The sequence below is a fragment of the Platichthys flesus genome, chromosome 11 (assembly GCF_949316205.1).
Source record: "Platichthys flesus chromosome 11, fPlaFle2.1, whole genome shotgun sequence".
NCBI lineage: Eukaryota > Metazoa > Chordata > Actinopteri > Pleuronectiformes > Pleuronectidae > Platichthys > Platichthys flesus.
In genome coordinates this window covers 11,333,229-11,385,879 of record NC_084955.1, presented here as the reverse complement: position 1 = coordinate 11,385,879, position 52,651 = coordinate 11,333,229, and the positions used below count along the sequence as shown (strand labels likewise).

At 42.1% G+C, this 52,651-nt stretch overlaps 1 long non-coding RNA gene across 1 annotated transcript; it reads left to right on the top strand.

The window, feature by feature from the left end:
- The first annotated feature begins 3,608 nt into the window (after positions 1-3,608).
- On the top strand, positions 3,609-19,154 carry LOC133965212 (uncharacterized). Its single transcript, XR_009923857.1, has 3 exons — positions 3,609-3,726; positions 5,193-5,567; positions 18,267-19,154. It is a non-coding gene; the product is annotated as an uncharacterized LOC133965212 (long non-coding RNA).
- Positions 19,155-52,651: the final 33,497 nt, after the last annotated feature.

Below are 52,651 nucleotides of genomic sequence, written 5' to 3'. Positions count from 1 at the left end.
CCTGCTGCAGAATCAAACAATTCCCCTTTTACATCATTAGCACAAGCAGTGCATATACAAGGACGACTGATGCTATATTCAAAGTGATGCTTTATTTCTATTTCTATTCTATTGTAGACCGTTGTGCCGCGTGCCGGCTGTCTGGTGTTCAGACAGTCATGATTTCCCCTCCCCCTCTCCCAGACAGACCCTTATTGTGGGGGAAGGGCTGGTTTAGCAGCAGTCAGCCAAGGGCCCTCCAGCATAGCTGACAAGCATGTCTGTCTGTCTATAATGCGTGCATCTGTGTGTGTGTGTGTGTGTGTGTGTTGGTCTCTGTGTATGTGGTTGAAATTCTATGCATAAAATTAAACCACATGACATGGGCATGCCCGCAGTAAGATCAGACACTGTTTGTATCTCATACATGAACAAATGTATTTATTTTCATTAATCTTGTTGTTCCTTGTCTTCTGTCAGGCTCAATATTATAAAAGCACAAACAATGCCACCTTGTAACGTCTTAAAACCAGTGTCACATCCTCTAGTTTTAATATTTGAAAGGAATCACAAGTATACAGTGCGTATTGGTTGGTTCTAAATTCCTTGAAACAGCAGCTTTACACAAATTTATTCTACAGCTTCGTAGCTTTTTTTAATTGTGTGAAATTACAACAAAGGTGCCGCGACTGTTAATGTAATCAACTATATGGAGCCATTATGTGCGATACAAGCACCAGTTCATAGATCTATGCATCTTTAATGTAGTAATTGGATGCAAAAGTACTTTAAGATAGCAAGACTCAAGTATGTGCTTTTATACAATTGTAATTGTTTCCATTGTGTTATGCAATGCACAGAATGAAGCAAGCATTTCATTATGCGTATCTATCACACACAGTATGGAGCCAAATGCCTCTTTGGTGTTATGTTAATGAGCTCTCCTGCTTATGCCAAATTAGTTTCATTGTTTGTCTGTAATGAGTAGGTAAGTGGCGAGGCATTTTGTTTTCCGTAAAAACGTCATTGCGAAGTCAGGTGCACTTTATTCACCACCACATACAATGTTGTGCACATAAATAAGTCTTGGAGTTATGAGTTATTTTGCACAGTAGAGGAGATAAAACCAAGGAAAAGACACACAACGGACGACACACCAAGGAAAAGACACACAACGAACGACACGCTTATAATAATCTGTATGTTCTGTGGTACAGTAAAAGCTCCAACTTTGTATTTTCTGGTGTAAATGACAAACACCTTGCTTATATGCCAGTACCTTGATTATGCATTAGTGCATACATCCAGAATTGATTTTATGAAGCTGTTATACAGTACCATGTGCTTGCAGTATCACACATAATATGCAGATATACACGTTTTCTCACAGCTCAATTGTCCGTGTGTAACTCCTGACATTTAACGTCAGCACAGTCAGCATGTGCGTTCCTTGTAATAGCAGGTCTATATAACCAGATTTCTCATACCATCACAATGATAAATATGTAGCATAATATGCGAGGAGATAATAACTTGTGGTATAATCTTGCAAATTTCCCAACAGTTCTAGCACTTCTGCGTGTGTGTTAAGCTCCACTAAGCTGTATGCAGCCTGTTCAGTGTGCAGTCTCATGCGTGGCTCAGCTGACTCCTCAGCGGGAGACGTGCAGGCAGTGGCCAGGGTGGAGCGGAGCAGACTGACTGCTGGAGTCAGTGGCCCAGTAAAACCACAGCAGGGGGGTATGAGAGCTCTGCTGGTGGGGGCGAGAGAGGTATGAATGTCTCTCTCTATTTCTCTCTCTCTCTCTCTCTCTCTCTCTCTGTCTTATGCATTTTATTTATTTCTTCTTCTTTTTTGCATAAACATCATGTGCTTCTCTTGTTTCCATTTTGCTCACGTTCTCCAATGTGCAGTAGCAATTCATTTTCATCACTTATCTCTATCTGCCTGGCAATGCATGGAGGACACATTGGTGGTGGTGGTACCTGTTGTCTTATCTATAGTCTATGTGTCCCTGAGATGTGTTTCTGAAAAGACAGGTAACTTTGGGTGACAGCTGTCTTTCCTTTCTCTGAAGGGCTGGAAGAACTGTGTGTTAGTCCAGTGGAAGCACACTGCCTCGGTTTTTGTGCTTAAAAGTGTGGTTGAACGTGTTTGCATGTGCATCTGTATTGTGTGTGTGGTTGTTTGATTTCCCTGTTGGACCTGGGAACATTGCAGAGGTGGACTTACACCTGGTAAGGAGGAGACACAGTTACAGTAGGACTTCCTCCGTCTCTGCTTGTGTTTGTTATACTCAACTAACCCCTCCCCCTCGTTCCCTTCCCAACGCACATGCACGCACAGATGAAATTCCATCAGCGCTGCCACCGCTTGCTTCCACACCAAAATCATTTTTTGTTACTTTCCCTTTTTCGTGTTAGTTTCACATCTTGCCTTTGCTACATAAGTAGAGTGCGTAGATGGCGGTAATGCACCTTGACATTGGTTTCCACTCACGAATAAACCGAGCGATTTAGAAGAAGAAGAAGAAGAAGAAGAAGAAGAAAGGTCATGTGCAGTGTTTCAAAAATCACTGGTGGATATGATGAACATTCAGAACGGACAGGTTTTATTTTACTTGTAGAAAAACTCTTCTCTATTTCCCTCAATTGGAACAGTTTCAGGATGTAATATGTTGGCAATTATCAGCGTGAGTCATTAATACACTGGAGTGATCATGGAAATATGAATAATGTTCAGTGATGCATTTGGATTTATTCAATGTTGTCATATAATCAAACTGAAATAGATAAAAAGCTGATGGTGTTTATTACTAAATACTTCACTCTCATGCTAATACATAAAAAAGATACAAGCTATGAATCAGTAAGATAAATGAGTTTTTCTCATAATCAAAGGCCTTTAAGACTCCAAATGATGCTTTTCACTTAACAAGGTTCCACCTTGCAGCAGCACCAGCTCTCATCTTAGTCATTATCGACATTGACGCGCTTCTCTGTGCATTACGAAACAATGAGACCTTTTTCTTTTGTCTCCTCCTTTGTTCCCCTGCTGCTGCTGCTGTCCAGACACAAAGGTGGTCTCCAGGCACCGGTGCAGCCAGGAAAGTTTCTGTCGGATATGTGCAATTAAATAAAATAAAATCTGAAAAATATTAGAAATGATAAATCAAGGAGTGTTTTTATGTGACAAGTGTTACTTCTGGAGTCCACAGGTTTAAGCAAAGAATCAATAGAAATGGAGATTGAGATGGATGGATATATAACAACAAGATGCTGGCAGGTGGCAAACAAAGACACGGCTCTGTAAACAAAAAGATGTTAAAATGTTGTAAAATGTTAAAGTAAATAAACAAAAGTACTATATTCAGATGGATATTCTTTTTCATGACAGGTTGGCACAGAGTTCATTAAATGATTGGAGAAAGCAAATGAATTGATTGGGTGGAATTTGGCGAGCTCAAATATATAAATGCATACACTTGTACTACACAGTGATTCACACTGAGTATTCAGACACACACTCGGCCCGTCTATATTGTTGTGTGCATAGTTGTTTGACTTTGAGAGGGCGGGACTCTTTGGAGAGCGAAATGAACTAGGCGCGGCCAAAAGGAGCCCCATCCATCTATCACACGTGTAGACAAAGGGGGACTCCACAACACAAAGCTGGATGTGCCCTCTCAAAACTTTTTTTTCTCCTCCGCGACGCACGGCGACGCGCGCAGAGCAAGCCGCCCCCAGGTGAGTTGCCTCCGAGCGGGATACTGCCGTTCGCTTCGCGCCCCATGGAGCCGAATCTGGTGGAGTCTTATTTTTCCAGTTAAAAGTTGCTGCTGCAGTTGGTGCGTCAGCGCTCAAACTTGAGCACAAAGCAGGAGAGAGAGGGAGAGAGACCTAGAGGAGCACAGGCGGCGGGGCGAGAGAGAGAGAGGAGCGGTCCCCTTTTCCTTTGTCTGACGCGGGGCGCTTTGAGGAGAGAACTTGATGGGATGCTGAGACACGCATCTTCCATAACGCGCACTTATACGCAACATTTGATACGAGAGAATTTACCAGACACTGACCTCTAATGTAAGTGAGATGGAGTTTGTGTTGCTGCCGTGTTTTTGTCTCTTGGGGATGTTGCGACGCGCAAGACAAAGCAGCCGCCTGTCAGAAGTTTGCGGAGAAAAGGAGCTTTTACGCACGCTGCAGAACAAGACAAAGTGAGGAGGAATAGTTCATCAATAGTTTTAAAATAGTTTATTTGCGTGGAGTAGTTTTGTTTCAGGGGATTTCGTGGTCTTAACGAAGTTGCCAGCGCACTGTGGGAATCCAGAACAATGCAATCAGGTGTAAACTCTCCAAGAAACAAAACACTCGCACAGAATTCAACTTGTTGCACGAATACGCATTAAGTGTGGGGGTGAAAAGATGCCACGAGGGGAATTCAAATTAGATAAGTTATGAAAATCACTAAGAAACTTGTCATAGTTCATTGGAAAGAGAGCAACAGGTATAAGTCGCTGCAGCTTCTTTGTTACAGTAAAAGCTCCTTTGTTCTCTGTCCATACAAAGAAAAGCAGAAGGAGCGCAAATCCACAAGGAAACAACTTTTTCTAAAAACTTTAAATGATTTTCACGGAATAGAAATTTTTTAGAATATATTCATTGAATCTGCAAAGTGCTGGATGAGCTTTTAATTCCTTTTATCCTCTTTTAGATATGTAAAAAGTGCCGGATCATGTCCAGAACAAAAGCTGCTGACTGAAGTTTTCTTAGAGTTTTTTGTATTTTTATTTAAATTTCAAAAATATGACATATTGAGTTCCATTTTTCATAATTTTAAAACTTTCTTTGTGATGTGAAGGTGTGGCCAAACAACTTGTTTGAATTTGCTGCATTCCATTGTACAGTGGCCCTACCCGTAACTTTAGATTTACTTTGCAGGATGGATTTATTGTATAAAAGAAAATTAGTTGTGAGTCCTTTAAATCATTTGGTTGTGGACATATTTGTTTTCCCTCATTTTTTCCAACTCAATCATACTGTTCATACAAACTTTTATGTATATGTTTTTACTTATATTTCTACCTAAAGACTTAGTTAACATATAATATACTATTTCATTGTCTTTTTAAAAATATCATCAGTTCTGGGCAGATTTGTTGCATTAAATTTTAACTACACTGCTTTTAATCAGATTTTTCTCTGGCATCTGTCTGTAGGTGGATTCAAACTCCAGATTAACCAGCAAAGCGCTTTCTGCCATGGGAGGTGCAGGAAATACAAATGTGTGGAAATCAAATGGAAGCTGTACGGAGTCACCTATCAAGCAGCCTTTAAAACGAGAAGGAGGAGGAGGATTAGGAGGCTGAGCTGTTTTCTTCTGGAGAAGGTGAAGATTCAGGGATTTAAACTCCAGCAGCATCAGTGCCAGGCGGAAATCGTCACACTCGGAAATCGAAAAGTCATGGAGACACTTTGAGGATTATAAAAAAATGTGCCGTGTGTCTCTCCACAAGACACGTCGCGGGCCGGAGTCACTGGAACAGCAGGATATATCATGTCTGATCCCCATCGACGGCCCTCAGCCGGGGTAGGTAAGATTACTTTGTGCTGGGATGTGCCACTTGTTCAGCCACTTGTTTGTACGAACTGCCCAAACCCCAACTAACACAACACACACACAAATGATTGCAGGGGCTGTTTGGTTGCTAAGGTCAAACATTTAAACATGGATACAAATTGCAGCTTGCCGTAACTTATGCAGAAGTTAGATTCATTACAAGCAGAACTCAAGAAAAACTTTACGAAAGTTCCTTTTCGGGAAAAAATCAACTAAATGTTTTCTCCTCTAACCTGTGCTTGCTAAACAAACACCACAACATGCAGGGTTTACTCGTCACACTTGTACTTGATTACACAGTTTACTTGATCACACGCCTGAAGCTTCTCGTGAACACGCATGACGATTACAGATCATACACATATTTGTTCATAAGTCACACTGGTATTTGCTTCTTTTTTTAATAATGGCCTAGACCAATTCAAATTCATTGGTGTTGCATGCGATGTTTGTGTTTCTGCAGATTTACACTTTAATTAGCAGTTTGGCCAAATTCATTTGTCCATCATCAGTTCTTTTCTCCCGTTTACTTTGGGATGTTCTGTGAAGTCAGTGCTCCGTGATCGACTGTACTGCAGTGAATTGCCATCGGATCTGTGGTGCAGTTTCTGTTTTCTTTGTGAGCAGCCGTGACAAAAAAATATTCCCTCGAACCCTTCTGTTCACTGAGGAGACAGAGCAGGGGGTGGGGGGGTGGGGGCGTCTCACAATAAAGATGGAGATTTGGTATTCTGCCTTTTTCTGCGGCGGCTCAATTAGACAAACCGGAAAAAGCCAGACGCCTTCTTAACCTGCACTTCATAATGTCTGTGTGTGAGGGAGAGGAGGAAAGGTAGACTCACCCCTTTCCCTCTCTTTGCAGCCCCCTCTTTCAGTGATGTCATTGAGAGCCAATGAGAGCGTCAAGTGGTACTTGTCAGCATCCAGGCTCCACCTCCAGCCTCTTTGTGCATGGCAGCCCACATGGCCCTGCAGCATCACATTTTCACCATGCGGTACTCTGCTGCAGAGGAGAGCCAGGGAAACAGGGATGTTGCTCGTGGCTGTGTGCTGTGATGTTGAGCCGTTGTGTCTGCTCGAAAAAAATAAGCAAATAAAATAAGACTAGAACAACAACGCTTGTTTATCATTGTGAGCAGACGCATGGAGCAATTTGAAGAGTGAGTAGTATGTTGTTTGTTGACATAAATGAGCCATGAGGTGATTCAATTTATAGAAAATTAATTATTAAGATTACCTCGATTCATTCAGTTTAACATAAAGAAAGAACAAAGTGAGCGTTGATGTTAATTTTTTCCCCCCACTTCATTTATTTGTTTTCACAATTGAATATGAAACCTCATACATACAGACGTATATGTAAACAATTTCCTCCCACCCCTGCGTTGATGTTCATTTAACAACAATTTGCATAATTTATAATCACCAGCGCTTAAAAGACTGTGAGAAGAAAAAGCATTGACCTGCCTCTTCCTGTTGTTGTGGCACATGCTCAGGTCACAGCCTGGAAATCACTGGATCAGTGGGAATGTGGGTCAGTCAGCACTGTGACACACAGGTGGGGCAGATATAGGTCAGTGGGGGAGTGTGGGTGCTGATGAGTCATGCATCTCCGATAAGCTGGCACAGAGGCTGCAAGAGAGGAGGGAAAAACACAGCGGGTCAGTTACAGGAGGAGAGTGTGTGCAGCGCAGCTCAACCATGCACCAGACTCACATGGATCGTAACCTTAAAGTCACCTGTCGTTCTCGCAATTGTATATGTAGAACGTACCGCACCGTTAAACACAACATTTCTCTGCCTTCATCTGTAAGCATGGCAGCTTTATATAATAATCATTTTCAACGTAGCCTCGTCCTTTCAAAGCTAGAGTTGGTAATCCTGGAGAAAGCCACCAAGAGCAGGCTCCCATTTGAAAAAATGCAACTGATACAGCCCAGCCGTCTTGTCAAAGCTATGCTCACTGCCTGACAATTTTTGCAACTGTTAAAGGACTTTTCCGTAACTCGCTCTCTAAATTCTAAGGTCTCTACTTCAGCGCTGTTTATCTCTCTGGCTTGTAAAGACTCAATCATGCTCAGTGAGAGCACAGGCAGAGTCCACACGGGCAGGCCAGTCTGTTAGTGAAAGTGAGGTACGCATTTGGTTGTGTTTGTTAGAGGCCTGTAAGGGCCACGGACACAGGCTTTCCTTATTTTTTCCCCAAAGACCACATTATGTTCACTTATCTATAAAAGGTGTTTCAGAAACAAATGTCCCACCCTACCTTAAACCAGTATGTATGCTTTTGCCCATTCATAACCTGCCTGCTGTGTGTATGGCATTGGTACGGGGGGAAAAAGCAGCATACTTCGATTTCATCACTGAAGTTATTAAATGATTGTGTCTTAAAGAGATAGTTCCCAGAAAAATGAAAATGCACTCATTATCTACTCAACACTATGCCAATTGAGGGCTGGGTGAAGTGTTTGTAGTTTTCAGTTGAAGAAACTGGGGGCAGAGTTAAAAAAAAAAAAACAAGCCTAAATGTCCGCTACCGGAAGTAGCAATGCTACCGCACAACCACGTACCCTTTGGCAAAAGCTCGTGTGCAGTGTGTGCATGCGAACGTGAACAATCCTCCAGAGGAGGAGATCAGAGGACTTACGTTTTTTTTCTGTTATATTTTTAAGAAGGGGTCCCCAGTTAGTTCAACTGTATTGGATTTGGATGAAACGCTGTTTACCCCTGAAACTCCAAAAGTGTTCTGTGGAATCAAACACTTCACCCGTCCTTCCATCGGCATAGTTCTGAGTAGATAATGAGTGACTTAACATTTATCTGTGAACTATCCCTGTAAGCATCGTTACAATGGTAGTATTCAGTGACATTTTAATAAATGGAGGGTTAGAGTATCGACAACCGCTCATCTTAAAAGGTTCACAGTAGAACGCTGCCCTTAGTTGGGTTGTCAGATATATACTGACTGTTTGAAGTTCATTGGGTGAGAAGTTGTTGAGAAAATTGACTAATGGCCAGACGGATGGATGGAGATCCCTTATTTTATAGCTAAGATTTGTGAGAAGATCTGATGCTCGTTATAAGATTTGGAGTGCCCCACCTGTATGCGTCCCTTCTTCCATCTGTGAAACTGTGGGTTACAAGTGTGTAAACTCAATCCCAGAACCTGTTAAGTGAACTTGTGAGTAAAACTGAAACATCAGGTTTAGCTAAACTAATCATTGCGACATGCCCAGCACTGAGCCCGTAATAGGCATGGCCCAGGCATGCTCTCCTCTACAATGCAGTCCGCCCCACTGTTTGCAGCCTAATTACATTGCTTATCTGTAATGCTATTATCAAGAACAGTGCAGTTTTCACCACATTGGCCATTTTGTGGACGCCTTATGCGAGCACACTTTTTTTTGTGTTCATAAATGTCCCAGTGGGAGTGGAGCTTCTAAAGCTAATCCACGAGTTACAGGGGACAACATTAGCAGAGCAATCTGTGGCATCTTCCAGCTCTCAAGTCTCAATATCCCTCTAAGCTGGCGTGCTCATTAAAATGGGCAATGGCTTCACACCATCTCTTTCTCTGCAGCATATGTGCAACTAAATCTGTGTCACTGTAATCTTCCATCCATCTGTATTTGCTATAACAGTAATATAAAGTACTTTATTCTGTTTCTGATGAAGACAGATGAGGAGGCATTTGGCTCTTCTGGAACACGGCGGCGTGCACCTTAGGCTCAGTGACACCAACTCTGCCGACTGAACCAGGTTTAAATCTGCATCATTCTCATCCATTTTTAATACTGTTATGCACAACACGTCTGTGAGCCGGACTGATGTTATGCAAACTGCATTAGACCAGAATACAACATTAGGCCTAGAATAACTAATCACTGGCGTAAGCCTAATTCTCGACGACATGCTGTGGTGAGCCTCGGGGATGCTATCAGGTTTAGTTGTACCAATCCTTGCATGTGGCTTGTGGGCACTGCAGCGTGTGGTCCCTCATAGAAATCACTATAATACATACATGTGTTGACTTGTACCAGTTAATGTGCAATATGTTTTTATAGTTTTTATTATTTATTTGACACACTAGTGCTGAGACAGCTCTGAACATGACTGGTTGGAATGGGCTGTTTGCATTGATCCTACCTGGTTTATCTGCAATGAAGCGGTTGTCACTCCATTATCAATTGTAGTGTGTACTGTTTATTAAATGAATCTGAATTTGCTTTACTGTTCACATGTGTAGCTTCTACATACGTTCGAACGTTGGCTATATTAGAGGTCTGTTAAGCCCTTGCCACAAAGTTCTCTACTTTTCACATAAAAGCTGTGAGCATTTACTATAAACATTTCTAAAGAGGAAGTGATTCTATCAGCATCCGTGACACCCAAGAATGCTGGTGTCAGTACAAAAGTAATGAAATTAGGAAAATGAGATGGTGAGTTAGATATTATTGCTATCGTTTGTTCAGATTTTGCTATTATTGAAGTTCCAAATCGCACCAAATCGACACAGCGCTTCTTTGGGCTCTTTACAACACACATACCAAGTGTGAAGCTGATAAAATGAACGCTTCTCGAGATATGTGTTTTACATACAGACAGACAGACAGACAGACATATTTGTGGCATAAGTAGATAGATGAAAGACCCTTGCTCATCTACTGTGTCTGCGCACACTATGCTTTTAATGAATTCAGACACATTTTTTTCACTCTGAAGTGTAATTTCTGATGCACTGATACAAATGCTGACAGATGGACTAATACATTTCGAGCTGGATCTTAAAAGAGGAACAGCCGCTCAGACAGATTTTTCACATGTCATGTACTGTGTGCCTTAAAAAAAGGGAGAGACTAAATTGGTGAAAATGAGGAAGCAGAGTTTGACTAATAAAATGTTTTATTTTCTCTACCAGCTGAATTACTGTGAGTCAGGAGGGTAGAGTACAGTACAATACAGTGCAGTAAAACATTAGGCCCACCATCACTAATCGTGACGACAGTCCTAATTTTCCGAGCTACAGGCATTCTGTGCTCAACCCTGTTGCACACTATCAGAGCTTAGCGTTTCCATTCGGTGCCTGTAGCCGCAAGATAAGTTACCGTGCTCTGCTGGCATGCTAATACTATACCGGCTCTGCGGGGACAGAATTAATTATTTCTTTATGACTGCGCATGAGGTAAAGTGTTTGAAGGAGGGGAGGGGAGAGACCGAGAGGGGGAACAGAGGGAGAGGAGTGATGGGCAGGGACGAAAGGAGGGAGAGAGAGAAACAGATTGAGATGGAAGCTAAAAAGAAAGAGCAAGAAAAAGAGATGAACAGGAGTGGGAATAAGACAGACAGAGCTGTTATAGTGTTCTTTATATCCACCTGTCTTAAGTGTGTAGTAAATCTCTCAGCCTGACAGCGTGGAGTGGAGTTTTATTTCTGTCTGAGGCTGAGTTGATGAAAAAACATGGACTTCCAGAGCTTCATTATTCTTTACAGCCAGTAATATGGTTACCTGAGAGGCTTTTACATTTGTTCACACAAGCTCGGCAACAACACAAGTTTTACTTTTCCTGCTTTGACCTGAAAACGAGTCCTTATCCTAATCCACCATCGTGACCTTTTGCAGGATTGTGGTATAATAAGACATATCCAAATCCTCCAGTGAGAACTTGCAGGTTAAAAAAAATGATGCAATGAGTGAAATCTAGTGCACATTCACTCTATGATTTCTAGTGTGAAAATACCCTGATACAGAGACCATTTTTAAGAGCTGCTGTCCTACGAGGCGGACTTTGTGATGCAGATTACTATTTAGTTATTTTATGCTTGGGTTTAAATGTCAATTCCTTGTTTTGTGCTACATTGTGTTTTTGTATATATATTTTTCTGCCTCCTGCACATTTGCCCTCCGGGATTTTAGTGAAGTTGGAAACCAAACCGCAGACAATGGCATGACAAATCAATCGGAAAACACATAATAACTGTAAGCGTCAAATCAAAATTCAATGGATGAGAGCTTGCGTGGTGCAGCAGCTCTAGACTGCCCCTGTAGATATTGCTTTTTCCTGCTCCTCCTCCGTCCCGGCCCAGGTATACAGATATAGGGATGCAATTTCCAATAACAGCTTTAGCCAGTTGTCTGTCTATTACAGGTCAAACTTATTGCCTCCATAAATGCACAGCATGTTGCTGTCTGGGGATGGACTGATAATCCCTCTAAAGACTGGGGTTTTATCAAAGCTAAATCTGCTCCTCTCTCACACTCACACACACACACACACACACACACACACAGACAAGCATGCATCAGGAATACCCACATGGGAACACACAAACACACACACAGTCACACAGACTATATGCGTAGACACACAGGAAGCTGCTAGACAGACAGACACGGGTGTAAAGACTGGGATTTTATCACAGACAAATCTGTTATTGTCTGGTAGTTAGGAGATTATGAAGCAGTGATTTTACACACACAAACACACACACACCCATGTATCATTAGAGGATGATGCTCACTGGCTGAAGGCACAGTGCAGTGAAGTGATAGCAGGACCGGGAGCTTTAATACTGTGACTGACTGTGGTTTTAATACGATGATAAAGACTCAGCAAATCACTTTGATGACAGCTTTTATTGTATGGACTTATTTCTTTTTTTCATTACACTGATATAATACATGTCCTTTTCACTCACAGTAGCAGTAGTGCAGACTTCATGGCGTTTATTGCGTCTCAACATTTGCGTACTACAACAAATTGTTGGAGTTGGAGAAACTTCAATAATAAGCACAAGTAAATTAAGCCTAGACAACACATGACACATGAGGTTTTTTGTGATCATATGATCCACTGAGTTTACAGTGTGCTACAGAAAAATGTAAGGGAAGGGGTTTACAAGATCAGCAAAGGTAGTTATCTAATTCTATCATATGTTGTTACTGTGGTGTAACCCAAATGCTCCAGCTTGTTATGCAAGAACGCAACAACTTCTTTTTCCTCCACACCCCCATCCCTTTCCATCAGTGATTTCTGAATCTCTGTCAAAGATTTACATAAATGATTCTGCCAAAATAGCAATTTGGTTTGTGTGTGGCAAATGGTCCATAACAGCAATTTAGAAAATTATCATGCAACCCCCCCCAGGAGCGTTTTGCTGACCATGTAAAGCCACGCAAGCTCAGCTTTCATGAGATTTACAAAAAAACGTGTAAGAGTATTATCGGAGAATCGATTGACCCGCCTCAGATGCAATACCAGTCATTGAACGTTGCAGCTGCACAGTCTGTCTCTGCTATTGATAGTCCTGGGCCAATATGCAGCGGTCTTACCTGAGCGTCTGCCATATTTATCAGTTTGATAATCAAAAGCGAGGGATACTACCCGATCCAGTCGGGTGGATGCTGGGCCTGAGTGAAGAAGAGAACTCACAGTCATGCATTGTATTATGCAGCCAATTGCGATGACATCTGTCACGAGCTAATTGAGCCGTAGCGCTGCCAGACCACGGCGAGAGAGGAAAAGCCAGCGCTCCGCACGGGGTTACAGACAGCACGGTTGCTGATGATGGATACCTTGGAGGAGACCAAGGCCCACATATAGGTGAACGGGCAGACTCTGCGCTCGGTGCTCCGTCTTATATGGCTGAACACGACCCGGCTATGTCACTGCTCCTCTCCATACGCATTTATCCCTTCGTTACCGAGAGAAAACATGAGGACACAAAGTATTGACGTTTAATTTTCCAGAAGCCAGCTCCTCTTTCATCAAGCAGAAAAGAGAACATAGTCATTTTTTCACATTTGGCTCTGTACAATCGCTCTGACAGCCAGAAAGTAACGTGTCACTACATTACACAGAATCCTAGTGTGTATACTCAAAGGAGAATTCCACCCTGCAGTTTGTTTGAAACTGCCATCGCCTGATTTCCAGAGAACTTGCAACATTTTGACAGTAATTATTTCAGCATATTTACTTTGCAAAACAAAACAAAAGATCACAGCAAAGTAGCAAATATTTCATGAAGTGATGAAAGCACAACAGAATATCTGATGCCATAAGGGAATGCAATGAACGAGCACAGACTCCAGTCCTCCTGCCCTGGAAGCGTCACTTTTCTTTCCCTCTTTCTTTAAAAGATACGATACAATCTCTTGTTTTTTCTCTTGACTTATTTAATCATATCATACAAACAGGGTTGCGTTGGATTTTTTAAATGTAGACACTCACTGAACACATATTACAAAGACATTTTTGCAAAGTTTCATATTCCTTTTCATTCCATGTCATCTGGATATTTTTGGATTTCAGAAAATGCTGCACGCTGAACTCCAAAAACGAATGCAGCCATGAGTTCCACCCATATTTTGTTTATCCCTTGAAACTTCCCCAAACATTGGCAATGCAATTAATTCCAATAAGTCAAGCCAGGTCAAGCTAAAGCAAACAAAGGGAAATCCCAGGTTAGACCCAGGCCACATTTCCCCCTGCACTTAGCGAGATAAGTGCGTCTTGCATGAGCCGCTCACAAGTTTATGGATCAGATTTGTGAGAACAGATGGGAATTCACACAAGATACACAGGACGCATTGAGAGCTGACTAACCAGACCACATCTGCTGCGGGCTGGGCCACATATGACCCCGTGGTTAATGGAGACGTGTTCTGTGCCAGGTGTGAGCAGGGCTTTTGATCTAGGGTGTTTCTAGATCTGAAGTTGAAGGTTTGCATGTGACAGCATTTTTATATTTGCAGTGACTTAAAGGTCATATTTATAAAAGATATATTAAGCAGCCCTGATCACATAATGAATGCCTTTACCTTTTAACAGCTTGTGCTCCATTTAGAGGATTAAAATGCTAAATTAAATAGAAAGCAGGTGCTGAAATTTGATATTGTATTGTCCTTGTACTATGCTGCTAATCCACAGTCATCATGCTTTTTCAGAGTTTAGTGCTATTTCGATGGTTATACTGGGAAGAGTTGTAATCTCGTTCAGATACAGGAGCTGTCAGATTAGAGTTGGGTGACATATTAAACAGGAAGTATTTGGACCTGAATATCGAGAACAATATCTCCTGTGTGTGTATGTGTGTGTGTGCGTGTGCGTGTGAGTGTGTGTGTGTGTGTGTGTGTGAGTGTGAGAGAGTTTATGTAAGGCAGTGTATGCAGTTCCTACAGTTGGGCCAGTTATAGTTGAGCAGGCTAATCCAAAATATGATCTCGTTGTATCTTCTCTTTGCTGCGTCACACTTTGTCAGGACTGTGTACCACTGCTGGATCAGATCTGTTTGGATGGAGATAGCTCTGATCCTAGCCGGATGGATAGAATGCATAAATCTGATTATATCCTGTAACACTGGCTGAGATACAGTAGAGTTTAAACTGCCCGCGTCTCTGCCTTTTGTGGATGTAACACACCAGTTCTTCCCCCTGTAAATGCATGTAAACAACTTTTTTATTCTCAGATAACTGATCTCTGGCTCCTGCAGCTCTGTGCTGTATCAGGCTCATGGAGAGATAACAGATCACATGTAGACAGCTAGTGATAAAAGCCTTACACAACAACATGGCCTCTGGACCAGGATTTATTTGGATATTCATTGTAGTTTAGTTTCTATTTTTCTTCTGGTCCAGTCAAAGCTTTACTTGTGTATGCACAGTAGACCTTTGATTTTGTCATGGAAGGTTTATCATTGGCAGCTTCAAAATTATTGAAGTAATATTCAAAAGCTGTGAAAAAAACAACTAAATCACACTGTCTATTTGTGTCAGATTATGTTTTTATACATGCCCATAAGTATCCATCCATCTTCCCTTTATCCCCCTATCCAAATTCATATTACAGACGTAAACATTTCAGACACCTTGTTAAATATAAATCTGTGGGATGACTCAGATTCCGTCAGTGATTGCTTTAACTTTTTTCATGATCTGCATGAGAGATCACTCATGTCCTGGAATCTTTATGTGTGCGTGTGTGTTTATATGCGGAGAGGGCCATTTGGATCCATGTGATGGTTGATGTAAAAAGTCGGGTTTCCTGGAGGCAGATTATGCCTCGGAGCATGAAAGCCTTCCTGTAACAGTATCTGCACTGACACGATTTTCCAGTCCAGTGCAAGGCATAATCTGAGTGCCTGGAAATGGGATGAATAAGCCAGAGTAAATGCCCCGCTCTAAATAATGTAGCAGCTCCAATGCAAAAAAAACAGCGTCTGCCCGGGATACATTTGGATACGAGCCCAATTTTTTAAAACATGGAATTGCACACAGCAGTTAAGAAGGAAATTACATTTAATATGAAAGCCTTTTAAAATAATGGGCGCACAAATAAATGTGCATATTTAAGCATGAAGCGGGCTACATGAATCTGTTCTTTCACCTGCTGTAATCCCTTCTAATGTGAAAAAAAAGAAAGAATCCCAGATTGCAATCTAAAGCCGAGTCTTTAATAGACAATATAAAAGATCCGGCGAAGAATAAAGGCTGACATATTTCTTTTCAGGTCTTTTCACATGAGGTCAATGTGTAATCTCTGGTGGAAATGGGGCTGAATAAGGCCAAGTCATGCCCTGCTCTTATTATTATGCATCTAATTATTATGCGTCAGCCGTTAGCTGTTCTGTGCTGTGCTGTGCAGCCAGCGCCAGTTCACAAGGTCAAATTCATGGTACTTGTAAATGTCCTTGCTGAATAAAATTAGACTGTGACTCAAACTGTGTGTACTGTATGTGTGTGGGTGAACTGCTGACAGTCATGGGCACAGGAAATATCCCACATGCACACACACAGACAGACACACACCCATACATGCATACCCTGCTCACACGCGGCGTTTGTTGTACAGCCTGTAGCAATGTTCACAACACCTCGTCATTAAGCTGCCTCTCTCAGTCAGACTAACAAAGCAGCACTGAATCACGTTGGACGCAAATTTGCTGCCAGACAAGGTCAAGGCTTCATCTTTGGCCGAGAAACGAGCTGAGTAAGAATGAGTCACGCTTTCAATTATGCATCAGCCTGACGGACAGGCAGGGTTTGCTTTCAGAGAGCTGTCAGGAGAGGCTAGCCTTACAGGTGACCCTGTAATCTGTTGCCAATGCTGTCTTTACTTTGAAAAAAAAACAGAAAATGGTGAGAAATCCGTCAAAAAACACTTTCGAATAAACAAACAGTTAAACCTTATCTGAATTAATTAAAACTAATCAATAGGACTTTCAAATATTACTACTTTCCACATCAGTGAGATGTATGTACTTGTTCCGGTCACACGTTTATGCCCACGGTTCCATTCGTACTTAAATGACGGTCTGCGTCGGTCTGGCATTGCCTGATGCGTACCTGATCCCACATTCCATTCCATTCCAGTAGGTGAGGTAATGCGCAACAAGGTTGTTTGTCCACCTGTGTTTAAATCAAGATCTTCTATCAGGAAATACTCACCCCGACCAAGCGTATAGCTGTGACTTCTCTCCAGGAGTTCAGCCCGTGTGCGTGTTCTCTTACTCCTTCATAGATTGGTTGTTCATTCATGGGTATCGGAGGATCTCCTCATGCAGCTTCTTTTTAAAACCAATGTGCGTACCATAGCAAACATGCGTGGATGACAACATTTATGTCACGAGTACCATAGGACACCCTAGTGGACTGACGGATGCGGAAATCACACTGAAAAAAAATATTTGTTTACCAACTTAAAATACGATTTTAATTGATGTAACAGAAATGAATACATTTTATTTATATCCAAGTTATCAAGTGTAAAATATCATGTTAACATTCATTTGAACCAATTAGTTCATTTGTGTGTTTCCGATTAAATATATTTTCTACGTTGGTAAGCTATGTTGTCTTTCCAGTGTATGAATTAGCCTTTCATGTTCCCATCTCCATCCCTCTGGTGTGACTGCTGTTACCAGAATATGTTACTTTCAGGCTAAAATCTTGCTAGCAGGACTAATTTGCTCTCTTTCCAAATTAAAGTGGCCCCATGTAAACACCTTCATTGGCCTTGAGGGATTTAAAGATGTTCACATGCAACCTAATTGTCCATTAATATGACTCATACATACTTTTATTCCAAATTACCTGCCTTCGCAGCACCTCCTCAGGCAGCCTCGAGGAACCTGACTGGCCCAATTCTGGCTAAAATTAAATTCAGATTCATTTGAATATTCCTGCACACACAACGTTAATCCCTGCGCACCGATCAGGCTACATTTCAGTCGGGCCGGGGCGGATAATCCACTTCCATCCTGGACAGAATAGATATGTGTGAGTGTGCGAGTGTTTAACGTGATTCTCTGTTCAATTGTGAGCCTCTTTCTTCCCCTGCCGTTTGTGTTTGTGCCGCTGATGTTTGCACGCAGACAGACAGAGGCGGCTTCACCAGCTACTTAGTAAGCGCTCTGATGTCCTCAGCTGTGTGTGGTAATGAGAGCTACTGACACAGTGAACTGTGGCCGCTCAGACATGCAGATATCCAGAGCGCACCCCCCCCCCCTCCGCTCTCTCTCCCCATCTCGCTCTCATTATCTTTTTTGCTCCTCCCTCTAATTTATTCCATTTCTCCTCGCCCCCCTGCCTTCCCTTCCTCCCTGCCTCTTTATCTCTCCCTCCGACTTAAATTTTCTGTCTGATTTTTCTCTCTCTCTCTCTCTCTCTATCTCACAGACGCACAGTGAGATGCTGCTGGGCCTCAGTAGACAGTGAGAGCACGGAGCCAGCCCCCTCTTCAGTTCACCGCCAGTTCACGCCGCTCCACACTGACAGAAATGATGCTGACAGAAATGCAAATTTGGGACAGTGACAGCAGCGGTGACAGCCACAAATGTTAACATTACGCCTCACAACTTCAGGTACCAATTTGGATTCACTTGAAAGTGTGGCTCCAGACTTTTAGACAAGGGACTGTGTTATTCTTGTCTCGGAGGAGTTCGGCGTGTTAGGCTGTTAATGCCCTGCCGCTTTCTGCTGATTCATCTGCTTCTGGAGTTTGCTGAACGATCTCAAAGTATCCTGTCAGACCTTGTGAGAGCGCGAAACGCCACATTTGATTTTGATGACAATACCAAACTAAGTAGCATCATTACTTTTGTTACAGATGAAAGTGCATTCTGGGACAAACGTCCTCAGCAGTAGATATGGGCTGTCTCCAAAGTCACACCTGTGTAGTCAACTATATGATGAGTTCGCCATTTTGTTGCTGGGCGGCAGGAACAGACAGACCTGTCTTAATAAAAGCAAAGAAGTGTATCACAGCACAAACTGCAGCAAACACATGTATTTCTACATTAAAAGGTTGTAAGTCAATGTGCTTTTAACCTAAAAGTATGAATATGAAATGGTAAAATTAATATTTAGAATATAATGATGTTGTTGTACGTCATAATCCTGTGAATACCGGCAAAGAAGAAAATGTGCATAGTAGCCTCTGAAAGCGTGTTCCTCTTTTGTATATGAGCTCATTTTATATTCCTCTCAATTGAAGTTAGTGGATTTTGTACACAGCCACAGAGATAATATAATAATAATGTCCTTGTATAAAAATAAACTTTATTAATCCAACAATGTTGCTGCAGTCATCTTTTACAGCGTGCATGGCTGGTAAACTGGTTGGCTGACGGGCCGGTTTCCAGCCTGATTCACAGGCTAAAGATAGGGTGGTGGAAAAGACGAGTTGTCCTTGTCATGTGTGGAATTTGTTTTTTATTTTTTGGACTGTGCCCCTTAGGACGCGCATGTTCGATTCTCTGCCGAGTTCCTCACTCCATCAGTCTCTGTGTTTGTCCATCTCATCATCTCCGGCTCCCACTGGAACACCCCACTGGTGCTACCTTCTCTGTCACTTCTCCCTCTCCCCTCCAGTTACACTTTGACTTGTTTTCCCCTTCCCTCCCGTTTCTTCCCTCTCTGTTTCATGCTGATATGCATCGCTGTCTTTCAGTATTTGCACTTTAAGTTTCCTTTCGCCGATGCGGTTCGCCCGTCACAGTCGGGAAGCCTGTCTGTCTTTTCCTCTCTTCCTCACTACTTCTCTTGATCTCAGGCTGCCTCTCTGGCTGCCTGCCTGTCTGTTTCTATTTCTCTCCCTTTGCATGTTTCTGCCAGTATCTCTTTGTCTGCCCCTTCCACCCACTCTCCACCTCTGCATTAGAGCATCTGAGCGTTAATGTGCTCAAATATCTCCTTACCAAGAGATGTGTTTTTCTCAAGAGCCTCTAACACTCCCTTATTTCCACTTCCTCCTGTGATCCGCTGCAGTTTTCAACATCTATAATAGTTTGTTGATCAGGCCTTCTTATTCCTTCGGCTGCTCTGTGCTGCCTCTGTCTCTCTCACTGACTAAGTCACTGTCTTTCTGAGTGACGCGATCATCTGATCTCTGTGAGAGTTTCCTGCTTTGGAAGGTTTCACTCCTCCGATTACCTCTGCCTTGATGGATGATGGATTATAACTTTTTCAGCGGGGTTTGGATTACTTCGCTCGTTCCTCAGGTTGCCGTGCTAGTTAAACTTCACCACTTATGCCAGAGGACAGTTAAGCTCAGATTCCAGAGTTGGGAAGGGTACTTTAATTGTCATGTAGTCCGTTGCACGTTGTAATTTTAAACACAGCAAGACCTGGCTGTGCTGCATGATGTTATCACAAGAGGTCAGAGCTATGTTCAGCTCTGAACGCACCCAAATGTGTGATGGTCTGGGACGCATGATAACACATTCTTTTCACTGTTACCACAAATGCATCTTGGGCCAGATATGAAGAACTGCACACTCAGCTGACATCGTCTGACCCCCGATGGTTTAAACACATTTTTACACTTCTCAGGGTCCATATGTTGATTTGTTTGTCGCCACCGCCACAATAACAACACTTATTCGCTGCATAAAGAATGATGCTTTTCTTAAATTAGAACAATTTCAATGCATAGGTGCACACATTCATTATTTCGGTCCCTTCCAGTCTCGGTTTCTCTTTCTCTCGCACCAACACACATACACACCATGTGACCAGACGCATCGGTAAACTCTGACTGGATAAACACACAATGTGGTCTTTTAGAACAGAAATGATTTACGCGATTATGTGCACATAGAGCGGGGGAGTGGGATCACAAGTGGTCACAGGAGACACATAAAGGATGCATTTTAATACCAGGTGTGAACGCATGTAGCTAACGCTGACCACTTGTGATCGGATCTCTGAGGACAGAGGTTAACATCAGGTCTGAACACGACCATAGTGGGATTTTACTTTATCTTTACCAGCTTGTGTCCCTGGGTGTTCGCTGTACCTGCTTGTGTACGTCTGTTTATGTACATGTCTGTGTTTTTCTGGCTTCATCAGTGTGTGTGTGTGTGTGTGTGTACATAAAAATAATGTACTGTGTTTACACAGCCTGCACAATTTCACCCATATACTGTCCTTCTGAGTGCGTCTGTTAATATTCAACAAACCATCGACCCAGTCAACCCGCACGAGACGTCGTCTCCTGTCGTTGACATGGGATTTCTTTTTCTACGATCCTCATGGAGCCATTGTCTCAAACTAAGGAGCCGTAAAACTCAATTTCCTATGTAGGAGAAAGAGAAGGAAGAGGAGGAGAAGGAGGAGAAGGAGGAGGAGGAGGGTGGGGGTAGCAGGGGGATGGTGGCATGTTGAAGTCCAAATGTTCTTATCTCATGCACTATTAAGTGAAGCAGTGAGTTGTGTGGGTAACATAGTTTAGAGTCCGTCTGTCACAGCCTCGGGGCATGTTGCTCCGAGTGCCCACACACACACACACACACATACACACATCAACAATGCGCACATGCACACACACAGATGTGCAGATGTACGAAAGTATTCATATGCATAAACACACTGGAAAAACAGACGTGGCTACACACACACACACACACACACATACACACACACCTCTGCCGCCTCAGGGCTCCATATCTCCAGTCCTATACGGCCTTGGTGCAGGTCAGAGGGGTCGACTGAGACTCTCGCTTCATTAATCACAGCTGGGAATCCAGCAGCTTTTTATGTACATTTTTCCATATGTATTTACCCTTTCGTCAACTTTGACATGAAGGTAGCGTATTGAGCCAAAGCTGTCTTTTATTCATTCTTTTCTATGTAATTGACATGCATCTAAACATTTGGTATCTAAAATGTGACTGTAGTTAGTGGGAGTCAGTGCTGCATTTATAGTTCCCTCAGAATCAGGTTATTTGTCTACCTGGCACACAATTCAGCCTCCTCATCCAGTCTCAAGCATCCCCTTACAATCGCAGTTCACTGTCAATATATGGGCGTCACAGAGATTAATCACATGTTGCAACATCAAAAAAACAAGCATGCACTAGAAGTTTAAGCACACACAGGCATAAGCACTAACACATAAACTCACATGACACGAGGAATGGCGGTAGCTCCCCCACCAGAGTAGTTAAAAGTGAGGGATTGCAACCATTGCACCCGGTTGTTGATGTGATAATCATGACAAAGAGCAAGTGGATCTTTTTGTCGCACCGCATGTGGCTGCGTTGGAGGCAGAGAGTGACAAGAGTCAGTCAGTTCATCTCTGTATGTGTCTGTGTGTGTGTGTGTGTTTGTCGTGCTCCTTGGTTATTAAAAAGATACAAAAAACAAAACAAATCAGCAGATGCTTAATTCTTACAGCGACTCATTTTGGTGAAATATTTTGACTTTTCAGTGTGCAAATATCTATGAAAGCCCGTAAGCACTTAATCTCGGGTCTAAGCCGCCCACATGGGGATTTGTGTTTCAGCCATTTTTCACTGTGTATATTAAATATACATAAACAACAACAATTGACAGCTTAAAATTGACTTATTTTGTTTTGTTTTGACAAATAATGACCCTGATTTAAATTTGTTATCACGGTTCCAATCATCATCTTTCAAATTATACCATCATGTTTATTGTAAAAGGCCTAAATAAGTGAAAAAATAAAAAAATGATTCTCCATCAGAACTTAGATGATGCTTATCTGGTCTTCACAGCTATAATTTATAGAGATGCAATCATAGGTCACATCTGATTAGCCTCTGAGGGGCAACTGCCAATATTTTGGGGCATTCAGTGTAGAAAGCGGACATCTGGGCCAAGACTCCATCTTCTACCAACGTGAGAAGCAAGAATAGAGTTGGAGTTAAGTGATGATATCTACGATCAGATTTTTTCATAACTAGCATCATTGTGGCTTCGCCCTATTCCCGTCTTTTTGTAAGTTAATGGAGATAAACGATAAAAGGCGATTGCTGATTGCTCTCCACACAAACCGGTCTCCTGCACGCCACTAAAGCCTGCTCAAATGGAAACCAGAAAGCTTCGGGGGCCCAAAATCTTGTCAGGAGCCTCCAGACTCTGCAAATTCACATATACAATCTGTTTATAGATATGAATACATATGTAACACAGTGGGTTAGCTATCAAATTTGCCTCGAATCAGAGAACATTCATCCACTAGCAGGAATCTCGCTTATTGTGATCAGATTATAGGAATGAATGTTGTAAAAGTATTAGCAGTGTGTCAATAGTGACTGCACTAACAAACACACACCCATTGTCATCACCCACCTGAAGCCTGAGAGAGAGAGAGAGAGGCAGTGCCGAGCAGTGTGAGGTGTTATCACTGGTGTCACACTGAGTATTGTGTGAGTGTGTTTGTGTGTGTGTGTTTTGCCCTTGACTGCTCGCAGTCCTGCAAGCTCAATGAAACGATAGAGTGTGAGAGAGAGAGAGACTGGATCATCGGTTAAGCATTTTGCCCAATTATACACACACTCGTTCTCACGCTTTCTCTGGCTTTCACCGCACGCACGCACAGACACGCACACACCCAAACACAAACACACGTTTGTACTTCTATTTTAGTGAGGACACCAGTTGACACGATACATTCCCTATTCCTTTACCCTAACCTTATCCAACCAAACTAAAATGCCTGACCCTAAACCTAATTCTAACCCTAACCTTAAAACGAAACAGCCCATTGAAAAAGTGAGGACCGGTCAAAATATCATTACTTCCCAAAAACGCCCTCACCCTGTCGGGCCTATGCTTGAAATGGTTCTAACAAAGACAGAAGTACAGGAACACACCCACACACACACACACTGCATGATGTACTGCAGGCACCACAAACTAACACTTCTCAGTAGTCGACTGTAGATGGCCAGCGTCAGGTGTTTCTCTCATATGGAAAGTGTGTGTGTATGGGTGGGGGGTGCACAGGTGACAGAGAGGGAGGTAGTGTTTGTGTCTCTTTGTGTGCATGCCAGAAGAGGTGATGTTTGATGTGTGCATATGTGAGGGTGACAGTGGGTGAGGGGTGTGTTTGTGTCAGCACAATCAACATGGAGGAAGAGAAGAGAGGAAGTAAAGGATGTCTGAGCATATGTGAGCGTGTTGTCTTTGTGTGTGTGTGCCTGTGCGTTTCTCTTTTTCCACATGGACAGTGGGGAAATCCAAACACTACCTGTGTGCTGCAGATAAGGCGATAAAAAGGTGTTCACATTGTATTAGCGGCCCCCTTGTGGCTAACTCTACACAACACTTTATCCACTTATGGAGTGAATATGTGCAGCTGAAGTGTTGTGTTACGGCCAGGGTTTATTTATCCGTTATCAAGCGGCCTCTTAATGTGATTCTCTCTCCCTGTGGCTTCAGGCTGAGCTCATTCAAAAACGCTGCGCTCCCACCAACTAATCCTCAAAACTTCAGAATCAGTTTTTTTGGACTCACACCCACTTCATGCTTTTGCTGAGTGAGTAACACCGAGCACGACAGACTGTGTGTGAAGTGCTAAGTGAGCAGGAGACTCAGCGACAGCCTCTCTCTGCCCCATCGCAGCGCTCGCCAAACAGCATGCTGCCTTGGCACAAGAACTGTCCTTTTTTTTGCACAGCTAGTGGTACCACTGATCAAACGTGTTTTTGTGCGACTGAGTCTGAGATCTGAAATCAGCGTGTCATTCAAACATCGCACTCAAACTAATTCGTACGCACCGACAACGTGAATCTGCTTCGCTCAAATAGGACGACGACGGGGTAAGCAAGAACTTCTGATGACCCGGTTGACCCGAATTTGGGTTTATCAACAACGCACTTTTGCAGCAAAGAGGAGGGAGAGGAAGAAGAGGAAGAAGAGGAAGAAGAGGAGGAAGAGGAGAGCAGAGAGACAGAGAGTTGAAAGTGGCAATGGGGTGTTCTCGTGTTGACAGTTTACCTGAGAAACTTTTTCAGATCACCTCCCAGCCAGCTGGCACTCAGCTGACCTAAAAACTAAAGGAAAACGTAAACACATGGATATCAGACGTGGGGGTTCAGAGAGAGGTTGGAGCTCTGAAGTGATGAGTCGGAGCAGCTTTATCTCTGACTTAATGTTTGTACCCCTCGTCTCCTGTGTATTTCTGTCAACCTGTGTCATACTGTAAACTTTGCAGGAAAGCAGCACTGACAAAACAGTGACCGCAAATGAAAAAAAACACTTTTGTAATTCAGAATTTGAGTCATCACCTTTTGTTTTGTCAAACTTTTCCATCATGCAAACTGAGAGAATAAGCACATTTGTGTTTCATCCAATACTTGACTTCACTGACTAAATCTAAGAGACACCAATGTTTGGAATATCGACCTTGTTCAGAATAATACATTCTTTTCATTCTAGTGTTTATTTGAGTTGCTAGTAGCATTTTCATTATACTCCCTTTTGCATGGTACAGACCTTAGTCAGATTTCGACTCAGAGCATTACCTTCAATGTTATTCCGTCAGTTTTAATACACCTACCCTTCGTCCAAATTTCGCAGAAGCTACAACTCATTTGTATTGTTTTGTCTAGTTAACAACCAGGACACGAGTCATCAGCAAATGGTAATTTCCGTATGTCGATGTCGCAAAATGCTTTGAAATCCCAAAAGGATGTTATAACGCGTTTATGACGTAGGTTGAAATACTCCTCATCTTTATTTGATTACCGCTTATTCCTAGTAAAACCTTATTTGGGTGAAGGTGATCAGAAAAGGCTTTTTACATGGCTTATTCAGCTTAATTATTGGAATATTGGTGTCACCAAACATAGTCATTGTCAGAAAGGTGGGACAAGGAACCGAGATTGCTGCCTGTATCTGAATATGCATCATGTGAGTTATGCTCAGCTCTTTCATTGGCTTTAATTAACCACGTCTCAGCCACATCACAATTTTCTAACATTATCTATCCCACGCTATTTTGGTATGACCCAACAAGCCTGACTGTTCAATTAATTAATCCCGAAAGTTGCCATCACAGCCAAAATTTCAAGTGAAGGGACGTCCCGAGGCTGCTTATATCGTGGACATTTTTCACCACAGCCTTCTAAATCTGGACGGGCAGGCCTAATTAGCAGTTGCATTTGGTTGCAAAGCTTTTTGGCTGCACCACTGAGTTTGTATCCAACCTTAAAGCGCACCAGAGGGCTGTCTCTGTGTCTCAGCAGAATTAAATGCATTCCATCATAAGTGTTGATGCCGCTTACAGCCTTGAATGTTTTTTTTTATCCTGCTGCTCTTCATTTCATGCTTAGGACATATTTTTAATGCTTTTGAAAAGAGCAGGGCAAAGTGGAAATAAAAGGTACAGATGTTACACAACAATCTTGTACATAGTTTGAGTAAAATGTGCTTTATTTGGGGTAAGAAAGAGCAAAGGTACAAGACTGTACATCACTTTAAGAGTAAAGGATCAATGCATCCCAGAAACAATTGTCAATGAACCCAGTATGCCTCTTCTTGAATTGAACCTTGTTGTTAATATAGTGTTGGAATATGTTGTAGTTTGAGTCTTGCATATATACGTATATAACATTTCATAAAGCATCATATTTAGATTCTTCTACAGGGGCACAACTTGGATGGTTAAAATATTATGGCCGATGATCAAGTTCTCTTTTAAGGAAATTTGTACTTTCCGGAACTATCCCTCGGAGCTTTGTAGGTTAACAATGACGATAGATCTTTAGAAAGAGAAGATGCTAAATAACTAAATCCATCCGTCACAAAACAGACCAATAAAACACCATAACTATCCTTTCTATGCGTCTTTTAACCTTCAACATGTGAATTATTTGTCTCATGCGATATTGCTTTGCGCTTACAACCTATCTACATTGCCAAAAGCAAAGTTCAAAGTGAAGTTCAGCCCATTAAATGGATCCAAGTTATCCTCAGCCGCCTCTCGGGGTTTTATGAGGGTATATTTCACTGACTCACTGGCACAGCTGAGCAGGGAAATCCTTCTCTTCACGGTCTAGTTGGGATGACTGATGCAAATATGCTGCTGCTGAGTCCAGACACTGACACCATCATCACACTGACCCACTTAGAGAGCAAGAGAGAGAGAGAGAGCGAGAGAGAGAGAGTCAGTCATTGAGTGTCATTGAGAGTAGCATGAGATGTAGCATGAGAGAGAGAGCGAGAGAGAGAGAGAGGGTCAGTGATTTAGTGTCATTGAGAGTAGCATGAGATGTAGCATGAGAGAGAGAGAGAGACAGAGAGAGAGAGAGAGAGAGAGAGAGAGAGTCAGTCATTGAGTGTCATTGAGAGTAGCATGAGATGTAGCATGAGAGAGAGAGAGAGAGAGAGAGAGAGAGAGAGAGAGACACAAGTCACTTGCGACTTACATTTATTTTTGTGACTTTGCACCTTTTACGGTAGTTTCCAAGACCATTAAGCTTTTAAGGAAGCAACTCCTTGATGTGGGAAGTAGGATGTGGTATATATTTCAGGTCATTTAGGATATATGACGTCAATGATTAGACATTTTTCTGGATATGCAAGGAACAAAGAAAGAAGCTATAGATCGTTGATGTATATTTTATATTCTATGTGCAACCACATAGCTTTCCCCTACACTGGACTTTCCTATGACACAAGAACTTTGCTTTGCATGGAAGTTCTCTGCAGGCCTTCTTCTAAAGCAACTGTTGGGATTGGGATCTTATTTTATTTTCCCTGTCAGGATAACCAGGCTGTCATTGCCCTCTAAAACAACCCATGTAACTGGTACGCCACCAGGTTTGTTTAGTTTTGGCAGCTAAAGCTGCTTCGTCCAGATTAGGGAAAGAAATCACAGCTGACTGTTTGTAGAAAACAGAATCCATTTTTTTGTCTTTCGTGCATAAGTTTGGACAGTCTTTTATGCCAAGCTATCCACCCTGACGGCTTTTGTGGTATTTCTAAGAAAAAGTTAATATCCCCCGAAAATCCTGTTTTTGCTGACCTCCACTTGTACGCCGGGATCCGTCACTGTTGGCTGCGGTTACAGGAGCAACAAAGCACAAGTCTGACCACGTCCGACCTCAGCCACCAGAGATGCAGGGTGTGGTCTGTGGAGAAACTGGCTCAAGACTTTAAACAACAAAATAAGGGTTTTTAAAACCTCTTAAATTACGTCACACGTCACTAGGTTTTGCCTCAGGGCTTCATTATTCACATGGCCACAAGGGGGGACATTAAAAGCAAGAAATTGATAGTCCAAAAATAGAGACAGGAAGCAAGGGCTTCTCTAAACCATTAACTCCTCCTGTTGTCACTTAATAATATCATGTGTATTATGTGATTATTATTGTAATTACCTGAACACCTTTAAAATGTATCTGAGTCATGTGACCATCACCCTCACCTGTTTGCAGTCCATGTGAGCGATGCAGGCCTTCCTGCTCGTTAACCTTTCCTAATACGAGCTGCATGTATTAATAATGCTCAGCGGGAAAGGTCAATCGATGTGTGTGTGTGTGCATGTGTGTGTGTGTGTGTTTGTGTGTGTTTGTGTAATTGTTTGCCACAGGAATGCTTGTGCAGCCTATAAGTGGTTCTGTATAGGAGGTATATGGGCTTGTCAGTGAACTGGTGAGGGCAAATTGAATTTGCTCTTAATAATTAACCAGGACTAATGGTTTGATGTTACAGTGCATTTGTTTGTCCTGGGCTGCAGGCTAATGATAATATGCAATCAAATGCATTGCGTGTCATGAGGTGTGTCCTTTGCTGTGCAGTCGCTGCTGGATTAGCGTAACCCCCTGCTCTGCTTGTTGAATTTATGTGGCGCTAGTGGCCACATACAATATAGATTTTTACTCTTAAATTAAGTTATGATAAAAAAAAAACACCTTTGCAGAGAATCAGCTTGGTCATGGCTTTAATTGCTGTACAGAGATAAATTATGTAATTCAATTCAGTTTGACCTTTGAGGGTTATTATAATGATTGTAAATGTATATGCCTGACCCAAGTGACCAGGTTCGGGGGGGTTTGAATCGATTGTCTCAATGAGATGTTGCATGCTGAGTCCACACTGACCTTTTTAGTGAGATAGTGCTCAGAAATGTGGCTCTGAAAGAACCGAGCTAAAAGGACATAATGAGATGATGGCCACAAAGTGGACTGAAACTCTAAAATGTTATTATGGCCCCACTAAATATGATGTTTGTTAATATTGTTTTTCCATTTTTTTTCCATTGGGTGCAGCATTGTTGCTTCATAATTGTCCTTATTTATTATAGGGCGCATTCACCATCTTAAAATGGTGGTTTCATGGGGGAGTTACATGCATGTGGCCATTCGCACTGTGACCTCCTGCCCTTCGGCTGTTACTGTGAGTTTGCCAGGCCCAACATTTGAAGAAGTTTCAAGAATTAAACATAAAACAGTTTCAGCTCATAAACCCACCGGCACCCCCGAATTATCCATTTTACATTTTTGTTTGCGTAAAAAACTAAACACCACAGTGAGTTTTAGAGGTTTCAACAATAAAACTTAACTATGGGTTGTAATAAGAGGACGACCCACTGGCTCGATGTACCGGAGACGGTCTCGACATGATGGTGGTATTTATCTTCTCATCTACGTCTTGGCAGGAAAGTAAACAAGTATTTCACACACAAGCAAAATATTTTATGAGGACATTAGGATGCAGTTTAAAAAAATGAGCCCATCCCTTAGAACAACAACGCAATTTCTCAAAACTCTTTGTGCAAAAAACTAATATCTGGACTTATCAACATGACATGAACTCACAAGTGGCTTGTTTTTTGGTAACCTTTCATCTCTGGTGAGAGACTGGCAGCGCGGAGAGACGTAACACACCTGATGGCAGTCCTTGTAAAAGCAGCGAAGCGTGACTGTCTGACGTGAAAAACCCCAGAGGGCGAACGACAAAAGAGCACAGTTGGTTACGCGATAACAAATAGCATCATGTCGGTGTCAGGTAGAGCCGCAGCTTGTAGTTTGAAATATTCACACTCGCCCCCGGTGCACCGAAATAAGTAAACAGGCGAAAGGTCAAAAGTGGAGTGAACACCTTTTTGTGTTTGTGTAAGATCGGTTCTCTGTTTAAAGACAGTCAACAGAGCCGGTGTTGAAGACGGTGCACAGACAGTGTATTTGTGTCAGCATGTACGTGGTCGTCTGCCAGGTGAACGTGAATGATTCACTCATCTGCTGCCTCACCCTCCAGGCAGCAGTTCCACCCAGAAACTCCCTCCGTCTCTCTCTCTCTCTCAGGTTAAGATTTACCTGTTGTGAAGCAGCCTGTGTGTGTTGTGCAGATCTCTGTCTCCTGGCGTGTCAGAGCTGAGCAACGCTCCTGCAAAGTTCAGCCTTCCTTTAATTGCGAGCCACCAGAGAACCCAATTTCAGCTCCCGACCCATGTTTTAGCAAAACCGCCGACGCAACCCAACGCAGATGAACATTTCACGTTTTCTCGGTGTGTGATTTCCAATCTGACTGGGGCCCGATAAAGCCGACGTCGCGGCTGCTCATTCCCTCAGATCCCCTGCCTCCGTCTCTCCTAATCAGATTTCTCTGGTTGGGTTATTTATCATCGCCGGCTCTGACTGTGAGTGATGCTTGGCTAATGGGTTTAGCATTCAAATCTGCTGGCTTGATGCGACAGAATCCCAACAAGGGTTGTCAGTCCTGTGGCGGCGGCGGCTTCGCAGTGGCGTAAATAAGAGGGAAATGACATCGTTGAAATATGCATTCGCCGCACGCTTGTTTTTACATTTTGGTTGGATTTGCATTGATTTTAAAGGTGTTGGAATGGAGAGAGGAAGGAGAGGGAGACAGTGAGGGTATAGGAAGGAGGGGTGAAAAGGAGAAAAGAAAAAAGAAACATGAAATGTGATAAAATAGACAATCGATTCATGCCTCCAAAAAGAACTATTCATTCTGTTCTTTTCAGGGGGGTGACAGGACGGGGGGAGGAGCGTGACTCACCACACGTGAAATAAACAAAGAAAAGCAACAAAACAAAGTGCAGCACGGAGACACTGTGTGACGGTGTGGTGAGCGCACGCACAACAAGGAGACTGTGCGGTGCTGAATGACAGTTATGGTTATGACAATAATTATAAGTCATAAAGAGACAGCTGTGAGAAACTCTGTCCTCTGTCTTTCCTTTTTTTTTTTTTTTTTTATTTCACGGCTGCATCTGCGCCGCGTGGTGACATCCCGCTGCATGTGGCCGTCACACTGGTTTCCATGTGTGTTTTTTGTTTTGTATAATCTGCAGCGATGACAGAACTGTAAATTACAAGACAGCTGTTCGTCAATCCTCATCCATCTCTGTTCTTTAGTTCTGTGATATGTGGTTGAGTGCGGGGTGTATCATTTTGTAATGTTTGATGTGAGACCATGAATTAACTGAGGCAGAGTTAATGAGACAGTGTGTGTGTGTGTGTGTGTGTGTTTGTCAGACTCTTCAGTCTTCACTGACCTGCCACCTGTTCTGTGTAAATAGAGCCATATGTGTGGATGAAAAGCTTTATGTGGCTCAGGGGTATCATTCTGGACACCCAATGTCCCCGCATCCTCAAATGCTGACATCACCTCTAACAATCTGAGGAAGGAAAGAGGGACGGAAGGAGAAAAGGGCATTTAGTTTTGTATGAATCTCTCCTTTTATGTTAGACACTGACTTTTGTTCATGAATGTTGTAAACACTGTTTCTGTCCGTCCTGGGAGAGGGGTCCCTCACTCAGGACTCTCTCTGAAAGGTGTTCTTTCTCTGTTCTCACTCTAATCGAGAATTTAGGTAGAGAGATTTGAAGGAAGGTTCATAATACTCAAGATCAAGTTCATTTTAAAAACAATTTGATGAGGCTGAAATTTTCACTTTAACCATCAAGTTAGGACATGTTAACCTAATCTGATGTGGTACAAGGGGTGTTTTTTTTGTCTGTTTGATTTTGCATCACCAGTGACGTCAAAGAATCACAGCTCATCTGTATGATCTGATATGACGGCAAAGTTGCTCAAGATTTTGACAAGGTGTGAAGCACTTCCAGAGCAGCGATAGCATCACTGTACATGTGGATATGTTTGGGTGTGTGTGTTGTTTCTGATCTGGGCATGTCTCAGCTGATGTTATACCCTGTACTGACAAACCAACAGGATGTGCGTGCCTCTTACTGGTTAGGAGGTAAAAAATCACTTGACTGCGTTTCACAATCCATTTAATGTTCCAGTTACCCAACACCTTTAATCACAGATTAAATCGCAGATTATAAGGGACACGCATATTCTTTTACGAACTCTCCTACCTTTGCACTCTCTGACTCTTTGAATTGCTTTGCTAGTCCTTTCACTCGTGTGTCTGTCGTCTTAATTTCTCTAGATCTGATTATTTTTCCGTTTCTTTTATCTTTGAATAAATCCCCAGCCTTATTTAATATCAGTGAATTCTAATTACAATACATTATTAATAGTAATTCTTCCTTTTTCTTTTGATCATGATGCTCCTTGAATCCCTCTGACTACCCAACAGTATCTTTTAATATAGAAACAGTTTGCATCATTCAATAAAAGCTTATATGACGTTTAATTGTCACAGCGGGTCCATATTTTGAGCTGTCATGTGGGTTGATGGGTCGACAAAGCCTCCGCGTTCACGTATCACTTTGAGTTAGTGGCAGAGCGTGCGTCTCAGCATGACTTCAAATCCCCCATTTAGCTTTATAATTACCTTTTTTCCAGCTATGACTATTACTTGGGAGTGCGGGAAAATCACCACAGTACGCTAACTCACTCACTTACACACGCAGACCCACAAACTACACAGGCACAATCGAACTGTCGGGGCTCTGTCGCCTTTTTAATTAAATTAAAGCTCCACTGTGAGATTTATCTGTATTTATCTGTTATGATTTGTCTTTTATTAATTGCTGGTACTCATCCATCTCGCACGTTGTAAACTATAGAGGAAAAGGAGGTGCTGCCTTGACAGCATGTTTGTACTGTTGTTGCAGGGATGTGCAAATGCATTAAATAGCTAAGGAGAAATCTCATCGTTCATCCAGCTGCGGGGGGGGGGGAGCTAAATGACTGTGAGGAAATCTCTAATTGAATGCAGAGAATTGTTGTCTTGTTACATTTCTAAGTGGAAATGAGTTTTAAGGAGACAAACATTTGATGTGATGTAATAACTTTTTACGGCTTTAAAAATAACTCATCGCTCTAAGTCTCACTAGAGCACGAGAATGTCCATGAGAGCTTTTAAACGGCAATTAAGTATTTTGATTTAGTAAAATGTAAGAAATATTATCAATTATATAATTGACGCAACTTAGAGTCTGAGTCATTGAGGTTTATGTGTGTACCTTTAGTTACGTATGAAAAAAAATCAGTGTACATAAATGCACACCTGGAAACACATGACCAGTCACTGGCACCGGTCATGTGCATGCTGTAGTATTATTAAAATGCAGCTAAAAAAACAACTGCGAGAGAGAGAGAGAGAGAGAGAGAGAGAGAGAGAGAGAGAGAGAGAGAGAGAGAGAGAGAGAGAGAGAGAGAGAGAGAGAGAGAGGGCAGAAAAGCCTCAGTTTCTGTCCATCCAGATTTAAATGCAACATCAGAGTTTTAAAACCGGAAGTGGGCCTGGAGCGTTTCCAGAAGTCTCTGTAGTAGGGGCTTGACAACTCAGTTGTGTGGATGCCAGTTGTAAACTAGGGATGAGTTTCAAAACTAAAATGTAGTAGTGTGGATGCAGCCTTTATTTCTGATTCTTTAACAAGCCAGAGTGTAAAAAATACTTTGTTTACTTTATATAAGGGCTTTCAGGACACACACAGACGCACACGCACACGCACACGCACACACACACACACACACACACACACACACACACACACACACACACACACACACACAGAACTTGTACAATCACAGCCGAGTGTTTGTTTCACGGGTTAGTTATACATCCAAGTGTAAATGAAACTTGAGAAGCAGACAGTTCGGCAAATAGAGGTGAATTGAATAAAAGCGTCTTTCTCTTTGTAATGCATCCGCAAATCCAAGTGTCTGCCCCGAGTCACCTCTGTAGCTCACTCTGGGGCTTCCTCTCATCCCTCGGTCTGTCGAGCTTTCTTCTACTCGGACTTCACTTCTCCCTCTGCGACCGTTCTCCTCTCTCAACACGTCCGACACAGTTTACAGTTATTAATCTTGAAACACATTCAAGGAGTGAATATTGCACACGTGTGGAGTGATCATTCCTGTGATCCATCAGCAGCACAATGTCTCTAAACGGAGATTTATTTATATCAAAATGTCACAAGCTCTTACTTTAATATAGATTTTTTGACAGACTCAAAGACGAATGCTCATCCACTCATTTCACACAAGAGACAGAGGGACAGGAGCGGAGGGAGGGAGGAGAGTGGGGAGACATAACGAGGAACTGACAAAAGTCATGAAATTCAATTTTGTTTCATTAAGATTGTCAGAGAATCTCATTTAGTGCATTTTCCGACAGAACAAAACTAATATGCATGACGGAGAAAAAACAAAGCAAAGACAGTCAAACAGACATTTATTTATAGGAATCGCCACCGATTATTACTCCCAGCATGTGTTTTGGTTTGGTCAACCAGTTCCTCTGGTGAACCCATGTTCTTTCATTTACATCTGTCTCTCTTTGCCTCTCTGTCTGCTGGTCTCTGTGCGACGTCAGGGGTGTGTGTGTGTGGGAGAGAGAGAGAGAGAGAGAGAGAGAGAGAGAGAGAGAGAGAGAGAGAGAGAGAGAGAGAGAGAGAGAGAGGGAGAGAGAGAGAGAGGGAAATACACAAAGACAGAATGTGCACTTGTGTCCATGGTTGAGTCCATTCCTTGTGTGTGTGTGTGTGTGTGTGTGTGTGTGTGTGTGTGTCTGTGTCTGTGTGGGTAATTTTGTGACAAGAAAGCCACAGATTATTGCACATGAAATGTTATTCATACAAAGCAGCTCTAGCGTGACTATCCCCCTGCTACAGCACTCAACAGCCTATTGGAGAAACACAACAGAACAAATCTCGGTGAAAATAACTGCAAATCTCAAGCGGGATATTCTCTCTCACCTCTCTTCATTTCTGCTTATACTTATTTTGTTGGCCCTCTTGGGGGGGCGAGGGGGGGGGGGGGGGGCTAAATTGTAGGTGGCAATAGACGTGTTTCTTTTAATTAACAGGAAGGTTCTACGTGTGTTTATGTGTGATGGCTTACTGTAGCGTAAGATAGAGGTTGATGTGTGACTAGAAATCCTTACATGGAAAGAAGACGTGATGAAACGAGTGTCGAGAGTACGAGGTTTGGTTCAGTTCAGTCTTACAGTGGAGTGATGAAAGTATAATGCAGAGCTGACAATGAATACAGTCCTATTATTAGCTCGAAAGTAAAAGACATATAATCAGTGGCAGTGCTATTCTGCAGATCATGAAGGCTTCTCTATCTTCTTAGTGAACTTTCGTACCTACTTTGTTTTGACCCAACAAGAGTAGCAGGTGTGAAAGGCGTCTAGAACCAAGGTCTGGACAAGAAGACCCAAATTTGGTCCAACAGAAAGAGGTGATCTTGGTACTGGTAGAACTGAACCAGGGTTCGGTTTGTTTGCCATGTGACTTTCGGACCAAGTGCAAGCAGATGAGAGAATAGAAGAAGAAAAAGAAGTGGAGGCCGTACAGGTCTCTGGAGAAACAGCGGTGCCCAGGCTCGCAAGATTACTTAAAGTGTTTGCCTTTATCAAATATAATGTTTGAACAATGAGGGTGTACATTTAGAGCATTGACTACAACGACTGAACTTGTTGATACTGGTTGTAAGACCATAATTATATCACAGTTACCACAGTAACTGAGTTCATTTTCTACCTTTAAACAGAAACATTTATACCCACTCAATTGGTTTTCTGGAGTTTCAGGGGGAAAAATACAATTAAAGTCATTGGTCCTTCTACAGATGTGATGAAACAAAAACAAAAAAACACAACATGCCTCCATACTGCTTGTGTGGTGTCATGCAAGTGTTTTCAAGCCCCGACATTCATATTAGAATTGAAAACAGGTAATTTACACCATGTTTAAAGCCTAAATATCCGCAGGAAATGGTTAAGCTAGCAGCCATAGCCACACAATGGTGTGCCTGAGGTCCGTGAAGGCACCTCGTAGGAGGAAATCAGAGGACATTAGTCCTAAAACACGTTGTACATTTTGCTGTTTCAAGTCGAATTTGAATGTCCGGGCTTGGGGACACTTGGATGGCGCCACAGGAGCAGTATGGAGTCATGTAATGTTTTTTTTGTTCTTTTATTACGTCTGAAGAAGCACTCACTGTTGACTTCAATTGTATTGGACTCTACTGCAACAAAGTATACCCCTTAAACTCCAAAAGTATCTGGTGGACTCAAACGCTTCACCCACCCATCCATCCGCATAGTGGTGAGTAGATAATGAGCGAATATTCAGTGAGCTATCCCTTTAAGCGAGATGATCATAGGACGTGAGCTGGAAATCCCAACAACTGAGGAACTTTGTAAGCTGAGACTTTGTCGGAGGAGCCTATATGATGCTACTTCACACACGCACAGGGACAAACAGCAGCTCTTGCCTCTTTCTTACGAGGCACATCATCGCAACCCCCGTCGACATGTTTGTTATTGTCAGCAACTTTTGACTCTGCTCTGCCCTCTAGTGGATCTACTGCTTAACCACCATTCCAACATGATGGACGTATGTGGCCGCTGACACATGGTTTGAAATGGACGTATTTCTATTTGTAGATAAGGGCAGCATAAATGAACCTTCAGCGAAGTCAAACTGTATCGACAAACAGATGAACACCCACGGACACTGAGTTTACAGACCCATCTCCCCCACTGAATCACACAGCCGTTGACATGACATGACAATTATCTTCCTACTCCCTTTACATCTCTCATATGTCTTCAACTTAACTCCAGAGTGGGACCACATGCAAGTCACAATCTGCCCTGTGCTGCTTTCAAATAAGGACGCAGCTGATATTTGATGTCTGTCTCTGCTGCACAGGCGATCCCGTTCTCCGGCAAATGTCTTTCAAGTGCCACACAGACATCAAACAACATTTGGAGCTGACTTGGCTCATTGCACGCGGCACACTTATCATGAATCACTAAAGCGGTCTCCTACAAACGCCTTCCAAAGTGGATATTTTCAAAACCTCCAGGTTCTGTGGACATATTAAGGTTTGGGGAAACAATGACAGCACAGCTTACCTAGCAGATGCCCACTTTTGCTCTGTGTGATGACCATTAGGCAGAAACGACAATGGCGGCTATATAGTGGTTTCTCTAGGGTTGGTTAGCATGACTAGGACTAATTACAAGTTTGCATCTAAATTTGGCATTTCTGAATTAATTTGCATTGGCATTCTTCTCTGGTACTTGACTTATCGCTGATAAAAACTTTATCTCGACTTGCTGGGTTCAATATGCTGATGTGGCGCCACAGCAATCAAATTCTGCTCAATACAATGATTAGCCTGATTAACAAAAGCTTCAATATAATCAAGTTAAAAAACCATAATAAACAGGACTTGATTATTTTAGACCACAGTGTTTCTTCTCTGTTGGTACATATTCTCAAAGGGCAGGGACGATTGGAGAGATGAACGGCTGTAATTTCATTGCAGTGCGGAAGTGCACATAAACAAGCAGTCCTCATTCTTACTTCATCACACTTCACTTCTGTTTCCCCCCCGCTCGTGAATTGTTTCCCTTATTTATCTGGGCTCTCCCCCTCTCAGCGGGTCGTTTGCATCTCCTTCTCCCGTGTCAGTAACATCCTCTCATCACAGCTCCTGTTTATTTTCTCCTTCGATCCTCTCATCTATTTCTAAGCTGGATCTTGTTATATTTTTTTTCCCCCTCACTTTGTTTTTTCCCAGCTTCTCATCTTTTTTATTTTCTTCCTGGTCGCTCACTGTGATTCCTTTCCCTCAGCTGTTCTGGGTTTGCCTGTGAAATCTCTGTGATCTCTGTGCGAGTTGTTTATAACTCCTAAATGTGCCACTTCCCTATCATGACTCATTTTCCCCGAGTAACAGCGCAGAAAGGAGCGCACTCGTTTTCATGGTTCTCTGGCACACCTTTTTATTTCACCCTAGATTATTTTTATGGCAGTTCAGTTTTGTCAGATGTTATATAGTGAGAAGTGATAGGTAAGAGGGGAAAAGCTTTTCACTGTATTTTTCCCGTGGTAATGGTTTTAAGTTGTGGTTACATATCTTTTACTTCTTTTTCTCACCCTTTGATTTGTGCTGCCATTGTGAAAATGTTCCTGGATGTCACATTCAAGGAAAAGAAACCTCTTTTTTTGTGATTAAGTAAATTGAATACGTATATTATTGGGTGTAAGCTCCTTGTGTCAGAACAACAGCTCTCATGCTCCAAAAAAAAAATTGTGAAGCACAACCACAGCTCATTGCTTTGATAAAACTGTGGTAATATATTGATGCAATAACAAAAGGAAAAACTGTTTTGCGGTAACATTTGGGTTGGTGTGTTGATGCTAATGTTGTTATATCTGTGTATCGGTACATTTTAACCTGCATCACTCAGTCAGAACTTCAGGCAACAAGCTGATTCATAGTAGTGATTATTTCCATACGCATTTTCTTGAGGTAGTATCTTAGTTCTGTTAAAATGAACAAGGGGGTAAAGCATTACAACATATTGGAACAATGCATTTGAAGCCCAATCTTTGCACGGGTGAATATTAAAAGGATTTTTCAAATTTGTTTCCCCTTCAGAAGTGCTGCTCGGTGGCTGTCGCCCATCGCTCAGCTCGTACAAGAGAAACATCTTCACTGTGTAGAAATGAACCATACTTCAGCCTAACACTATAGCCTTGTATCTGAAAAGAGAGGACAGAACAGACAGCTGAAAGAATGGCCTCTGTGTTCTGCGTTTGACGCTTATGATGCCCGCGACTTTTTAACCCCAGATTTCATTGGAGGAGGGGGTTCCCCCTCTGCGTCCGTCTCCTCTTCCTCATTCGCTCTCTCCTACGTCTGTCACACACTTGCGCCAGGGCCCCCCCCCTTCCCACTTCTCGTTCTCTGTCTCATTACCTCTCCCTACCTCTCGCACAATATCGTTCCCTTTCTTACTCAGTTACCTGCGGCCATTTTCAGTTGGTGAATGTGCTGGCTCTGTAGCGTGTGCGTGTGTGTGCTTACGTTGTGTGTTTTGAGCAGGGATGGCAAAGAAAGCAAAGATCCTGTAAGGACGACGAAGCAATAGAGAGAAACAGTAGTAGAGTTGAACAAAAAAAAAAGAAAGCAGAGATTGAGAATTGTACAGCTAGATGTGGATTCTGCCCCACTGACCTTCTACCCTCCTGGTTCTTACTTATATTCCTTCCTGTCTCTTTTCTTTTGAACCCTGTATTAGCCTCTTTAGAGTGTCATGCTCCATTGAGCCCTGTTGCCTAACGACCCCTTAAGTCCACATAATTTGCAGCAAAAGAATGCACGCTGAGTTTGGCAAATATATAACTTTTTTGAATCCTCTCTCTTTGTTTCTGTGGGTCTCTGTAAACATTCCATCTCTCTGTACCTCAGCTGTCTAGTATGACCGCCTCCCTCTCCTCCAGCATGTAATTCAAGAGGGAACAGTGAAAAAAAAAAATCCCCCGGTAGTGTGACCCACCGTTGAACTTTTGCTAGCTTTGACAGATCGCTGCAACCCAGGCCTTTCATTTCATCTGCGAAAAAAGGGTCTCCCTCTGCCTACCCCCGCTTTTTTTTATTTTTTTTAATGTGTCGTGTCTTTCACCGCAAATGGACGGCAGTAAAAAGATCAAGTCCAGCGCCATTAACGTGTTTGATATGTGAGCTTTGTGCGTGTTTGTCCACCTCGGTCCCCCACTGATGTATATGATGATTGTGTGTGTCTGCATGAGACCCATTTATGAGATAAGAGCAGCGACGGTGGAGATAAGGGGGTGCGCAGAGAGGCTTTGTTTTGGTCAGACGTGGCGAGAGGTCTCACAGACTGTTATAATGATTCATTTGGTCACACTTTAAACACCTCTTACTGTGAAAGTGCACCCTGAAACAGCCCATGAGATCCCTGCAAGTCTATGTATTCCTATACACTTGCAAGTGAAGCATTTAAAAAAGAGAACCAAGGGGAACATGATCATATAAGAAAGACGCCTCAAGCAACTTAATCACCATTGAATTACTATTGTACAAGTGTTTTTTCTTAAATCGAAAGTAAAGAAATGATAGTTTTGTTTGTAATTTTGTTACCTGACATTTTCAGATGACCCTCTGTCCCTAATAGACAAAGATATGGCAGATTTACAACTAGACCATTTGGGTGTAGGACCTTGTTTGCACTGTTCATCTCTTTTATGTAATGACATTCAGAGATGTTCTGATACTGAACCAGGATCGGAAAGGCCCCTGATAGACGCAAATCTGTGTACGGATACCAATATCTCATCTTTAAAGTATATTACTTTCACTCAGACAAAATATTACTACAATCTTCTTTTCCGGCAAATCTAATCTTGCCCTGCACTACGACCTGAAAGAACAGTTTCTACAGTAGTGTGAGCCAGAGCTATCTAAAAAGTTATTGTTAAATGGCAACTTGTACAATATGCAAGATTTAAGTCACTACTCAAAAGGTATTTTTTTAAGGAAATTGTTTGTCTAAAAAATAAATGGTATTAATTTTCTGTATATATTTGTTTTTCAAAGGGTTTTACCTGAACGCTCTACAACAATGTTAGAAATCATTACTTCAATGCAGAGTAAGTGTCCCACAGCTGTTGTGCAGTATAAGCTGATATCCAGGCTAAAGTCCAGGTATCGGAATATCTGTAGTGATACTATCCTGTATCCTTGTACATTCCAAATTTCATGTTCTACCATGAATTTGTTTCTAAAGTAAATTTCATTTCATCTCTGCGTAGTGAAAACGATTTAAGATCAGGTATACCCGAGAGCTATACGAGCACTTAACAAACACCTACTCTGACACACACTGGAATACCGACACACACCTACAACAACAAATTGCTTATATTCTATTGCTCCTTATATATAGGCATATGATTGCATTGTATTCATTTATTTACGTTAATTAAAGTCTTGGCCTTTAATTAGCACAGTTTCTACTTTTTTAATCTTATTATGTGGATTGTGACTACGTCTTGAGTTAAGTTTACTTTGGGAAAATGTCTGTGAAAACACATTTTTTTTACTTTAAGGAACAGAAGATTTCTTATTATTAATGGTTCCTATATCCAGAAATGCACTTTTGAATTATGCACTGTTGTTTCATGGTGGATTAAGGAGCTGCTAAATGAAAATAAATAAATCTACAGCCGGCCTGAAACCACACTTAAATCTACCAGTTGTCCACCTCAAGTACTTTCTTCATATACAGCCGTGAATGACCTGGTTTTCAAAGATGTTTTAATCATAATTATTATCACTATGAAATACAGTGCAGGGGCATAGTGAAGCATTTCCATTATTTGTAATGGTGAGTTCCATTATAAATCCTTGTCAGGCCAGTATGAACATAACGGTCCTTTTGTTGTGGACAAAATGAAAGGTTATGGGGATGGAGAGGGAAAATAAAGGTTATAAATGAAATTGAGTATTTCCTGCATGAGGACATTTAGGAGATTGAGATTGTAATCATTAAGGTTGTGGCTGACAAAGAGTAAAATGGGCATGGGGGTCTATTGTCTACCCTAAATGAAAAAGTAAGGACTTGACATTGCAAAGGTTAGAGTTATGGTAAGAGTGAAGCAAGGAAAGAAAGGAGGGGTGTGGATAGAGATAGATGGATGGGAGGAACGAGGGCGGAGGGGGAGGAGATGATGGAGAAATGGAGAAGGAAATAAGGGAGGAAGTAGAGGGAGGGCAGAGTAAGGGCGAGCTGGAGGTTGGAAGCTGACAGTGAGAAAGACCTGGTCAGGTTGCTCTAAGAGGTCTCAGGAAGGTCAGTCATTTGATACAGTGAACTGACCTGTCCACAGGGTCTCTCTCTATCTCTCTATGCAAAGTAGGCTCTGAAGATGAAGCGTTGGCAAGACGCCTCACTCCTTTACCTCCCTTCAAATTCTCCCTCCCACCCTGTCCTCTCCTGCTCTCTTCTGTCATCTTTCCTTCACCCCCGCCTAACCTCTTACTGACTCCCTCCCACGGTTCCTATTTTCCACACAGTGTTGCACTGAGCAAACTACACATTGCACAGAATACATCGAGGAATGTTTTCCGTGATGACTTGTCTGGCTTGTCTGCCTGTACATCTGTCCGTCTGTCCCATTCTTGTGAACACGATATCTCAACAACGCCTTGAAGGAATTTCTTCATATTTAGTTCAAACATTCATTTGGACTCAAGGATTAACAGATTCGATTTTCAAATGTCAAGATCGTCGTGACTTCACAAAGAACATTTTTTGCTTTTTGATCACAATGTCTCCAGAAACGCTTTGAATGAATTTCTTCCAATTTGGTACAAATATTCACTAGAACTTGCTGATTTGATTATGGTGGTCAAAGGTCACTGTGCCCTCACTGACCACATTCTTCGCCTTGTGAACAGGATATGTCAAGAACACCTTGAGGGAATTTATTTAACTCTAGAACAAACATTTACTTGTATTTCCCAATGAATTGATTAGAATTTGGTGTCAAAGGTCAACATCTATGTGACCCTTACACATCAGGTTTTTGATCTTGTGAACGCAACATCTCAAGAAGTCTTTGCACAAAATGTTCATTTGGACTCAAAGATAAACTGATTAACTTTTGGTGGTCAAATGTCAGGTTCACGGTAACCTCATAAAACCTTTTAAGCCTCGTGAATATGTTATTTAAATAATACGTTGAGAGGAATACCTTGATGAACTCAGGTGATATCTCAAGTATGCCTTCAGGGGATTTTTTCAAAAGTTGACCAGTTGTCACTTGGACTCAAAGATGAATTGATTAGATTTCAGTGGTCAATGGTCAAAGGTCATGTTGACCTCAAATAGTCTGGAAAAATAAATATATGTAGACTGAAACTGCAATGGATTGCAAAGGCATAAAACCACAGGGCAGTAGGTCTATTTATTTACATTCGTTATTATAATATGAAAATAGGGTCTTCTGTTTATTTTGTAATGAGTCCACCACTCAATTTAGTTCTGTGGACGCAGTATGTAGTCCGTCTGTGTTGTCTGTCTTCACTTTAGTGTGACTCTCAGGGTTTTACGCCTGTCACCAAACAGCCTTGTAATATTAGGAGTTGGGTTACTCGTTTTTATGTGGTAATAACAGATGATGGATGAAATGCTGCAGTGACATCTGACAGAATTGTGTTTGGCATGTTTTGTTTGAGATGGTTCATTTTATGCCAAAATACATTTCAAAATAGCTGACTGAGGTTATTCGAAATGTGCACAAGAGTTTTATTGAAACTTTTTTTCAAACTTTAGGATATGTAGCTTTCCGCTTCGGTTGTGTGTTGGGGAAATCTAGCAAGTTCCGATAATTTATGTTTATGGTTGTTTGAAGTTTGCTGGCTGGATTTCTCTGGTCTCCATGTCATTGATTACAGGTGTTTCACATTTAAAGAGGGCTGTTAGAAGAGGGTGTACTTGAAGGAACGAGAGGAAATGAGAAGAACAGAAATTGGAAGAAGAAGAGATCGAACTGGAATAGGGGAACAGGGGACATGGAAGGGAAAAGAGGAATGAAGAATCAGAACAATAGTTGAGGAAAATAGCATGCAAAAAGAGAAAGAAGACAGTGTTGAACAATACTGTACATGAACTGCAGAATCATCTTCCAGTCACAAGAGAGTTTTTCCATGTACTTGGAGATTTATTGCGGAGAAGAGGAGGAACACTAAAAATACAGTGAACAGGAAATGAATGTTGGATACAACAGATGGATATAATAATCCTATGGTAGAGTACACAGTGGTCACGTCTGTTAAACTTTGAGGTTTCATGACACTATTTGTGTATGTGTGTGCGTTTGTTACCTCTGTACGACCTTTTCTAGCATAAACACAGACTTTGTCAGGACCAGTTGACCTCACAGGGACCCAAACTTAATTTCTGAGTCCTGGTTTAGGTTAGTGAGTTACTGGTAAGATGTGAATTGTGGATGGGGTTAAGGTTAGGGTAGGGCATCCATTGGTAATGGTTAAGGTTTTGGTGAGGCTGTTCGCAATGACTGCAAGTTAAAGCAAAATCTTAAGGATGACTGTGCAAACTTTTCATCTCAATCGTTTAAGGGTAATTTCCAGTGGGGGTTAGTGTGTGTGCGTGTACATGTGTGTGTTACTGTGTGTGTGTGTGCATGCATTATGTGTGTGTATGTTGTCTATTATTACTTTTGTAAGGCCCTAAATCTTTTTAGTCGCATAATGAGGACTTCTCTTCCTTGTGGAGACAAAGATCATGTTCCCATTATGAAAATAATATTTTTTTAAGGTAAAGTCAGGTTATAAAGATGGTTTTAGGTTAAGGTTAGTGTAAGGGTTATGGTTGGCAAGTAGTAATTATGATTAAGGTTATAAAAGTGTAAGTCTCAAGGAAATAAATGTAAGTCAACATTATGCCCTCTGAGTCATGGAGACACAACTGTGTGTCAGTGTGTGTGTGTGTGTGTTATCGTGCACATTTGACATGCACTGAACCCTTAACCTCTCGCTGTGCAAATCCTTGGCTGAAGATCTGCGTTGCTTGGCAGGACACTCAGGAAACAGCAAGTGTTTGTGTATGCGTGATTGCCTGTGTGTTTGTGTGTGTGTCTTCCTGTGTGTGTGTGTGAGTGTAATTGCTAGGTGGGAGAGGTGAATGTGTGTGGTTGGTTGAGTTGAGTTTTTTTTTTTGTCATTGTAAAAAATTGAAAACTCTTGCAGCAGAGCGAGGCCACTATAAAATATTGATAAATAAAACACTAAAAGATCAACATGTAAACTATTCACTAACTTGTTTCTTGTTTTGAGCCTTTCACTAGAAGGGGAGAGACGGCTTCAGAGACTTGATGCTTCTGTGGACCGTTGTTTTTTGATCCTAATACAAACTGATGCAATCCCTGCTCTACATGTGCATCACTTCTGTTCCCCTCATCCTGGCCCTGTCAGTGCTCTTCAAGTGGAGAATCACTTCATTCCATGAGTGGGCTCATTTCGTGGTGCACTCCCATAGTTTGTGTCTGTTTATCTTCAAAGTTGCAAAGCAGCTCCAAAGAAATGCCTCCCTGATTACAGGTTTTTGAGAAGGTAATCTGCTATCTGTAGATTACATTCCAAAATGTACCCCCCCCCCCCCCCCCCCCCCTCCCATGCCTGTTCACACTATAAATGCCTTTATAGAGCCTCAGGGATGGTACATTATGAGTCTTTCATCTATAAGGCTTTCAGCTGTGTTAGCGCTGCCAATAAGACATGCTGTTTAAGACTTGGCAGCTCGTCTGCAGCCTCCACACTAAATGGCTTGCAGCTGACTTCTTTTTTTTTTACGCACAGTGGCTTTTAAACTTTTCTAAATGATTTTTGTTGCAGCCAAAAATGAATTAGTGGTGAAAGGTCTCTGACCTGTAATCCTACAGTGTGTGCCAGTCACCATGCTCTGTGTCTACGACTTCAGACGTTGGGCAAGCTCTGCTGGAGTCACCCTGCATGATTTTTTTACAAAGTAATTAATGTAGCCATTTTTTGCCTCAAATGTCACCTTTGAAAAATGATACAGTCTTTTAAAGTTTTTGCAGGAGTCTTGGACCAGTAGCCGACTTTTTAAAGGCTAAAGCAGGAGAATTGGGTCTGGTTGACAGATCAGAAATAATAAAGTAGTTATATGGATGTCTTTTACTTTCAAAAACCGAGCTGTAACGTTTTTAAACATTTATGAGTTTATTGAGAGATAAATACAAATAAATACTTGCAGATTTGTCTAATTATTGTTCGAGAGAGTGATTAATGTATAACAGCCTGTGAGTGTTTTTACCGGTACTTGTAGAACCTGCTATGGGGGCGACATTCCTTTCTACCTGACATACAGTAGCTCAGTCACATGCACGCACACGCATGCTCACACACACACACAAGCACGCAAGCACATGCACGCACCTTGAGTTTTAACAAGATTGGCCTGCTGCGCTTGTTCCCTGTAAAATCGACTACTTATATATATCAGGAAGGGAAGCTATAATAAAGATAATCGAGGTCAGTGTGTATGTGGGTGTGTGCGCTCAGGGAGAGAGGGAGGGAGAGAGAGAGAGAGAGAGAGAGAGAGAGACAGGGGAGGGCTGCAGTTTAATTATTTACAGCTGAACACCCCTCTCTCAGCCTACCCTATAATCCAGAGTTAGGTTATAAACACAGTTAAAATTTCCATCTCTCTCTCTTTCTTTCTTTCTTTCTTTCTTTCTTTCTTTCTTTCCTCTCTCTCTCTCTCTCTCTCTCTCTCTCTCTCTCTCTCTCTCTCTCTCTCTCTCTCTCTCTCTCTCTCTCTCTCTCTCTCTCTCTCTCTCTCTCTCTCTCTCTCTCTCTCTCTCTCTCTCTCTCTCTCGTCCTGGGTGGCCACACAGAGTGCACTTAATGCGTGTCTGTCTGTGTGTGTGTTGGTTTTTTGTTTGTCTGTTTCCGTTGATGACTGTCTGTGAGAGTGTGTAGTTTCGCGGCTACGCTGGGAACCCTCGTGACCATGATTGTGTTCGTTTTTAGCTCAGGGTGGCCGCACGTTTCGAACTAAACAGAAACAAATGACATCACTGCATGATACTTGGAGAAATGTCATGACTGCCCTCGCCGGCTCGTCCCTCTGCGGTGCCAAGTAGTTTAGGTGTGTTTGGCAGATGCAGTGCTGATGCAGCAGTTTTAGCTAAGCGGCTTTGATAGAAGACAGACACGTTAGTGGAACTTGCAGGGAGAATAAAAGTCTATAAGTCTAATGGAACTGCATACAAGGTAAGGATGCAAGGGAAAACACATTAGCGGGTGATGGATCTGTCATCTTTATGTCACATCTTTATCAAAGCCTTTGAATAAAGGAGAAAGTTGGTCAAACTCTAAAATCATCAGAGCCGCATTGATCAGCAATCTATTCAACTTTCAAGTCTCATGTTTAAACACATTGTAGAAGTCAAAATATGGCTTTGTGTGGAGATGTAATGATTTTTATTGAGGTCAGAGGTCAATCTTAGCTAGAGAATAACAACACAGCAGCAGGGGCAAGAAGAGGATGGCACCATATAACCCTTCATTGCCTTCTGCTGTTCACCATTATCTCTGCACGGCTAATAAACAATTGGGATTGAGTTTTGATTTTGCTCCCCTGCTGTGACCACAAGTATGGTGTTATTTATTCAAGTCTATGATTAAAACCACTAGCCATAATTGAGATGCTGCAACCTTGCCCCATTTCCAGGAATAACAAGGCCACAGACATGGGCTTTGGGCAAAGTCACTGAGTTAAAAAAACAAATCTTTTCCAGATCTCTTAGTTTGCATCCTGTTGTTTAAACTGCTACGGTGATGTGATAGTAGCCATGTGTCCCAGTTCAGGGGCCTAATTCTCCGTATCAATTTGGTTCGGGTCTGCGTGGTCAATGAAGACCAACTCCTCCGTGGGTCGTTTAGACCGTGTCGGCCGAACAGGGTGGCCTTTGCAGGCCGACTAAACAGGGAAGGCTGAACCAAAATTTAACAATCTAGTCTACAGATATTTTCCCGTGATCTACAGAGATTTTTCTGTTAGCTATTCAGTTGAGTTGAAGTGTGATACTTCAGCATTCAGAGTCTCATCACCGTTTTATATCTGGTTTGTCACCGTAGCCAAATTAACCCCAAGGAGCCTTCCGAATGGGACAGCCTAGTCGCGCTGCTGTAACACAACCAGTCTCTGAAGGATGCCCCCCCCCCTTAAATTAAGACCCAGCTTGGGAGTCCTTGATAACAGTTGTGAAACACACACTTTTGTCTGTTGAAGTGACAGCGCTTTCACTATTGAACAACAGTAAATTGACTTAGCAGTTTCAGCCGGGGCCTCTGTGAGCAAAGTCATTCAGTAGTGGCACTCAAATGCTTCGATACTTGTGCAAACCAGAGCTCAGCAGAAACAGCGGGGCGGGGGAGTTTTATGGCGTCTCTGGGTTGTCAACTCCGTTCAGTTTGAATAAAAACAGTTCAGCGAGTCTGTGTGTCTGTGTGGTTTGGTGCATGCAAATAGCGGGTGTGCCGTGTCCCCCTCACTCTTTCCCCCTCCCTTTCTTTATGTGCTATGCCCACTTTGGCCAGGAATTCTTGGCTGAAATTGGTCACAGGTGGAGGCTCTCTGTACTGTAAAACTGAGGTCTGCCATTTAGGTTAAGGAATAGAGGAAATAAAAAAAGAGAGAGCTCGGATATAAATATTTTTAATAGCTGCGTTGCACACCCAGCGCAGTAGTTTGTGCGTAGGCGGGTTGGTTGTGTTTCATTAATAACTATGTAATGAGAACATGAGCTAAAGTAATGAAATCTCTTAAGGTCAGGGTGCAGACAGGGTGAAGGGGGGAGAAAAAGGGAGGAGAGAGCGGCAGCGGGATGGGATGAGAAGCTGCTGACACCACTCTTTAGTATATAGAGGGGTCTCTATATGATCGGTGGGTGGCCTAAAACCTTTTTGCAAGAGACGGGAGGGTAGTTTGGGCTTGATCTGCGGAATGTGAAATCAGCCGATCCTCTCAAGTCCTAAATCAACGTCAGAATGTTATTGACGTGCTGTATTTTTTAAAGGTGAGAGCTTTGAGCGACACACACACTCGCTCTGTATCTATTCCTCTCTTACACGCTGTCTCTCTCTGTGTGTGTTTATGCTTTGAGCGCTCGTCTCACTGCACAACTATGCGAAAAAATAAGCTGGCTTGGCTAACTCTCCCCCAGAGTTAATGATTTAAAAGAGGTGCTGGCAGACTTAATTATCACCTTCTGAAAGGACCCATTGAAATCCCATATGTGAGCCGCACATATCTGCCACAGAGGCCGAACAGCCAAGAATGATTTAGCCGAGCCTCGCCCCAATTCCCCCCCCAAAAAAATGATATTCAAAACTGAAATGAACTTTGGCTGAGGAAACCTAAGAGTCCTAAGCTGTTTTGTCAAGAGGAACAGATTACATTTGATCAAATAATAAAAAATGATAAAAGCTTGAGTAATGCAAACACGGAGGGGTGAGGAGCTGAAAGACTCTTTTAAGGGGTTTCCTCCTGAGGCGCTCTTATTTCCCAGTGAGGGTGGATTCAGGTGTGCAGGTTAACCAATGCGAACCTTATATCACTTAACCGATGAATTAGATGCTTCGACTTCTGAGGCTTTTACCCCCACGTGCACCTCTTTTGCCAATCCTGTCGTATGAAAATCATGAGATGAAAAAAAAAAATCCCTCAGATGAAAGAGCAGAGAGTGAGCCCAGTGTAATATGACAACTAAATTGACGGCATCGGGCTGACTGAGCCGACTCCTCTGAAGGTCTTATGAAAGGTTTCTTTGAGAGGCCGTGTCAGCAGGTGAATGGAGGTGAAATATGTAGGATCCCTCCCTCCCTCCCTCCTCCTCTCTCCATCCCTCCACCTGTCTTCTGCTCGCCTCTCTCTTTCTCCTATGAAAAGAAAGCCTGTCTCTTCTTTGGTAGCCACAGGTATTATTGGCTTCGCTGGTGGTCAGAGACCTTAACCCCACACTTACCCTAACCCTAATGATAATCATACCTATCCACCAATTAAGGGTGTAAATCTGCAGTTTATTCACTATACAAAATAATATCAATTCTTTGGACAACATTGTTTGCCGATATCACAAAATCGGTCACAATATGATATAATATATATATGATATATATGATATATATATATATATAATATACAACCATGACTTTAGGATTTGATTTACGTCTTGACTTTAGCAGAATTTAAATAAAAAAACAGAGAAGCAGGTACAGTTTCTTCAGTCCTTGCTGAGGCCAATAGTGATGTCCACTGGCAGATTGAGTACTACCCACATTTTGTAAGTTGGTGTGCACCGTTCTCAGTTAGTCCAACAGGTCTATATCTACTAACACATGTATGATCCATCATTAATGCTTTTAATTAAGGAGCATAGAGATCCTTAGATGGTTCCTTGAAGGAGATTACAGAGCGGGACTGTTGGAAACCTTTCAGGGCACAGAAGTGCGGACAAGCCCAAAGCGTTATTCCCGGAAGAAACACACCACAGCTTGTTATGTTTTTGTTTGCCTTTTTCTGGCAGTATGTGTCTCAGTAGTGACAATGGACAGGACTTCATCGAGTGCTTGCAACTTTAGTGCGAGGGAGGCGGTAACGATCGAGGACGCACAGACATTTCAAAATAAGGGCACAGTGACAATTCAGTAGTCTGATCAATGTTTATCCTTTTTCCCCCTTTTGCATCGATCTGGATTGATGAATCGTTACACCCTATCTATCTATCTATCTATCTATCTATCTATCTATCTATCTATCCATCTATCTATCAATGTGTTTGTGTGTGTGTGTACACTAAGAGAAGGAATTATTCCACCGCAGCTACCAGCTATCTTTGATGGTCCTCCTTGATTTATAGCAACATTAAAAGGCTGTTGCCGGCGTTTGCATTTTTATTTTATGTTTCCTCTTCCATGCATGAAGAGACTCCGTGACTTATTAGTGCGACAGATTCTGCAGAGGACAGTGTTTTGATGTGTGCGGAGGGGCAGGTGGGTGTGTAGGGGGGCGGGCCAGCAAGGCCGCTGTGCAACACGCATTTCAATGATTAGATGGAAATCTTACATCATACTTTTCCTCGAAAGTTCTGTGCTTTTGAGAAAAAAGGGAAAACAGATTGTGCTTGAGCGAATATGACCTATGATTCTTTAATTAAATAGCAAAAACTACTATAATTTATTTAAGTGTATTTTGGTGCTAGTAGCACTGAAACTAACTGACCTGGATGCTCATTAATGACAGCAGCTGTGTTTACTCTAAATGTATCCTGAACGAGAAGTGAACCTATGAAACTCATCATCGGCTTGAATGACAATTCTGTTCGACATCTTGTAAAAACAGGTAATAAATCAAATTACATTCATGTTCAATGACAGGCGTGTTAACATTATATATATATTAATTCATTTTGGTGCAGATGAAGTGAAGCAAAAGACAAAAATGGAATTTGACACCACCTTGCATCAGGCCCCTGAGCAAGTGAGAGACAATATGTTGTTCTAATATGCTAATGTTGCATTAAAGATTCAGTGAAAATGAGTGTGTGAGATGATCACACCATTAAAAGTTAGCATTAGCGATGTAGTATGTTAATCAGGCCAGATGGGACCATTCTGTTTTGCGTAAATCAACTCCCTCTACCTCTTTGACGTGGAGACCTGGAGAGATAATCCTTGACAGGCCTTTGAAAAGGTTTTCATTATAAACAGTATTTGTGTGAAAGATATTGGCTCAAACATTATTACAGAATGTCACAACTTTAAAAATAAAGCTTAAGATATATACCCTTAGATACACCCTCGCAGTTCGAACATTAGCCTGTGATGTGCAGCACATTCCAGGGTTTATTACATGATTAAGTGCAGTAATTAATTTTTCAGCTGATCCACTTCCCTGAACCTTCCTTGCTTGTGCGTGGCCTTAAGAATGTACTGTTTACTGCCGGTCCCCACAGTGGCCATTACTGTAATGAAATCTTATAAACCTAATGCCCAAAAGGCACTTGCTCACACTATTTCCTACCGTCTCCTGTAAAACATGGAGCTACAAGCTCCAGACAAAAGTATGTGTAAACGCTTACGAGCACCTCCTCATTAAGGCAGTTTAAAATATAAATAATGACAATAAAACAGATATAAACTAAGGAAACAGCTGTCCGCACCATAAAATAACTAACAGCAAAGCCCCCTCCTGTGAAAATCTATTATTTGTATCCCCTGACTGCTGTCATTATCCCAACAACACCGAACAAGCTGTCCCTTTTAAAAAAAAAACCTGTATCCCACTTCAGCCAAAATCAGTATTAGTTTTCCACCACTGTCCCCGGGCATGTTCTGGCTCTCTGGTTCCAGAATTCAGAGCATATTCTGAGATCTTTAACCCAGAAACAAGCTTTGTTTTGGGCTTTGGTCCAGCTCTGCTCTTGGGAGGTCCAACATCTCCTCCAAACCCCTCTAGTTATATACTTTTTTGTTTTTTGCTGCGAAGGGTTTTTATTTTCAATCATGCTGTCCCAATCCCCCGGACAATTAGAGGTCGTACCAGAGCAGTTTATAGAAAGTGCACAGCAACAGAATGTTGTTTTGGAAAAGTTGCACTAGTCCCTTGTGTGAATTGAATAGGCTTGGACCAAAAAAATTGCTTTGTATAATGCAGGAGCTAAAATAGGTTGCTTATCTTTAATAATTTTTACTCAGCATAAAATGTTGTTTATCCAAAACCTGCAGGAGTTGAGGTGGACCAGGGACATTACATGTTCTGCACAGACAATCATTGAAATTCCTCATCAGATCTTATTCAAAAAACTGAAATGTGAATAGAATATGCAGCATATTCATCTTTCCATTGCCTGAGCTCATTATGCCGATTTGATCCACAAGTAACATCAGAGATCTGAGGCTCTGACACATGTAGGCTGCTCAGTATCACGCTGTGCTAATAAATCTTTACCACTTGTTGCATGTAAGCTAAATTTACTTTCCTGTTT